Source organism: Lissotriton vulgaris, chromosome 2_2 (genome assembly GCF_964263255.1).
Source record: "Lissotriton vulgaris chromosome 2_2, aLisVul1.2, whole genome shotgun sequence".
NCBI classification, from domain to species: Eukaryota; Metazoa; Chordata; class Amphibia; order Caudata; family Salamandridae; genus Lissotriton; species Lissotriton vulgaris.
In genome coordinates this window covers 82443262-82515350 of record NC_141688.1, presented here as the reverse complement: position 1 = coordinate 82515350, position 72089 = coordinate 82443262, and positions in this window count along the sequence as shown.

Sequence of the window (72089 nt, the reverse complement as noted above, 5' to 3'; positions counted from 1 at the left end):
GGTGGTGATGGACGGAGCATCTGAATCAATCAAACACTCACACCCAGTCAAAATATCTGGGTTTAATCCATCATCGTTCTTTAGCCCACTCTGCCACCCCAGTTCAGACATGGCTATATGCAAATCAGTCTGACCCTGTGCCTCATGGGAACAGTCCAGCCCGAACTGCCAAGCCATGTCTTCCCTGGACTGGAAACAAGCTTCCGAGGACCGGTTTCTGGCATTCCAGCCGTCTTCAGCCCGGCTTGCTTGAATCCAGTGGCAAAGTGAGCAAGGGACTCACGTCTGAGCATACCCTGCCACACTTATGGCGGCCAAAAGCGGGACAAAAGGGGGTGGTGATGGACAGAGCATCTGAATCAATCAAACACTCACACCCAGTCAAAAGATCTGGGTTTAATCCATCAACGTTCTTTAGCCCACTCTGCCACCCCAGTTCAGACATGGCTATATGCAAATCAGTCTGACACTGTGCCTCATGGGAACAGTCCAGCCCGAACTGCCAAGCCACGTCTTCCCTGGACCGGAAACAAGCTTCCGAGGACCAGTTTCTGGCATTCCAGCCGTCTTCAGCCCGGCCTGCTTGAATCCAGTGGCAAAGTGAGCAAGGGACTCACGTCTGAGCATACCCTGCCACACTTATGGCGGCCAAAAGCGGGACAAAAAGGGGGTGGTGATGGACGGAGCATCTGAATCAATCAAACACTCACACCCAGTCAAAAGATCTGGGTTTAATCCATCACCGTTCTTTAGCCCACTCTGCCACCCCAGTTCAGACATGGCTATATGCAAATCAGTCTGACCCTGTGCCTCATGGGAACAGTCCAGCCCGAACTCCCAAACCATGTCTTCCCTGGACCGGAAACAAGCTTCCGAGGACCGTTTTCTGGCATTCCAACCGTCATCAGCCCGCCTTGCTTAAATCCAGTGGCAAAGAGAGCAAGGGACTTATGTCTGAGCATACCCTGCCACACTTATGGCGGCCAAAAGCGGTACAAAAGGGGGTGGTGATGGACGGAGCATCTGAATCAATCAAACACTGACACCCAGTCAAAAGATCTGGGTTTAATCCATCACCGTTCTTTAGCCCACTCTGCCAACCCAGTTCAGACATGGCTATATGCAAATCAGTCTGACCCTGTGCCTCATGGGAACAGTCCAGCCCGAACTGCCAAGCCATGTCTTTCCAGGACCGGAAACAAACTTCCGAGGACCGGTTTCTGACATTCCAGCCGTCTTCAGTCCGGCTTGCTTTAATCCAGTGGCAAAGTGAGCAAGGGACTCACGTCTGAGCATACCCTGCCACACTTATGGTGGCCAAAAGCGGTACAAAATGGGGTGGTGATGGACGGAGCATCTGAATCAATCAAACACTCACACCCAGTCAAAATATCTGGGTTTAATCCATCATCGTTCTTTAGCCCACTCTGCCACCCCAGTTCAGACATGGCTATATGCAAATCAGTCTGACCCTGTGCCTCATGGGAACAGTCCAGCCCGAACTGCCAAGCCATGTCTTCCCTGGACTGGAAACAAGCTTCCGAGGACCGGTTTCTGGCATTCCAGCCGTCTTCAGCCCGGCTTGCTTGAATCCAGTGGCAAAGTGAGCAAGGGACTCACGTCTGAGCATACCCTGCCACACTTATGGCGGCCAAAAGCGGGACAAAAGGGGGTGGTGATGGACGGAGCATCTGAATCAATCAAACACTCACACCCAGTCAAAAGATCTGGGTTTGATCCATCACCGTTCTTTAGCCCACTCAGCCACCCCAGTTCAGACATGGCTGTTTGCAAATCAGTCTGACCCTGTGCCTCATGGGAACAGTCCAGCCCGAACTGCCAAGCCATGTCTTCCCTGGACCGGAAACAAGCTTCCGAGGACTGGTTTCTGGCATTCCAGCCGTCTTCAGCCCGGCTTGCTTGAATCCAGTGGCAAATTGAGCAAGGGACTCACGTCTGAGCATACCCTGCCACACTTATGGCGGCCAAAAGCGGTACAAAAAGGGGGTGGTGATGGACGGAGCATCTGAATCAATCAAACACTCACACCCAGTCAAAAGATCTGGGTTTAATCCATCACCGTTCTTTAGCCCACTCTGCCACCCCAGTTCAGACATGGCTATATGCAAATCAGTCTGACCCTGTGCCTCATGGGAACAGTCCAGCCCGAACTCCCAAACCATGTCTTCCCTGGACCGGAAACAAGCTTCCGAGGACCGCTTTCTGGCATTCCAACCGTCATCAGCCCGCCTTGCTTAAATCCAGTGGCAAAGAGAGCAAGGGACTTATGTCTGAGCATACCCTGCCACACTTATGGCGGCCAAAAGCGGTACAAAAGGGGGTGGTGATGGACGGAGCATCTGAATCAATCAAACACTGACACCCAGTCAAAAGATCTGGGTTTAATCCATCACCGTTCTTTAGCCCACTCTGCCAACCCAGTTCAGACATGGCTATATGCAAATCAGTCTGACCCTGTGCCTCATGGGAACAGTCCAGCCCGAACTGCCAAGCCATGTCTTTCCTGGACCGGAAACAAACTTCCGAGGACCGGTTTCTGGCATTCCAGCCGTCTTCAGCCCGGCTTGCTTTAATCCAGTGGCAAAGTGAGCAAGGGACTCACGTCTGAGCATACCCTGCCACACTTATGGTGGCCAAAAGCGGTACAAAATGGGGTGGTGATGGACGGAGCATCTGAATCAATCAAACACTCACACCCAGTCAAAATATCTGGGTTTAATCCATCATCGTTCTTTAGCCCACTCTGCCACCCCAGTTCAGACATGGCTATATGCAAATCAGTCTGACCCTGTGCCTCATGGGAACAGTCCAGCCCGAACTGCCAAGCCATGTCTTCCCTGGACTGGAAACAAGCTTCCGAGGACCGGTTTCTGGCATTCCAGCCGTCTTCAGCCCGGCTTGCTTGAATCCAGTGGCAAAGTGAGCAAGGGACTCACGTCTGAGCATACCCTGCCACACTTATGGCGGCCAAAAGCGGGACAAAAGGGGGTGGTGATGGACGGAGCATCTGAATCAATCAAACACTCACACCCAGTCAAAAGATCTGGGTTTAATCCATCAACGTTCTTTAGCCCACTCTGCCACCCCAGTTCAGACATGGCTATATGCAAATCAGTCTGACACTGTGCCTCATGGGAACAGTCCAGCCCGAACTGCCAAGCCACGTCTTCCCTGGACCGGAAACAAGCTTCCGAGGACCAGTTTCTGGCATTCCAGCCGTCTTCAGCCCGGCCTGCTTGAATCCAGTGGCAAAGTGAGCAAGGGACTCACGTCTGAGCATACCCTGCCACACTTATGGCGGCCAAAAGCGGGACAAAAAGGGGGTGGTGATGGACGGAGCATCTGAATCAATCAAACACTCACACCCAGTCAAAAGATCTGGGTTTAATCCATCACCGTTCTTTAGCCCACTCTGCCACCCCAGTTCAGACATGGCTATATGCAAATCAGTCTGACCCTGTGCCTCATGGGAACAGTCCAGCCCGAACTCCCAAACCATGTCTTCCCTGGACAGGAAACAAGCTTCCGAGGACCGCTTTCTGGCATTCCAACCGTCATCAGCCCGCCTTGCTAAAATCCAGTGGCAAAGAGAGCAAGGGACTTATGTCTGAGCATACCCTGCCACACTTATGGCGGCCAAAGGCGGTACAAAAGGGGGTGGTGATGGACGGAGCATCTGAATCAATCAAACACTGACACCCAGTCAAAAGATCTGGGTTTAATCCATCACCGTTCTTTAGCCCACTCTGCCAACCCAGTTCAGACATGGCTATATGCAAATCAGTCTGACCCTGTGCCTCATGGGAACAGTCCAGCCCGAACTGCCAAGCCATGTCTTTCCAGGACCCGAAACAAACTTCCGAGGACCGGTTTCTGGCATTCCAGCCGTCTTCAGCCCGGCTTGCTTTAATCCAGTGGCAAAGTGAGCAAGGGACTCACGTCTGAGCATACCCTGCCACACTTATGGTGGCCAAAAGCGGTACAAAATGGGGTGGTGATGGACGGAGCATCTGAATCAATCAAACACTCACACCCAGTCAAAATATCTGGGTTTAATCCATCATCGTTCTTTAGCCCACTCTGCCACCCCAGTTCAGACATGGCTATATGCAAATCAGTCTGACCCTGTGCCTCATGGGAACAGTCCAGCCCGAACTGCCAAGCCATGTCTTCCCTGGACTGGAAACAAGCTTCCGAGGACCGGTTTCTGGCATTCCAGCCGTCTTCAGCCCGGCTTGCTTGAATCCAGTGGCAAAGTGAGCAAGGGACTCACGTCTGAGCATACCCTGCCACACTTATGGCGGCCAAAAGCGGGACAAAAGGGGGTGGTGATGGACGGAGCATCTGAATCAATCAAACACTCACACCCAGTCAAAAGATCTGGGTTTAATCCATCAACGTTCTTTAGCCCACTCTGCCACCCCAGTTCAGACATGGCTATATGCAAATCAGTCTGACACTGTGCCTCATGGGAACAGTCCAGCCCGAACTGCCAAGCCACGTCTTCCCTGGACCGGAAACAAGCTTCCGAGGACCAGTTTCTGGCATTCCAGCCGTCTTCAGCCCGGCCTGCTTGAATCCAGTGGCAAAGTGAGCAAGGGACTCACGTCTGAGCATACCCTGCCACACTTATGGCGGCCAAAAGCGGGACAAAAAGGGGGTGGTGATGGACGGAGCATCTGAATCAATCAAACACTCACACCCAGTCAAAAGATCTGGGTTTAATCCATCACCGTTCTTTAGCCCACTCTGCCACCCCAGTTCAGACATGGCTATATGCAAATCAGTCTGACCCTGTGCCTCATGGGAACAGTCCAGCCCGAACTCCCAAACCATGTCTTCCCTGGACAGGAAACAAGCTTCCGAGGACCGCTTTCTGGCATTCCAACCGTCATCAGCCCGCCTTGCTAAAATCCAGTGGCAAAGAGAGCAAGGGACTTATGTCTGAGCATACCCTGCCACACTTATGGCGGCCAAAGGCGGTACAAAAGGGGGTGGTGATGGACGGAGCATCTGAATCAATCAAACACTGACACCCAGTCAAAAGATCTGGGTTTAATCCATCACCGTTCTTTAGCCCACTCTGCCAACCCAGTTCAGACATGGCTATATGCAAATCAGTCTGACCCTGTGCCTCATGGGAACAGTCCAGCCCGAACTGCCAAGCCATGTCTTTCCAGGACCCGAAACAAACTTCCGAGGACCGGTTTCTGGCATTCCAGCCGTCTTCAGCCCGGCTTGCTTTAATCCAGTGGCAAAGTGAGCAAGGGACTCACGTCTGAGCATACCCTGCCACACTTATGGTGGCCAAAAGCGGTACAAAATGGGGTGGTGATGGACGGAGCATCTGAATCAATCAAACACTCACACCCAGTCAAAATATCTGGGTTTAATCCATCATCGTTCTTTAGCCCACTCTGCCACCCCAGTTCAGACATGGCTATATGCAAATCAGTCTGACCCTGTACCTCATGGGAACAGTCCAGCCCGAACTGCCAAGCCATGTCTTCCCTGGACTGGAAACAAGCTTCCGAGGACCGGTTTCTGGCATTCCAGCCGTCTTCAGCCCGGCTTGCTTGAATCCAGTGGCAAAGTGAGCAAGGGACTCACGTCTGAGCATACCCTGCCACACTTATGGCGGCCAAAAGCGGGACAAAAGGGGGTGGTGATGGACGGAGCATCTGAATCAATCAAACACTCACACCCAGTCAAAAGATCTGGGTTTAATCCATCACCGTTCTTTAGCCCACTCTGCCACCCCAGTTCAGACATGGCTATATGCAAATCAGTCTGACCCTGTGCCTCATGGGAACAGTCCAGCCCGAACTGCCAAGCCATGTCTTCGCTGGACTGGAAACAAGCTTCCGAGGACCGGTTTCTGGCATTCCAGCCGTCTTCAGCCCGGCTTGCTTGAATCCAGTGGCAAAGTGAGCAAGGGACTCACGTCTGAGCATACCCTGCCACACTTATGGCGGACAAAAGCGGGATAAAAGGGTGTAGTGATAGACGGAGCATCTGAATCAATCAAACAATCACACCCAGTCAAAAGATCTGGGTTTAATCCATCACCGTTCTTTAGCCCACTCAGCCACCCCAGTTCAGACATGGCTGTTTGCAAATCAGTCTGACCCTGTGCCTCATGGGAACAGTCCAGCCCGAACTGCCAAGCCATGTCTTCCCTGGACCGGAAACAAGCTTCCGAGGACTGGTTTCTGGCATTCCAGCCGTCTTCAGCCCGGCTTGCTTGAATCCAGTGGCAAATTGAGCAAGGGACTCACGTCTGAGCATACCCTGCCACACTTATGGCGGCCAAAAGCGGGACAAAAGGGGGGGGTGATGGACGGAGCATCTGAATCAATCAAACACTCACACCCAGTCAAAAGATCTGGGTTTAATCCATCACCGTTCTTTAGCCCACTCTGCCACCCCAGTTCAGACATGGCTATATGCAAATCAGTCTTACCCTGTGCCTCATGGGAACAGTCCAGCCCGAACTGCTAAGCCATGTCTTCCCTGGACCGGAAACAAGCTTCCGAGGACCGGTTTCTGGCATTCCAGCCGTCTTCAGCCCGGCTTGCTTGAATCCAGTGGCAAAGTGAGCAAGGGACTCACGTCTGAGCATACCCTGCCACACTTATGGCGGCCAAAAGCGGTACAAAAAGGGGGTGGTGATGGACGGAGCATCTGAATCAATCAAACACTCACACCCAGTCAAAAGATCTGGGTTTAATCCATCACCGTTCTTTAGCCCACTCTGCCACCCCAGTTCAGACATGGCTATATGCAAATCAGTCTGACCCTGTGCCTCATGGGAACAGTCCAGCCCGAACTCCCAAACCATGTCTTCCCTGGACCGGAAACAAGCTTCCGAGGACCGTTTTCTGGCATTCCAACCGTCATCAGCCCGCCTTGCTTAAATCCAGTGGCAAAGTGAGCAAGGGACTCACGTCTGAGCATACCCTGCCACACCTATGGTGGCCAAAAGCGGTACAAAAGGGGGTGGTGATGGACGGAGCATCTGAATCAATCAAACACTCACACCCAGTCAAAAGATCTGGGTTTAATCCATCACCGTTCTTTAGCCCACTCTGCCACCCCAGTTCAGACATGGCTATATGCAAATCAGTCTGACCCTGTGCCTCATGGGAACAGTCCAGCCCGAACTGCCAAGCCATGTCTTCCCTGGACCGGAAACAAGCTTCCGAGGACCGGTTTCTGGCATTCCAGCCGTCTTCAGCCCGGCTTGCTTGAATCCAGTGGCAAAGTGAGCAAGGGACTCACGTCTGAGCATACCCTGCCACACTTATGGCGGCCAAAAGCGGGACAAAAGGGGGTGGTGATGGACGGAGCATCTGAATCAATCAAACACTCACACCCAGTCAAAAGATCTGGGTTTAATCCATCACCGTTCTTTAGCCCACTCTGCCACCCCAGTTCAGGCATGGCTATATGCAAATCCGTCTGACCCTGTGCCTCATGGGAACAGTCCAGCCCGAACTGCCAAGCCATGTCTTCCCTGGGCTGGAAACAAGCTTCTGAGGACCGGTTTCTGGCATTCCAGCCGTCTTCAGCCCGGCTTGCTTGAATCCAGTGGCAAAGTGAGCAAGGGACTCATGTCTGAGCATACCCTGCCACATTTATGGCGGCCAAAAGCGGTACAAAACACCCAGTCAAAAGATCTGGGTTTAATCCATCACCGTTCTTTAGCCCACTCTGCCACCCCAGTTCAGACATGGCTATATGCAAATCAGTCTGACCCTGTGCCTCATGGGAACAGTCCAGCCCGAACTGCCAAGCCATGTCTTCGCTGGACTGGAAACAAGCTTCCGAGGACCGGTTTCTGGCATTCCAGCCGTCTTCAGCCCGGCTTGCTTGAATCCAGTGGCAAAAAGAGCAAGGGACTCACGTCTGAGCATACCCTGCCACACTTATGGCGGACAAAAGCGGGATAAAAGGGGGTGGTGATAGACGGAGCATCTGAATCAATCAAACACTCACACCCAGTCAAAAGATCTGGGTTTAATCCATCACCGTTCTTTAGCCCACTCAGCCACCCCAGTTCAGACATGGCTGTTTGCAAATCAGTCTGACCCTGTGCCTCATGGGAACAGTCCAGCCCGAACTGCCAAGCAATGTCTTCCCTGGACCGGAAACAAGCTTCCGAGGACTGGTTTCTGGCATTCCAGCCGTCTTCAGCCCGGCTTGCTTGAATCCAGTGGCAAATTGAGCAAGGGACTCACGTCTGAGCATACCCTGCCACACTTATGGCGGCCAAAAGCGGGACAAAGGGGGGGGGGGGTGATGGACGAAGCATCTGAATCAATCAAACACTCACACCCAGTCAAAAGATCTGGGTTTAATCCATCACCGTTCTTTAGCCCACTATGCCACCCCAGTTCAGACATGGCTATATGCAAATCAGTCTGACCCTGTGCCTCATGGGAACAGTCCAGCCCGAACTGTCAAGCCATGTCTTCCCTGGACAGGAAACAAGCTTCCGAGGACCGGTTTCAGGCATTCCAGCCGTCTTCAGCCTGGCTTGCTTGAATCCAGTGGCAAAATGAGTAAGGGACTCATGTCTGAGCATACCCTGCCACACTTATGGCAGCCAAAAGCGGGACAAAAGGGGGTGGTGATGGACGGAGCATCTGAATCAATCAAACACTCACACCCAGTCAAAAGATCTGGGTTTAATCCATCACCGTTCTTTAGCCCACTCTGCCACCCCAGTTCAGACATGGCTATATGCAAATCAGTCTGACCCTGTGCCTCATGGGAACAGTCCAGCGCGAACTGCCAAGCCATGTCTTCCCTGGACCGGAAACAAACTTTCGAGTACCGGTTTCTGTCATTCCAGCCGTCTTCAGCCTGGCTTGCTTGAATCCAGTGGCAAAGTGAGCAAGGGACTCACGTCTGAGCATACCCTGTCACACTTATGGCGGCCAAAAGCGGTACAAAAGGGGGTGGTGATGGACGCAGCATCTGAATCAATCAAACACTCACACCCAGTCAAAAGATCTGGGTTTAATCCATCACCGTTCTTTAGCCCACTCTGCCATCCCAGTTCAGACATGGCTATATGCAAATCAGTCTGACCCTGTGCCTCATGGGAACAGTCCAGCCCGAACTGCCAAGCCATGTCTTCCCTGGACCGGAAACAAGCTTCCGAGGACCGTTTTCTGGCATTCCAGCTGTCTTCAGCCCGGCTTGCTTGATTCCAGTGGCAAAGAGAGCAAGGGACTTACGTCTGAGCATACCCTGCCACACTTATGGCGGCCAAAAGCGGGACAAAAGGGGGTGGTGATGGACGGAGCATCTGAATCAATCAAACACTGACACCCAGTCAAAAGATCTGGGTTTAATCCATCACCGTTCTTTAGCCCACTCTGCCACCCCAGTTCAGACATGGCTATATGCAAATAAGTCTGACCCTGTGCCTCATGGGAACAGTCCAGCCCGAACTGCCAAGCCATGTCTTTCCAGGACCGGAAACAAACTTCCGAGGACCGGTTTCTGGCATTCCAGCCGTCTTCAGCCCGGCTTGCTTGAATCCAGTGGCAAAGTGAGCAAGGGACTCACGTCTGAGCATACCCTGCCACACTTATGGTGGCCAAAAGCGGTACAAAATGGGGTGGTGATGGACGGAGCATCTGAATCAATCAAACACTCACACCCAGTCAAAAGATCTGGGTTTAATCCATCAACGTTCTTTAGCCCACTCTGCCACCCCAGTTCAGACATGGCTATATGCAAATCAGTCTGACACTGTGCCTCATGGGAACAGTCCAGCCCGAACTGCCAAGCCACGTCTTCCCTGGACCGGAAACAAGCTTCCGAGGACCAGTTTCTGGCATTCCAGCCGTCTTCAGCCCGGCCTGCTTGAATCCAGTGGCAAAGTGAGCAAGGGACTCACGTCTGAGCATACCCTGCCACACTTATGGCGGCCAAAAGCGGGACAAAAAGGGGGTGGTGATGGACGGAGCATCTGAATCAATCAAACACTCACACCCAGTCAAAAGATCTGGGTTTAATCCATCACCGTTCTTTAGCCCACTCTGCCACCCCAGTTCAGACATGGCTATATGCAAATCAGTCTGACCCTGTGCCTCATGGGAACAGTCCAGCCCGAACTCCCAAACCATGTCTTCCCTGGACAGGAAACAAGCTTCCGAGGACCGCTTTCTGGCATTCCAACCGTCATCAGCCCGCCTTGCTAAAATCCAGTGGCAAAGAGAGCAAGGGACTTATGTCTGAGCATACCCTGCCACACTTATGGCGGCCAAAGGCGGTACAAAAGGGGGTGGTGATGGACGGAGCATCTGAATCAATCAAACACTGACACCCAGTCAAAAGATCTGGGTTTAATCCATCACCGTTCTTTAGCCCACTCTGCCAACCCAGTTCAGACATGGCTATATGCAAATCAGTCTGACCCTGTGCCTCATGGGAACAGTCCAGCCCGAACTGCCAAGCCATGTCTTTCCAGGACCCGAAACAAACTTCCGAGGACCGGTTTCTGGCATTCCAGCCGTCTTCAGCCCGGCTTGCTTTAATCCAGTGGCAAAGTGAGCAAGGGACTCACGTCTGAGCATACCCTGCCACACTTATGGTGGCCAAAAGCGGTACAAAATGGGGTGGTGATGGACGGAGCATCTGAATCAATCAAACACTCACACCCAGTCAAAATATCTGGGTTTAATCCATCATCGTTCTTTAGCCCACTCTGCCACCCCAGTTCAGACATGGCTATATGCAAATCAGTCTGACCCTGTACCTCATGGGAACAGTCCAGCCCGAACTGCCAAGCCATGTCTTCCCTGGACTGGAAACAAGCTTCCGAGGACCGGTTTCTGGCATTCCAGCCGTCTTCAGCCCGGCTTGCTTGAATCCAGTGGCAAAGTGAGCAAGGGACTCACGTCTGAGCATACCCTGCCACACTTATGGCGGCCAAAAGCGGGACAAAAGGGGGTGGTGATGGACGGAGCATCTGAATCAATCAAACACTCACACCCAGTCAAAAGATCTGGGTTTAATCCATCACCGTTCTTTAGCCCACTCTGCCACCCCAGTTCAGACATGGCTATATGCAAATCAGTCTGACCCTGTGCCTCATGGGAACAGTCCAGCCCGAACTGCCAAGCCATGTCTTCGCTGGACTGGAAACAAGCTTCCGAGGACCGGTTTCTGGCATTCCAGCCGTCTTCAGCCCGGCTTGCTTGAATCCAGTGGCAAAGTGAGCAAGGGACTCACGTCTGAGCATACCCTGCCACACTTATGGCGGACAAAAGCGGGATAAAAGGGTGTAGTGATAGACGGAGCATCTGAATCAATCAAACAATCACACCCAGTCAAAAGATCTGGGTTTAATCCATCACCGTTCTTTAGCCCACTCAGCCACCCCAGTTCAGACATGGCTGTTTGCAAATCAGTCTGACCCTGTGCCTCATGGGAACAGTCCAGCCCGAACTGCCAAGCCATGTCTTCCCTGGACCGGAAACAAGCTTCCGAGGACTGGTTTCTGGCATTCCAGCCGTCTTCAGCCCGGCTTGCTTGAATCCAGTGGCAAATTGAGCAAGGGACTCACGTCTGAGCATACCCTGCCACACTTATGGCGGCCAAAAGCGGGACAAAAGGGGGGGGTGATGGACGGAGCATCTGAATCAATCAAACACTCACACCCAGTCAAAAGATCTGGGTTTAATCCATCACCGTTCTTTAGCCCACTCTGCCACCCCAGTTCAGACATGGCTATATGCAAATCAGTCTTACCCTGTGCCTCATGGGAACAGTCCAGCCCGAACTGCTAAGCCATGTCTTCCCTGGACCGGAAACAAGCTTCCGAGGACCGGTTTCTGGCATTCCAGCCGTCTTCAGCCCGGCTTGCTTGAATCCAGTGGCAAAGTGAGCAAGGGACTCACGTCTGAGCATACCCTGCCACACTTATGGCGGCCAAAAGCGGTACAAAAAGGGGGTGGTGATGGACGGAGCATCTGAATCAATCAAACACTCACACCCAGTCAAAAGATCTGGGTTTAATCCATCACCGTTCTTTAGCCCACTCTGCCACCCCAGTTCAGACATGGCTATATGCAAATCAGTCTGACCCTGTGCCTCATGGGAACAGTCCAGCCCGAACTCCCAAACCATGTCTTCCCTGGACCGGAAACAAGCTTCCGAGGACCGTTTTCTGGCATTCCAACCGTCATCAGCCCGCCTTGCTTAAATCCAGTGGCAAAGTGAGCAAGGGACTCACGTCTGAGCATACCCTGCCACACCTATGGTGGCCAAAAGCGGTACAAAAGGGGGTGGTGATGGACGGAGCATCTGAATCAATCAAACACTCACACCCAGTCAAAAGATCTGGGTTTAATCCATCACCGTTCTTTAGCCCACTCTGCCACCCCAGTTCAGACATGGCTATATGCAAATCAGTCTGACCCTGTGCCTCATGGGAACAGTCCAGCCCGAACTGCCAAGCCATGTCTTCCCTGGACCGGAAACAAGCTTCCGAGGACCGGTTTCTGGCATTCCAGCCGTCTTCAGCCCGGCTTGCTTGAATCCAGTGGCAAAGTGAGCAAGGGACTCACGTCTGAGCATACCCTGCCACACTTATGGCGGCCAAAAGCGGGACAAAAGGGGGTGGTGATGGACGGAGCATCTGAATCAATCAAACACTCACACCCAGTCAAAAGATCTGGGTTTAATCCATCACCGTTCTTTAGCCCACTCTGCCACCCCAGTTCAGGCATGGCTATATGCAAATCCGTCTGACCCTGTGCCTCATGGGAACAGTCCAGCCCGAACTGCCAAGCCATGTCTTCCCTGGGCTGGAAACAAGCTTCTGAGGACCGGTTTCTGGCATTCCAGCCGTCTTCAGCCCGGCTTGCTTGAATCCAGTGGCAAAGTGAGCAAGGGACTCATGTCTGAGCATACCCTGCCACATTTATGGCGGCCAAAAGCGGTACAAAACACCCAGTCAAAAGATCTGGGTTTAATCCATCACCGTTCTTTAGCCCACTCTGCCACCCCAGTTCAGACATGGCTATATGCAAATCAGTCTGACCCTGTGCCTCATGGGAACAGTCCAGCCCGAACTGCCAAGCCATGTCTTCGCTGGACTGGAAACAAGCTTCCGAGGACCGGTTTCTGGCATTCCAGCCGTCTTCAGCCCGGCTTGCTTGAATCCAGTGGCAAAAAGAGCAAGGGACTCACGTCTGAGCATACCCTGCCACACTTATGGCGGACAAAAGCGGGATAAAAGGGGGTGGTGATAGACGGAGCATCTGAATCAATCAAACACTCACACCCAGTCAAAAGATCTGGGTTTAATCCATCACCGTTCTTTAGCCCACTCAGCCACCCCAGTTCAGACATGGCTGTTTGCAAATCAGTCTGACCCTGTGCCTCATGGGAACAGTCCAGCCCGAACTGCCAAGCAATGTCTTCCCTGGACCGGAAACAAGCTTCCGAGGACTGGTTTCTGGCATTCCAGCCGTCTTCAGCCCGGCTTGCTTGAATCCAGTGGCAAATTGAGCAAGGGACTCACGTCTGAGCATACCCTGCCACACTTATGGCGGCCAAAAGCGGGACAAAAGGGGGGGGGGGTGATGGACGAAGCATCTGAATCAATCAAACACTCACACCCAGTCAAAAGATCTGGGTTTAATCCATCACCGTTCTTTAGCCCACTATGCCACCCCAGTTCAGACATGGCTATATGCAAATCAGTCTGACCCTGTGCCTCATGGGAACAGTCCAGCCCGAACTGTCAAGCCATGTCTTCCCTGGACAGGAAACAAGCTTCCGAGGACCGGTTTCAGGCATTCCAGCCGTCTTCAGCCTGGCTTGCTTGAATCCAGTGGCAAAATGAGTAAGGGACTCATGTCTGAGCATACCCTGCCACACTTATGGCAGCCAAAAGCGGGACAAAAGGGGGTGGTGATGGACGGAGCATCTGAATCAATCAAACACTCACACCCAGTCAAAAGATCTGGGTTTAATCCATCACCGTTCTTTAGCCCACTCTGCCACCCCAGTTCAGACATGGCTATATGCAAATCAGTCTGACCCTGTGCCTCATGGGAACAGTCCAGCGCGAACTGCCAAGCCATGTCTTCCCTGGACCGGAAACAAACTTTCGAGTACCGGTTTCTGTCATTCCAGCCGTCTTCAGCCTGGCTTGCTTGAATCCAGTGGCAAAGTGAGCAAGGGACTCACGTCTGAGCATACCCTGTCACACTTATGGCGGCCAAAAGCGGTACAAAAGGGGGTGGTGATGGACGCAGCATCTGAATCAATCAAACACTCACACCCAGTCAAAAGATCTGGGTTTAATCCATCACCGTTCTTTAGCCCACTCTGCCATCCCAGTTCAGACATGGCTATATGCAAATCAGTCTGACCCTGTGCCTCATGGGAACAGTCCAGCCCGAACTGCCAAGCCATGTCTTCCCTGGACCGGAAACAAGCTTCCGAGGACCGTTTTCTGGCATTCCAGCTGTCTTCAGCCCGGCTTGCTTGATTCCAGTGGCAAAGAGAGCAAGGGACTTACGTCTGAGCATACCCTGCCACACTTATGGCGGCCAAAAGCGGGACAAAAGGGGGTGGTGATGGACGGAGCATCTGAATCAATCAAACACTGACACCCAGTCAAAAGATCTGGGTTTAATCCATCACCGTTCTTTAGCCCACTCTGCCACCCCAGTTCAGACATGGCTATATGCAAATAAGTCTGACCCTGTGCCTCATGGGAACAGTCCAGCCCGAACTGCCAAGCCATGTCTTTCCAGGACCGGAAACAAACTTCCGAGGACCGGTTTCTGGCATTCCAGCCGTCTTCAGCCCGGCTTGCTTGAATCCAGTGGCAAAGTGAGCAAGGGACTCACGTCTGAGCATACCCTGCCACACTTATGGTGGCCAAAAGCGGTACAAAATGGGGTGGTGATGGACGGAGCATCTGAATCAATCAAACACTCACACCCAGTCAAAATATCTGGGTTTAATCCATCATCGTTCTTTAGCCCACTCTGCCACCCCAGTTCAGACATGGCTATATGCAAATCAGTCTGACCCTGTGCCTCATGGGAACAGTCCAGCCCGAACTGCCAAGCCATGTCTTCCCTGGACTGGAAACAAGCTTCCGAGGACCGGTTTCTGGCATTCCAGCCGTCTTCAGCCCGGCTTGCTTGAATCCAGTGGCAAAGTGAGCAAGGGACTCACGTCTGAGCATACCCTGCAACACTTATGGCGGCCAAAAGCGGGACAAAAGGGGGTGGTGATGGACGGAGCATCTGAATCAATCAAACACTCACACACACCCAGTCAAAAGATCTGGGTTTAATCCATCAACGTTCTTTAGCCCACTCTGCCACCCCAGTTCAGACATGGCTATATGCAAATCAGTCTGACACTGTGCCTCATGGGAACAGTCCAGCCCGAACTGCCAAGCCATGTCTTCGCTGGACTGGAAACAAGCTTCCGAGGACCGGTTTCTGGCATTCCAGCCGTCTTCAGCCCGGCTTGCTTGAATCCAGTGGCAAAGTGAGCAAGGGACTCACGTCTGAGCATACCCTGCCACACTTATGGCGGACAAAAGCGGGATAAAAGGGGGTGGTGATAGACGGAGCATCTGAATCAATCAAACACTCACACCCAGTCAAAAGATCTGGGTTTAATCCATCACCGTTCTTTAGCCCACTCAGCCACCCCAGTTCAGACATGGCTGTTTGCAAATCAGTCTGACCCTGTGCCTCATGGGAACAGTCCAGCCCGAACTGCCAAGCCATGTCTTCCCTGGACCGGAAACAAGCTTCCGAGGACTGGTTTCTGGCATTCCAGCCGTCTTCAGCCCGGCTTGCTTGAATCCAGTGGCAAATTGAGCAAGGGACTCACATCTGAGCATACCCTGCCACACTTATGGCGGCCAAAAGCGGTACAAAAAGGGGGTGGTGATGGACGGAGCATCTGAATCAATCAAACACTCACACCCAGTCAAAAGATCTGGGTTTAATCCATCACCGTTCTTTAGCCCACTCTGCCACCCCAGTTCAGACATGGCTATATGCAAATCAGTCTGACCCTGTGCCTCATGGGAACAGTCCAGCCCGAACTCCCAAACCATGTCTTCCCTGGACCGGAAACAAGCTTCCGAGGACCGTTTTCTGGCATTCCAACCGTCATCAGCCCGCCTTGCTTAAATCCAGTGGCAAAGAGAGCAAGGGACTTATGTCTGAGCATACCCTGCCACACTTATGGCGGCCAAAAGCGGTACAAAAGGGGGTGGTGATGGACGGAGCATCTGAATCAATCAAACACTGACACCCAGTCAAAAGATCTGGGTTTAATCCATCACCGTTCTTTAGCCCACTCTGCCAACCCAGTTCAGACATGGCTATATGCAAATTAGTCTGACCCTGTGCCTCATGGGAACAGTCCAGCCCGAACTGCCAAGCCATGTCTTTCCAGGACCGGAAACAAACTTCTGAGGACCGGTTTCTGGCATTCCAGCCGTCTTCAGCCCGGCTTGCTTTAATCCAGTGGCAAAGTGAGCAAGGGACTCACGTCTGAGCATACCCTGCCACACTTATGGTGGCCAAAAGCGGTACAAAATGGGGTGGTGATGGACGGAGCATCTGAATCAATCAAACACTCACACCCAGTAAAAATATCTGGGTTTAATCCATCATTGTTCTTTAGCCCACTCTGCCACCCCAGTTCAGACATGGCTATATGCAAATCAGTCTGACCCTGTGCCTCATGGGAACAGTCCAGCCTGAACTGCCAAGCCATGTCTTCCCTGGACTGGAAACAAGCTTCCGAGGACCGGTTTCTGGCATTCCAGCCGTCTTCAGCCCGGCTTGCTTGAATCCAGTGGCAAAGTGAGCAAGGGACTCACGTCTGAGCATACCCTGCCACACTTATGGCGGCCAAAAGCGGGACAAAAGGGGGTGGTGATGGACGGAGCATCTGAATCAATCAAACACTCACACCCAGTCAAAAGATCTGGGTTTAATCCATCACCGTTCTTTAGCCCACTCAGCCACCCCAGTTCAGACATGGCTGTTTGCAAATCAGTCTGACCCTGTGCCTCATGGGAACAGTCCAGCCCGAACTGCCAAGCCATATCTTCCCTGGACCGGAAACAATCTTCCGAGGACTGGTTTCTGGCATTCCAGCCGTCTTCAGCCCGGCTTGCTTGAATCCAGTGGCAAATTGAGCAAGGGACTCACGTCTGAGCATACCCTGCCACACTTATGGCGGCCAAAAGCGGTACAAAAAGGGGGTGGTGATGGACGGAGCATCTGAATCAATCAAACACTCACACCCAGTCAAAAGATCTGGGTTTAATCCATCACCGTTCTTTAGCCCACTCTGCCACCCCAGTTCAGACATGGCTATATGCAAATCAGTCTGACACTGTGCCTCATGGGAACAGTCCAGCCCGACCTGCCAAGCCATGTCTTCCCTGGACCGGAAACAAGCTTCCGAGGACCGGTTTCTGGCATTCCAGCCGTCTTCAGCCCGGCCTGCTTGAATCCAGTGGCAAAGTGAGCAAGGGACTCACGTCTGAGCATACCCTGCCACACTTATGGCGGCCAAAAGCGGGACAAAAGGGGGTGGTGATGGACGGAGCATCTGAATCAATCAAACACTCACACCCAGTCAAAAGATCTGGGTTTAATCCATCACCGTTCTTTAGCCCACTCTGCCACCCCAGTTCAGACATGGCTATATGCAAATCAGTCTGACCCTGTGCCTCATGGGAACAGTCCAGCCCGAACTGCTAAGCCATGTCTTCCCTGGACCGGAAACAAGCTTCCGAGGACCGGTTTCTGGCATTCCAGCCGTCTTCAGCCCGGCTTGCTTGAATCCAGTGGCAAAGTGAACAAGGGACTCACGTCTGAGCATACCCTGCCACACTTATGGCGGCCAAAAGCGGTACAAAAAGGGGGTGGTGATGGACGGAGCATCTGAATCAATCAAACACTCACACCCAGTCAAAAGATCTGGGTTTGATCCATCACCGTTCTTTAGCCCACTCTGCCACCCCAGTTCAGACATGGCTATTTGCAAATCAGTCAGACCCTGTGCCTCGTGGGAATAGTCCAGTCCGAACTCCCAAACCATGTCTTCCCTGGACCGGAAACAAGCTTCCGAGGACCGTTTTCTGGAATTCCAACCGTCATCAGCCCGCCTTGCTTAAATCCAGTGGCAAAGAGAGCAAGGGACTCATGTCTGAGCATACCCTGCCACACTTATGGCGGCCAAAAGCGGTACAAAAGGGGGTGGTGATGGACAGAGCATCTGAATAAATCAAACACTCACACCCAGTCAAAAGATCTGGGTTTAATCCATCACCGTTCTTTAGCCCACTATGCCACCCCAGTTCAGACATGGCTATATGCAAATCAGTCTGACCCTGTGCCTCATGGGAACAGTCCAGCCCGAACTGCCAAGCCATGTCTTCCCTGGACAGGAAACAAGCTTCAGAGGACCGGTTTCAGGCATTCCAGCCGTCTTCAGCCCGGCTTGCTTGAATCCAGTGGCAAAATGAGTAAGGGACTCATGTCTGAGCATACCCTGCCACACTTATGGCAGCCAAAAGCGGGACAAAAGGGGGTGGTGATGGACGGAGCATCTGAATCAATCAAACACTCACACCCAGTCAAAAGATCTGGGTTTAATCCATCACCGTTCTTTAGCCCACTCTGCCACCCCAGTTCAGACATGGCTATATGCAAATCAGTCTGACCCTGTGCCTCATGGGAACAGTCCAGCCCGAACTGCCAAGCCATCTCTTCCCTGGACCGGAAACAAACTTCCGAGGACCGGTTTCTGGCATTCCAGCCGTCTTCAGCCCAGCTTGCTTGAATCCAGTGGCAAAGTGAGCAAGGGACTCACGTCTGAGCATACCCTGCCACACTCATGGCGGCCAAAAGCGGTACAAAAGGGGGTGGTGATGGACGGAGCATCTGAATCAATCAAACACTCACACCCAGTCAAAAGATCTGGGTTTAATCCATCACCGTTCTTTAGCCCACTCTGCCACCCCAGTTCAGACATGGCTATATGCAAATCAGTCTGACCCTGTGCCTCATGGGAACAGTCCAGCCCGAACTGCCAAGCCATGTCTTCCCTGGACCGGAAACAAGCTTCCGAGGACCGGTTTCTGGCATTCCAGCCGTCTTCAGCCCGGCTTGCTTGAATCCAGTGGCAAAGTGAGCAAGGGACTCACGTCTGAGCATACCCTGCCACACTTATGGCGGCCAAAAGCGGGACAAAAGGGGGTGGTGATGGACGGAGCATCTGAATCAATCAAACACTCAAACCCAGTCAATAGATCTGGGTTTAATCCATCACCGTTCTTTAGCCCACTCTGCCACCCCAGTTCAGACATGGCTATATGCAAATCAGTCTGACCCTGTGCCTCATGGGAACAGTCCAGCCCGAACTGCCAAGCCATGTCTTCCCTGGGCTGGAAACAAGCTTCTGAGGACCGGTTTCTGGCATTCCAGCCGTCTTCAGCCCGGCTTGCTTGAATCCAGTGGCAAAGTAAGCAAGGGACTCATGTCTGAGCATACCCTGCCACACTTATGGCGGCCAAAAGCGGTACAAAACACCCAGTCAAAAGATCTGGCTTTAATCCATCACCGTTCTTTAGCCCACTCTGCCACCCCAGTTCAGACATGGCTATATGCAAATCAGTCTGACCCTGTGCCTCATGGGAACAGTCCAGCCCGAACTGCCAAGCCATGTCTTCCCTGGACCGAAAACAAGCTTCCGAGGACCGGTTTCTGGCATTCCAGCCGTCTTCAGCCCGGCTTGCTTGAATCCAGTGGCAAAGTGAGCAAGGGACTCACGTCTGAGCATACCCTGCCACACTTATGGTGGCCAGCATGAGAGAAGCGCCGGAATAGGTCTGAGCGGAACATTGGAGCCTGGGGTGTTTTCCCAACTCGGCTGTGCAACACAGCTGGGTTGGAGAAACTTAAGTGTGCATGTGTGTTTGGCCGGCTTAGGACGGCCGGTCAAACACACATGCGCACTTAAAAGTACCCATCACTCCTCTCCCTGCCTATCCAACAGGATTGCCTGGTCACACCCCCTACCCGACGACGTGCATTGTCAGCTGTTAGGCAAAAAAAATGATAACAAGATGCTTTAATTATCATTTTATTTTTCCTCTTTTAGCAGAGGGGCGGCACTCCTCTGCCATTACGGTGGAGCTGCTCCTGGATGGTTGAGTCCTGGTGACACTCTGCATCCCTTCCTACGTTAGATGGCAGGCAGTTCTGCTTCTGCACTGGTTTTGTGCAGCAGTCCAAACGTACACAAATAGTCCCCGAGGGGTTGACTAGTAGCCGTATTGGGCCCTAGGTTGTACTACTGGCTTCTTGGGATGCTCACCACTTGACCTTCCTGACCCCTTCGGGCACATCTTCCTGAGCTGGTGGTGTTTTCGGCCAAAGTTCGGGCTTGTTCAACTCCTTCCCGACCAGGCGCGATGTGACTGGTGCTGGGGCTGCCTCCGTTTGGTCCTGGGAGGTGAATTTCGATGTCCAAGCTCGCCAACTGGTCTCCATGATGTTCCTCGCCCTGTGCCACTGGTCCTTCTACCTTCTTGAACCAGGAGGCATTCTTGATGACCCTTTCCATTCCCAGAATAGCAGTCACCAGGATGCCCTGCAATTCCAGTATTCACCACAGTTCGCTCTCAAACAGCGTTTAGAATTTCCAGCCCTCCTGACGGTGCCTGATGATAGCATAGCCTTCAATTCGGAGTGATGGGGGTTCCACTCCTCTCAGTTGACTGGCAGGATTATTGTTAGCCTGACTTCTTTGCTATGCCTCGTCAGTGTTCAGAGCAGCATGATGCCATGTGCGCCCTACCTGGAAGCTGCCACGGACTGGTCGTTGGAACATCAAAGCAATGGGCTCACATAGCAGCGTGCTGTGGGGCATGTGCCAATAGTGCCTGAGAAACAGATGCAGTCCTCACTCAAAGTTGTCATCTTGGTCTACACTGATTGCTTAATGTACTTGTGACCGTTCTACTTTGCCATTTGGCTGCAGCCATTGTGGGGTGACCTTCTGATGTTGCTTGCCCAGCGCCTCAAGTTATTCCTTGAACGCGAACCCTGAAAAGGGGGCCCATTGTCATTCTTTACCTCCATCAGGAGGCCAAAGGTGGCAAATAGCTTCTTGAGGATAGACACCACGCTGTTGAACGACATCAATAGAGTTGCCTCGATGCCAGGCTATTTGGAGCAACGGTCAACTAACACCAAGATCAGCTGACCTTGAGGGTAGCTATCAAAGTCTGCACTTATGTAGGTCCACGGACTCAGACATGGGTCCTCTGTGATTACCACAGAAGAGAAATCCCTCGTGACCCCAGCTACTTTTACATTTGACAAAGTCTCTATTTTATATCAACAACTACAACATTGAATGACAACATATACTTTTTCATTTTTAATATATACATTTTATTTCTTATTTCTTATTTTTTCTTATAAAAAACATTATTTTTCTTTTCTTTGTTTTTTGTACATTACTTTTTTAGAAATTCATTAACACCAAAAAACATGTGTCCTACATAAAAATACAGATACCATACAGAGAAACAAACCTAATACATTCACACCATTGTCTCATACACATTCACACATACTAAGCACAAACATGGTTTATTCTGAGTCTGAGGGATCAGTGATTTTAATTTGATCTATTACGCAAGGTCAAGTTATTCCTTGAACGCGAACCCTGAAAAGGGGGCCCATTGTCATTCTTTACCTCCATCAGGAGGCCAAAGGTGGCAAATAGCTTCTTGAGGATAGGCACCACGCTGTTGAACGACATCAATAGAGTTGCCTCGATGCCAGGCTATTTGGAGCAACGGTCAACTAACACCAAGATCAGCTGACCTTGAGGGTAGCTATCAAAGTCTGCACTTATGTAGGTCCACGGACTCAGACATGGGTCCTCTGTGATTACCACCACTGGACGCACCCCTCCTCCTCCTGCGATTTGACATATGCTACAGACTTGGTTCCTTTTGTTAACAGCCTTGTCTATGCTGAACAACCAGACTGCTCCTTATTGCCCCTGGTGTTCTAGCTCAATGGTGCAGCTCCATGGTGACTGGGCACCACCAGTCATACACCTTTGAGCATGAGACCATGTTCTACGCAACTGAGCTTGTCTCTATGCACCTTGTTGACTTGCCGTTGCTAAGGCTTGTTGGCTCTGCACTCCAGAGATCTTCGGGCTACAGAAGCTCCAGCATTAAGCATCTCTTTCTGCCAAGATCAGCATCTTCACCGCAGCCTCTGCACCGTGGGCCTTCATCTTTAGTGAGCTGCTCAAGGCCCTCTTGCGACTCCTGTGCCTTTAGTCTGTGGGTCCTTTCAAGGGTCTTCTCCTGCTTTATTGGGTCCTCTACTTGCTTGAGGCCTGCTTTGACTCTCCTGCACATGGTGAGTCCCTTGGACCTTGCTGGTCCCAACGTTGCTCCTCCTTTGCTTTTCAAGCCTGTTGTAGCTGCCAAGGCTTGTTGGTGCTCCTGCTAGACACCGACCCTCAGGTTCTCCACTTACAATGTGGGACAGCTTGTGCAATGCTAGTAGTCTTCATCAGCATCAACTGGTTCTCGCAGCTGCAGAGACAGGGTCATAGTCATCACTCCTGCGTCATCCGACATTGGTGGGCATTGCTCTTCCGTGCCTCCTGGCCACCTCTGAGTGGCATAGACTCCATCCCCTCTGCCCCTCAGATACTTCTCATCAATACTCCACGCTTGGAATCCACCGGACTCTTGCATAGTCTTCGCCAGCTGCATCTTTACTGAAGTCCTCCATTGTGATCTACAGCGGTTTCCGACGTTAATTAGCACCTAGGCACCCGACTTCTCTGGTGTAGTTATCCTGGTTCCTGGGGTATCCACGGGTGAAGTGACTCTCCAACCTTCTGTCTTTCATGGGGTTTCTTCAGGGTCCACTAGGAAAGGTCCTTCTTCTTCAAAACTGCAACTGCGACTTTCTTGTTGACTTCTATTGAGTACGCGGCTGTGTTTCCACTCTGCACACAGCCTCTGTGGGATTCGTGGGTACTTACCTTGGGTGGTTCTGTGTGTCTCCAGCTCTTCTGAGTCTCCTGGCCTAAGTTCCGACTTCAGTCGCAGTTCACATTCCATTTTTTAGTATATGGTTTGGTCTCTCCTTGGAGAGACCAAACTCGAGAACAATGACGACACCAACTCCACCACCCTGATCGACAACCTAGCCAACCTTGGACTCAGACAACTCGCCACAACACCCACCCACTCCGCCGGTCACATGCTTGACCCCATCTTCTCGGCAAGCCCCCACGTCTCCTTCAAGCACACCACCGAACTCCACTGGACCGACCACCGCTGCATCCACTTCACCTTCAAGAAACCCACCACGCACCACCGCACCCAACAGATGCCTCACTGCTGCTGGAGCAAAGTCACCGAAGACCAGCTAACCACCACCCTCGCCCAAAGCCCACCCGCCGACCATACCAACCCGACACCGCCGCCCACAACCTCAGACAGTGGATCTACCACTGCGCCAACGCCATCGCCCGATCAAGAAAGCCTCCAACAATCATACCAACAAGAAAGCCAGCTGGTTGCCTCCAAGCAAACCTGCCAACAGCTGGAGAAGATCTGGCTCCGTGAACGAACACCGGACAGCCAAGCCGCCCACAAGAATGCCACCCGCTGACACCATCGCCTCATCAGATCCGCCAAAAGGGCGTCCTTCAAAGACCGCCTAGACAACAACGCGCACAACAGCAAAGAGCTCTTCAACATCATGAAGGAACTCTCCAACCCCAGCTCCAACACCAACGACGTCCCACCCTCGCAAGACCTGTGCGACTCACTGGCCACCTTCTTCCACCGCAATATCACAGACATCCACGACAGTTTCAACGCCACGACCGCCCGACAACCACTGAGACCTCCACCCCCACGACCACCATCCGCACCACCCGCTTGTTCTACGGGACCAACATCAACGACAATGACACCATCAAAATCTTGAACACCATCCACTCCGGATCTCCATCAGATCCATGCCCACACCACATCTTCAACAAAGCCAGCACATCCATCGCACCCCAACTCCGGTAAGTCATCAACACCTCCTTCGAGACAGCAACCTTCCCGGAGAGCTGGAAGCACGCCAAGATCATCGCCTTACTCAAGAAACCCAAGGCGGACCCCAAGGACCTCAAGAACTTCCGGCCCATCTCCCTGCTCCCGTTCCCGGCAAAGGTCATCGAGAAGACCGTCAACGAACAACTGACCCGCTACCTCGAGGAGAACAACATCCTGGACCCTTCCCAGTCCGGGTTCCGCAGCAACCACAGCACCGAGACTGCCCTCATCGCCGCCACCGATGACATCAAGTCCCTGCTGGACAAAGGAGAAACGGCGGCCCTCATCCTCCTGGACCTGTCAGCCGCCTTCGACACGGTCTGTCACCACACACTACGAACAAGCCTCCACAACGGTGGGATCCAAGAGAGGGCCCTGGACTGGACCACCTCCTTCCTCTCCGCCAGAACACAGAGCGTCTGCCTTCCCCCCTCCCGCTCCAAACCCACCGAGATCATCTGTGGCGTACCCCAGGGCTCATCCCTCAGCCCAACTCTGTTTAACATCTACATGGCACAGCTCGCCCACGTCGCCCATCCGCATGAGCTCAACATCCTCTCCTACGCCGATGACACCCAGCTGATTCTCTCCCTCACCAAGGACCCCCACACCGCCAAAACCAACCTTCACGAAGGAATGAAGGCCGTTGCTGAATGGATGAGGAACAGCCGACTGAAGCTGAACTCGGACAAGACGGAGGTCCTCATCCTCGGATCCAACCCTTCATGCCGGGGACGACTCCTGGTGGCCGACCGCATTGGGAACCGCTCCAACACCCATGACCACGCACGCACCTAGGGGTCATCCTCGACTCCACCCTCTCCATGACTAAACAGGTCAACGCCGTCTCCTCCTCCTGCTTCAACACCCTCCGCATGCTCCGTAGGATCAACAAGTGGATCCCCACTGAAACGAGAAGAACAGTCCCCCAGGCCCTTGTCAGCAGTAGGTTGGACTATGGAAACGCCCTCTGCGCAAGAGCCTCGGCCAAACTCATGAGACGGCTCCAACGCATCCAGAACGCCTCTGCACGCCTGATCCTCGACATCCCTCGCTGCAGCCACATCACACCCCACCTGAGAGACCTGCACAGGCTCCCGGTCAACAAGAGGATAACCTTCAAGCTCCTCACCCATGCATACAAGGCACTCCACAACACCGGACCAACGTACCTCAACAGACGACTCAGCTTCTACACCCTCACCCGCCAGCTCCGCTCCGCCGACCTCACCCTCGCTACAGTCCCCCGCTTCCGAAGAGCGTCCTCAGGCAGCAGATCGTTCTCCCACCTCGCCGCAAAGACCTGGAACACCCTCTTCACTTAATAAGTTAAATAAGTGTGCACCATATACTAAGTCAGCCTCCTACATTGGTGTGCAGCAGTTGGGACTTAAGCCTGTACTGTTTTACCAGCTAATGTAGGCGTGGTTAGATGAAAAAGCATCACTCGGATTAGGCACATATAACAATACTTTTTGTAAAGTAGTAAGTTCTACTGAACATTTTGGATTGTTAGTTGAGGGTCTAGCACAAATCTTTCTACAAATCCTTTAGAAGTTTAGTTTCCACTAGGGTAGGTAGGACCAACACCACACTACTCCTAGTTTACCATGTTTTTAGTTGGGGAAGCCAGTGGGTCCCAATCTTCTTGATACAGTGGTCTTAAGTTCCTGGAACTAAGGACCCTGGCTGCGTCAAGGAAGTTAAAGACATGTAGTAACCCTAATACTCATTAACTCTTAGAGCTGCTGCTGCAGGATGACCTCCGGAAAGCTGGGAGGCCAGAACAGCAGAACAGTGTGAGTGGGGTGAGCTCCAGAAGATGGGTCAGGGGTGATTAACCCCAGTGATGCTAATTTTGAGCATGACCAGGAGTAGTCTGATGACTCCACCATGGTAAACTCTGATCCTCAGGAAATAGTACAGAGGATGTACCTATAGATAGGTCCCCCTGTATTCCTCCTGGGAGGGTGCAGAGAATGCAGGGGAGGTCTAGAGCCACCTCTGTTAATTCCAATACCTCTAATAATTCCATAGGGACCTCCATCTCTACTCAAAGGGAGGACTCAGTAGAGAGGGAATGCCACCTGTTTAAGCTCAGAATCAAGCAAGAGCAGCTGGCCCTTTATAAGGAAACCTTGGAAGTACAGAGAGCTAGGTAGAATTTGGGACTAGAGTCCCATGGTGGCAGCACTAGTGTCCCTAGGGTCAGGGAACAATCTTTTGATGCTAGGAACCTGAGCAGGATAGTCCCTCCTTACCAGGTGGGGGAGGATATCCATAAATGGATCACTGCCTTGGAGAGGGCCTGTAACTTACAGAAGGTCCCACAAGGGCAGTGGGTAGCTATCCTGTGGATCTCCTTTCCTCGCAAAGGGTGAGACAAACTTCTAACTGTCAAAGAGGAAGATGCTGACAACTACAACATCTTGAATAGTACCCTCATAAATGGGGTTGGTTTAACAACTGAGCAATACACTTTCATTCAGGGACACACAGAAGGAACACACCCAAGAATGGGTTGACTTTGTAGACAGTGCTATAAGGCTCTGAAAGGCTGGCTTCATGGAAGTAATGTGCAGTGCATGACTTTGAGGGATTGAATAAAATATAGATGAGGGAGCACATCCTTAATAACTGTCCAATACAACAGCTGAGCCAGTACCTGGTGGATTCTGATCTGACCTCTTCCAAGGAATTGGGAAATAAGGTGTCAAATGGGTGTGTACCAGGGTGAAGCATATAAACAATGGTGGTGGAGGTGACTAGAAAAAGCGAGATTCTTCCAAGACACAAGAGAAGGGTGGGAAGAAAGATAAAGACAAAAAGGAGTCTTCACCAGGTCCCGAAAAAGTCACCCTCAGGGTGTGGGTGCCATAACTCCTCTTCTTCTGGCAAGATAAATTGGTGTTACCTGTGTACGGAAAAAGGCTGCAGAGCAAGAGATTGCAATTGCTCTAAAGCTAACACCAAATAACCTACTACTACTGCCACTAAGGCAACTAACACCCATAGCACCAGTACACGTAGTAGCAGTGCCCACAAGGGATTAGTAAGGTTAACCTTAGGTTCTGAAGTTGGTTCTGGCCTACTCAGAACTCCCACTCAGGCAATCCTTGTCTGTGACAGTAGCATGGAACTTGCCACTCTACTTGTAAGTTCTACTAACTTGGGCAAGTAAAGGTACCAGCGTCTGATTAATGGTCAGGAAGCTGTGGCATACAGAGACACAGGGGCCAGTGTCACCATGGTGACAGAAAAATGTGTGTCTCCTGCCCAAATCATACTTGTCAACTTTACCAAGTGACCAATGCAAGCAATGTCAGGACTGATCATACCTTGGCAGTTGTGAATCTCAGCTGAAGAGTGGTAACTGGCCCTAAGAGAGTTATGATTTCCCCAGACCTACCTGTGGATTGTCTGTTGAGCAATGATGTAGAAACCTCAGCCTGGTCTGCAGTTCAGGACAAATGCAGAGATGATGGGAATCTCTGCTAGTGCATTTGCTATTACTAGGGCTCAGGCCAAACAATTAGTCATTGAGGGAGCTCTGGATCCTGGAAAATGGACCAGCTAGCTCCTAAGAGAAGGAGCAGGAAGGGTACAGAATTATCCCCCTCCCAGACTCCTAGTGAGGATCAGTCTCTTGAGGCAGATTATCTTAGCCACTGTGAAGGAACTGTCCTAGAGGAACTTGAGCCTGAAACAGCAGAGTTCTTGGGGGCAGGAGGACCTTCCAGGGCAGACTTGAGTGTGGAGCAGAACTCCTGCCTCTCTCTTGAACAGCTCAGATAGCAAGCTGCTGCTGAGGAGGCAGGGAATGTCAGTGGGTCCCATAGGATCTATTGGGAAGATGCACATCTGTGTTTTGAGTGTGGGGACCCCAAGCCTAGTGCTACCAGGATGTTGGTTATACCTCAGGTTCAGGGGTTTTCTTCTTTCACTGGCGCATGGCATTCCCCATGCAGGATATCTTGGGCAAAGCAAGACTTAGGACAGGCTTGTCCCTCATTTTCACTGACCTCACATGCCTGAAGACACCAAGGATTTTTGTCGCTCCTGTGTCTCTTGCCAAGCCATTGGTAAGTCATGCTCCCTTAATTCCACCTCCAGTGGTTGGGGTTCCCTTTGAGAGGGTAGAGATAGACATGGTTGGTCCCTTAAACCCTACAATAGCATATGGGAGCAGTTACATCCTAGTGGTTGTTGACCGTGCCACAGGGTTTCCAGAGGCTTTTTGACTTAGGACTACTACAGCTCCTGTGGTGGCTAGGGCCCTCCTGTGAGTCTTTTCCAGAGTGAGGTTTCCTTAGGAGGTCTTGTTAGGCAGGGGTACAAACCTCATGTCTAGCTACATAACTGCAATGTGGAAGGAGTGTGGTGTAAACTACAAGTTTCCACACCCTACCCTACCAACAGTGAAATGGCCTTGTTTAAAGATTCAACAAGACCCTAAAGGGTATGATCATGGGACTTCCAGAAAAACTCTTTGCCTACAGAGAGGTTCCTCAGAAGCGGGTGGCCTACAGCCCATTTGAACTTCTGTTTGAACATCCAGTTAGGGGTCCATTGTGTCTGGTTAAGGAGGGCTGGGAGCAGTTGTCAAACCTCCCAAACAGGATATTGTGGACTATGCGATCCTCTCCCTGATTGCCTTTCTCAGGACCTTGTTGGTGGGTCAGTCGATGGAGTTAACTTGGCAGGCAGCCTCACTGACCAGCAGCAAGCTGATTGTAGACAATTCCTCAATCAGTTCCCAAACTTGTTCTCGCTAACTCTAAGTCAAACCACCTGGTGTGCCCATGAGGTGGACACAGATGACAGTCTGCCTGTTAAAAGTAAAATCTACTGACAGCCTGACCATGTCAGAGATTCGATCAGGACTGAGGTCCAAAAGATGCTGGAGTTGGTGGTCGTTGAACCTTCGGATGGCCCTTAGCTAGGCCCCTAGTCTTTGTGCCAAAACCTCACATCCAAGACGGTAAGAGAGAGGTGAGATGTTGTGTAGACTATAGAGGTCTCAATGGAGCCACTAGGACTGATGCCCATCCAATTCCTAGGGCAGATGAGTTGTTTGATGCTCTAGCCTCAGCCAAGCATCTCAGTACATTTGACCTGACTGCTGGCTACTGGCAAAACAGACTCTCTGAGGATGCCAAGCCAAAAACAGCATTTTCAACCATTAGTGGGCATGTAATCCCTTTTGGTTTTAAGAATGCACCTGCCACATTTCAGAGATTGGTGAACAATGTTCCCACAGGTCTGGAAGCCTATAGTGCAGCATATCTAGATGGTATTGCTATCTTTAGCTGCACCTGGGAGGATCACCTGGTCCACCTCAGGAATTTTCTCAATGCCCTACAAAAGACAGGCGTCGCTATCAAGGTCACCAAGTGCCAGATAGGGCAGAGCAAGGTTGTGTACTTGAGCCACCTTGTAGGTGTCAAGTCAAGTCAAGTCAAGTCAATAGATTTATATAGTGCGCTACATACCCAGAGGGTCTCAAGGCGCTTGAAGATGGGTGGGGAGTTACTTGTCAAATATCCATGTTTTGAGTTGCTTTCTGAATGGCAAAATCCAGACCATAAGCTCCAGGCTTGGTTGCTCCCACTACCCAGCCTCAGGTCAGAGCTTTCTTGCCCCGACTGGATAATACAGGAGGTTTGTTAAGCGAAATGGGTATATAGTGACTTCCCCTTGATCTCACCTCCAAAAGGATGCTTAAGAAAGTTGAGTGGACTGTTAGCTGTCAGGAGTAGTTTCATGACCTAAAGCAGACCATATGCTCTGCTCACATCCTGCAAAGTCCTAATTACTCCAAAACCTTCATTGTCCAGACAGATGCATCTGGGATACCGGTAGGTGCAGTATTATCACAACTTAACAGAGGTGGCCAGAACTAACCAGTTGCTTTTATAAGCAGAAGGTTGACCCCCAAGGAGAAGCATTGATCAGTTATTGAGATGGAGCACTTTGCTGTGGTCTGGGCCTTGATGAAGTTGAGGCCATACAAATTTGGTACTCATTTCATTGTTCAGAAAGACCATAAGCCCCTTTTATTGCTAAAACAAATGAAGGGTGAAAATCCCAAACTTTAGAGGTGGTATATTTCCCTACAGGGGATGGACTTTCCTGTGGAACATAGATCTGGGAGTAACCATGCCAATACCAATGGACTCTCAAGATATTTCCACTTAGAAAATGAAGACTGAACTGTGCAAGGTTAGTCTAACCTCCTTTTGTTTAGGAGGGAGTTGTGTGGGAAAGTAGGATCTGCTTTCATGGTTAGCCTGACATTTTGCTGGTGTCAGTATGTTTTTTTGACTAGATCTGACTGGGATCCTGCTACTCAGGACCCCAGTCACTACTTCCTCTCTAAACTTGACATGATAAGTACTTCTGTACCTCTACAATTTTCTACTGGTGTACCGCTGTAAGTCCTTAGTCTACAGAACTGAGATAGCCAAGGCATAGCTACACCGGGTCTCCCATGGGCTGCAGCATGTATTATGCCACCCATGAGAGACAGCTCAAACTGTGACTACAGGCCTGCTATTTCAGCCTGTGTAAGCTGGTTCTAGCACCACTTATGACAGTTGTACATTTTCTTATATCTGTAGTCACTACACTTAAAATCTATAAGTCACTCCTAAGGCAGGCCTTTCAATCCTGAAGGCAGGGTGTTGGGTTATAAGTGTGAGGGTGCCGGTGCATGAGCAGGACACCCCTTCAAACCCTGGAGCTGATTCTCCAGGCTTTATAAGTGTGGTAAGTCATTTTGATGCATATAGTGGCCATGCACCATTACACGATGGCTTGCTATATAGTGGATGTGCCGAACCTGAGCATTTTGGTATCAAACATGTTGGTTTCAGGGGGGTGTGGCCACGGAGGCGACCAAGATGGCCGCCTTTGCCTGAAGCTCCGCCGGCCGGGCTACATAATCCTTTATTTGCTCGATGTAGGAGCATCTTAGCCTCAGCAGACACCCTTCAGCAGTTCCCGAAGACCGAGGGGAACATCCTGAGGCCTGGCGCAGACTGCAGCACTATCCGGGGCTGGCTCGGGACGGGTCGGCATGGAGAACCGGTGCGGCCCTGCGGCCTTCCCCAACGGAGGAGACAACATCTGCGGGGGCAGTTAGTTTGGCACTGACTGGTGCCCGGCGCTGCTCTGCGCGCCTCCACCCTCCTTTCTGCAGGCTTTCCTCCCATCGCCCCTCCTGCTGCGCCTATTGGCCGGGTTCCACCGCTCGCCGTGCGCTCTCGGGGCTTTCTAGGCCTTGTGGGCATGTCCACGCCGGGGCCTGGCGTGCGAGTTTCAGCGGGGAGAGAGGCGGGCTTGCAAGGAGGCCCCAGTGCTCCGACCTGGAGCCGCAGCGGCGCTGGGCCTTGTCGGGCACGCCGACTCCCCCCCAGCCCCTCCTGGACATGCAGCAGCCAGAGAGAGCAGCGGCCTGTCTTGATGGAGACACGCGTGAGTGGATGTGTCCCCCAAAACACCTTTTTACCCCCTGGCACTGTGAAATTGGGACCACCGACTACCCTGAGACTTTCGCTCTCTTCTGATGACTGGTACACATTAGAGGCCTTGACCTCCCAGAGGGGGTTAGTGCTACCGGCGTCCCATCTGAACCTGACTGCCTGTCTGTGTCCTGTGACCTGTGCTGCCCAACACTCTCGGTACCACCCTACTTTGTGCAAACCGTTGATGACATGCGGCTGCGATGGCCTGCGATCTCCTCGGAGCTCTGTCCTGGACCTCCCACAGAACCTGTGTGACCTCACCCTCATTCTTGTTTGGGCACCTGTCTAATCTCCATTTGCTGTCCAGTGTTGCTGCATCTGCCGCATTGCATTGTCAGCCATGTGATGGTCCTGTTGCTTGGCGCTTTGGCTGGAAGACACCCATGTGTTTGGCCCTCGTCTCTCTGCCCTCTGGTCTCGCCTCGGCCTTAGATCTAATAGGCCAGTCAGGTTCCCTTCCTCCCCTTGAAATATGGGGAAGAAGGAACCTAAACAACGCGTACTACAGTTTGATAAGGCTGCTGGCTCTGCTTCAGATGTCCCTCCTGGACTGACTGATGGGGCTACGTGCTCCGGGCTCCAACGACACCGAAGACCCGGCCGCTCTTGCGACTGGCATGCTCGCCCAGATGAGAGCCGGTTTTAGGGCGTTGGATGGTCGATTTGATGACCTGGACAAGAAATTGGCTGACATGGGAACTAAAATCCAGGTACATGATCGACGGCTGGATGTCGTGGAGTTGCGGGTCTCAGACATCAAAGGCGGTGCGTCAACCTCCTTGAAGCGGCTAGAAAGGGTGGAGAAGATCCTCATAGATGTAGCTATCAAGAACGAAGATTTAGAAGCTCGCAGCCACCAAAATAATATCCGCATCATCAGAATTCCGGAGACGACTACCACTGGACGTATGGACACCTTTGTGGAGCAGCAGCTTGCGGAGCTGTTCGGCAGGGAAACGTTCACGCAGGGCTTCGTCGTTGACCGCGCTTACAGGTCGCTGGGCCCCCGTCCTCGACCGGGCCTTCCCTCGCGACCCATCATTGTCAGGCTCATGAACTTCAGGGACAGAGATGCTGCCCTCCGATCGGCCCGTGACAGGGGGGACTTCCAGTGGCAAGGGAACAAACTGGCTTTTATCCCTGACTTTAGCATTATGGTCCAAGAGGCGAGGCGTAAATACCATGGAGTCAAAGCAGCCTTGAAGAACTTGGGGCTCAAATACGGCATGCTGTATCCGGCGAGATTAAGGGTGGATGTGGATGGCAAGGGTCGTATATTTGATACTCCAACGGAGGCACAGGAAGTCGGCCAAGAATACAGGAGGAACTGTTCTGGGATGACTGATGTGCCGCATCCCACCTCACCATTACAAGGGTTCTCACAGGACAGCATAGAACTCTTCTCCCACCCCGAGACTGGTTGAATGATTTTTGCATTTATTTCTGTGTTCTGCTATGTTTAGTTCGTACATACATTTTTTCTTCTAAGTGACGATATTGTATTCTTTATTGCCCATCTGGAGTGGCATTGCCACGCCCTATGGTGAATACCAAGGTATCTTTGTATAATGTGTTCTCTTTGGGATGTGCGCTTTTGTCTCCTACAGTTATGTTGCTGATTTCATTGCACAAGCATTTGGCTAGTAAACTTGGGGTATGCCTCTCTGGGGTTAGAAGGAGGCTGGGTGGTGGGGGGTTATTTGCTCAGTTTTAATGGTTTTTGCAGTATTATTGATAAAGTTTCTAGTTTACAGCGTGAGAGAGGCATGCATTGCGGTGCGCTTGAGGTGACGGTTTTCCAATGGTCAAGCTAGGACAACAGCCCAGTACTTCCGGGCTTTCCTTGATGTCATGGAACGTTAGAGGATTAAATTATACCAGAAAGCATAGGCAAGTCCTCAACTATATTGTCAGTCATCACATCGACATTGTGTTCATGCAGGAGACGCATCTGTCGAACTCCGACCACACTCCTGTCGCAACATGTTGCGGTTCCCACAGATTTTTTTCCAATTACATTCGATATGCTAGGGGTGTTGCAATTTTCATACACAAACGTGTCCCTTTTTCACTACACAAAACTTTGATTGATGCAGACAGTCGCACCCTGATCGTCACTGGTTCACTGATGGGGTACAAGATTTTGTTTGTAGGGGTTTATGGTCCTAATGTAGACTCCCCAGCCTTCTTCCATGAGCTGCAGGTTCGGCTCCTGTCACTTGACCCCGGGCTATTGATAATTGCGGGTGATTTCAATTTGCTATTGGTCCCATCCAGGGACAGCACTTCCATCTCCACAGACACGAAACCTTGTGCCCGACAAGCTCTTAAAGACATATGTACTAATTTTTCTTTGATAGATGTCGAACATACACTACACTCACATCTTCCCGAATTCACACACTATTCGGGGTTTCATAATACGTGGACCAGGTTAGATTATTGGCTGGTCTCCCCGGGGGTTGCTGGCTGGCTGGGTGGTATACTGACTCTCCCCCGTACACTCTCGGTTCACTCCCTGGTTGTGCTCCACTTGAATATCCCCAGGCCGGGTGGGTACGAAAGACAATGGCGCTTTTCTGGAAGCGTGCTGCTAGATCAGGTTTTTAGTTGAGAAGTAAGGTAAGCAATTGAGGACTATTTTGAAATTAACACCGGGTCAGTTGACACATGGGCCATACTTTGGGAATGGTTCAAAGCATATATTAGAGAAGTCTGTGTTGCTAAACATGCCGGAGTCTTTCGAGGTCTCCGCTCTACTTTGAACCGCATTGAAAATTACATAGCTGCCTTAGACTGAGAGCTACTTGTCGTGGTCTCCAGTACAGTGGAGGCAAGGCGTCTGGCCCTGCTGCTTCAATTTAGGGAGACGGTGGGGCAGGAGTTACTGTTCCTTAATAAACAACACGTTGCGCGATGGTATGGCGAAGGCGAGAGACCTGGTAAATTATTGGCACACACCCTACGCTCTCTGTGGGACCTTGCTTATATCAAGGAACTTACTGGTCCGAATGACACCCTGTTACACTCTACCCCAGACATTTGCGACTATTTTCTTTCCTATTACAAAACGTTGTATACTTCCAGAATTACTGGTGATCTGCGGGATCAGGGGGACTATTTGGCGGAAATTGCATTGGTCTACTTAGAACGATAGATGCAGGATTTTTTGGCCATTCCCATTCCTCAGGATAGCATAGTAGAAGCCATTGATGCACTATGGGGCTCCTCGATGCCTGGCCTTGAGGGCTTTTCCGCCGATTTTTATAAAGCATATAAAGACATCTTAGTCCCGCAGTTTGTGGAGGTTTATGCGGAGGCACTGGAGGTGGGCATCCTTCCTCCAACATTCAGAGAAGCGGTCATTATTCTCCTTCCCAAACCAGGCAGAGACCCTAAATTGTGTAGCTCCTATAGGCCATTATCATTACTGAACCTTGATTATAAAATATTGGCTAAGGTAATAGCAATACGATTGTCTTTATTAATGGAATCCATCATTTCATCGGCACAGTCTGGCTTTGTACCACATAGATCCACTTCACTTAATCTGCGGACCTTATTCACTGTACTGCACAGGATCGATCCCACCACGCCAGCTTCCGCCGTTCTCCTGGATACCGAAAAGGCATTTGATTCACTCGGGTGGCCTTTTTTTCTGTCTGTCATGCGACGCATGGGTATGCCGGAATGCTTTGTTTCTACGGTGGCGCTTCTGTACACTGAACCTAACGCTACATTACACCTGAACGGTACTTTATACGACCCCTTCACTCTATCTCGGGGTACGAGACAGGGATGCCCCTTGTCCCCACTGCTTTTTATTCTGGCCATGGACCCTCTGGTGCGCCATTTTTAGGAAAAGCACTTGCACCGTGGCCTCCAATTCCGCACTGGCCCCCTTTTAGTTTCGCTTTATGCGGATGATACTATCTTATACGTCAGGATGCCACAGCTCAATCTGGAATCCTTGATATTGGAAATTGTCCGATTTGGCAAGTTTTCTGGGCTCAGCATCAACTGGCATAAGTCAGTTATTTTCCCACTAACGGCTGGCACAACTGCCTGGACCTGTGAGTTCCTGGTTGAGTGGTGCAGTGATGCAGTTAAGGTTATACCTTGGTGTTTATGTCCATCTAGATACCACTCAATCAATCGATCAAACACATTTATAGAGTGCGCTACTCACCCGCTAGAGTCTCAAGGTGCTGGGAGGAGAGGGGGGTGATGCTACTGCTCGAAGAGCCAGGTCTTGAGTTGCTTCCTGAAGGAGAGGTGGTCCTGGGTCAGCCGGAGGTGGGTGGGGAGGGAGTTCCATATCTTGGCCGCCAGGTAAGAGAAATATCTTCCTCCGGTGGTGGGTCTGCAAATCCGTGGGACGGTGGCGAGGGCAAGGCTGGCGGGTCGGAGATGGCGGGTGGGTGTGTAGAATGTGAGGAGGTTGTTGAGGTAATTGGGGCCCATGTCATGGAGAGCCTTGTTTGCGTGGGTGAGGAGTCAGAACGTGATCCTATTACTGACGGGAGCCAGTGCAGGTCTCTCAAATGGGCAGAGATGTGGCTGTGGTGGGGATGTCCAGGATGCGTTGTGCCGAAGCGTTCTGTATGCGCTGGAGTCTTCTCTGTAGTTTGGCTGTGGTTCCAGTGTAGAGCGCGTTCCCGTAGTCCAGTCGGCTGGTGATGAGGGACTGGGTGACCGTCTTTCTGGTTTCGGTGGGAATCCACCGGAAGAACTTTCGGAGCATGCGCAGGGTGTTGAAGCAAGATGACGAGACGGCATTGACTTGTTTGGTCATCGTGAGGGAGGAGTCTAGGATGAAGCCCAGGACCACCACTATGATCAGGCTAAATTACGGCAGGGCGATTAGCTCCCTTGAATCATAGATCACGAAATGGGTACGTTTGCCGTTATCAATGGCTGGGAGAGTTGCCATAAATAAAATGGTTGTCCTCCCCCGGTTTCTTTATCTTTTTAATAATATTCCCATCCCTCTTACAAAGACCTTTTTCTCACAGCTGCGTACACTGTTATTGCCTTATTTGGGGTGACAAGACACCTCGGGTTCGCTTTCAGACCTTGACCCTGCCGTATGAGAGGGGGGCTTTGGGGTTCCAGACTTTTACTTGTATTACCTAATAGCACAATGTTGTTACACGCATGTCTGGTTTCACCCTGACACACACGTCCCATATTTAAAGCCATAGACAGACATGGGGCTCCCACGCCACCTCATCACTGTCCTACCTACGGGATTCCCACGAGACCCCCAAGCCATTCAAACTGTCTCCATCACATGTTAGGCGTGGGACAGGTTGCGTAGACTCTTGGGACTCGAGCTGCTCGATTCTCCGGAGCTGCCCCTACCTAATCCTTCATTGCTTCCAATTACAGGTGAGGTCTTGGTCCAGCGTACACTGAAGAAATTTCACATTCGCACAATAGGTGACCTATTTCCTGAGGGTCATGTCTTCTCGGTATCGGAGGAAGCCAGATTCACAGAAAGCTCCTTTATGGACACCTTTGCCATGACACGTATGTACTCCATGCTTCGGGCCACATTCCTTTCATTCCCTTCGACCCCCAAACCAATCAGACTGCTGATACAGAACCCTACTGGGGTACATTTGGTCTTGAAACTATATAAGCAATGTGAGGCGCCTAGACCTGTATCTGGCGCTAAGATACACGCGGCTTGGGAGATGGATTTGGGTAGGCCCATTACTGATGACCAATTGGAGCAGTGCTGTAGGGCTACCAAGGAGGTCTCGTTGAACAGCAGGCACAAACGACTCCATTTTAAGTTCCTTCGCAGAATGTATCACACTCCCGCAAGTTCACATAAAATAGACCACAACAGGCCCCATCATTACCAGAAGTGCTTGGTTCCATCGCCGATTTTGCTCACCTCGCCTGGACATGTCCCAAGATACACCAGTACTGGTCCCTAGTCCACTCCACACTAGGAGACATACTGTCCATGTAGTTATTACCCACCCCTGAGATCGCACTGCTGGGTTATGTGGTCAACTTCCCTTGGAAGGTCAGAAAACTGGCAGCTCCGGGCTTCCTGTTAGCCAAACGAGAGATTGCTTTATTGTGGGGTAGCAGGAGAGCTCCTTCCCTGCAGGCATGGCTCCGGTGTTTGGCATTTTGCAATGTCAATTGCAAAGAATACTACACTTTGATCCCTAGCTCGTCACGACCAGTAGACATCTGGGGCCCATACAGGGACTACATAGCCAAACATCAGGGCTCGCAGACGGTAAGCGGTATTGTTCCCGAGGGGGTTGGTTAGACATTAGTCCTGGGGAGGAGTGTTGCATGGATGATCTGCCTTTTGCCTACTGCCGCTATCCATGCGATGTTATCTGTATTGTTTTGATCGCTGATGAGGTTATTGTCTTTTTGTATTGAGTACCACTTTATTGATTTCATTGGATGTATATCTTCGACTTCTGACCATTTTACACCATCCACTTACATTGATATTTGTGAACATTTTACATTATATTTACTATGCATGTGCTTTATTAATCCCGATGCTGTATTCTGCAATGTAATGATTATCTATTCCTGTATGCAAAAACTGGAAAATAAAGATTAAAAAAAAAAACATGTTGGAGTCATACCCCAGCACCATTACTGGTGTTGGAGGTATGATTCTATCCCCTGGAGGATCCTCTGGGAGGCCCCATTACTCCCAGTAACAACCTTCCAGGGTCCGCCAGCAAGCTAGTGCTGCTTCCGACCCCAGACACGATTCTACCCTCCTGCTGCTGAGCTGGGCTCGAGCGGGGGAAGGTAGAACAATAGGTTTCCTGTCACAGGGAGGTGTGACGACCTCCCAGACAGGACTTAGTGTATTGAGCTGGGGTGGGGGCGCTTGCCAGCACCGCCAGACTGCTATGAAAGGCTGATTTGGTGCCCTCCTTGCATGCTCCGGTTGGAACCAGTTCTGAGAGTTCATGGCTCCAGCTCTGGCGCAAAACTGCACAAAGAGCACAAGAGTATCTGCCCCTCTGTGCAGCAGCTCCTCTGGGAGGGACCCCTGAGTCGTCCTAACCATTTCCTAGGGTATATAAGGGCTTACCTGCGGTTGGGTCCTCAGATTTGTCACGGGACAAGACTCCAGCCTGAAAGCACGTCACTCTTTGACCGTCTGGACACTTGGACTTCGCTGGACTTCGCCTGGAACCGAAAATGCACCACAGAAGACTCCTGCTGCTCCTGGTTTCGCTGTTTTGCAAGTCTCCTTCATTGCCTGTGTCTGTGCTTCTTCCAGGGTCTTCAACAGACTTGTGGGCATTAAGGACACTCAAAGTGATCTCCCTTGGAGTGAAGGAGTCACTCCCCTGCATTGCAGGCACGGCAACAAAGGGGACCCGTCTGCTTTTCCTGATGTCCCAAGGACTTTGAAAGGCTCAGCAACATAGGTGGTGGTTCTGCAACTCCCTCGAGGCCTGACCTGTTCTCTCTGTAAGTTTGAGGCCAGTGTCCCTCATCTGAGACCGAATCCCTGTGCACCGTGTCGACTTGCCGTTACCAGGGCTTGTTGGCTCTGCACTCCAGAGATCTTCAGGCTACAAGAAGCTCCAGCCTCCAGCATCTCTTCCTGACAAGATCAGTATCCTCACTGCATCCTCTGTACCATGGGCCTTCCTCTTTGGTGAGCTGCTCGAGTTCCTCTTGTGACTCCTGTGCCTATGGCTTGTGGGTCCTCTCGAGGTTCTTCTGCTACTTCAGTGGGCTCCTCTGCTTGCTTGGGCTTGCTCTGACTCTCCTGCATGTGGTGAGTCCCGTGGACTGTGCTGGTCCCAACCTAGCTCTTTCTTTGCTTTCCACAGCTGTTTCAGCTGCCAAGGCTTGTTGGTGATCCCACCAGACACCAACCACTTGGTTCTTGACTTCTGACGTGGGACAACTCATTCACAGACCTTAGTCTTTCTCAGCATCGCCTGTCCTCACAGCTGCAGTGACAAGGTCACCGTCATCACTCCTGCATCGTCCGACATTGGTGGGCATTGCTCTTCCTTGCCTCCTGGCCACCTCCGAGTGACATAGACTATTTCCCCTCTGCTTTCAGATTCTTCTCTTTAAGAATACATCCTTGGATTCCACCAGACTCTTGCGCAGTCTTCACAAGCGGCATCTTTACTGAAGTCCTCTATTGTGGTCTACAGTGGTTCCTGACGTCACTTCGCACCTATGCACCCAGCTTCCCTGGTGTAGATATCCTGGTTCCTGGTGTATCCACGGGCAGGGTGACTCTCCAACCTTCTGTCTTCCACTAGGTTTCATCAGGGTCCACTGGGAAGGGTCCTTCTTCTTCAAAACGGCAACCGTGACTTTCCTATCGACTTCTTTTGAGTACGCAGCTGTGTTTCCACTCTGCACACAACCTCCGTAGGATTCATGGGTACTAACTTTGGCTGGTTCCTTGTATCCCCAGCTCTTCTGAGTCTCCTGGTCCAAGTCCCGACTTTGGTCGCAGTTCGCATTCCGCGTTATTAGTATATGGTTTGGTCTCCCTCTGTAGACCACTGTGTATTGTTCTTACTTACCCATTTGCAATTGAAGTAATGTGTGTTTTGTACATTGGTATATCTCTGTGTAGAAGACATACCAATGTATTAGTGAGTGTTGTGTAATGAATAGATATATTCTTATGTGGAGAAGTGTGGCTCAATGGTTAGAGCAGGCAGACCTCGATGCAGAGCTCTGGCCTGGGACCAGGGTTTGATTCCCGCCTCGGCGGGTCTCGGGCTCATTAATTCCCCTAACCGGATATTCTCGCCTCAGTGCCTATTCTGATCATGTGTCCCACGCTGCAACTCTGGGCAATAGCTTGCTTAGTCTCCACAACAGCCCCCACAACGCGAGGGATGCCTGGTCTGCACCATGGGGGTGCCCAGGAGTGTACACTTCACAGGGAAAGCCATGAAGGGTTCCCTTGCGGTATTCGTACAAGCGCCTGGAAACCCACTGCGGGTAGCTGTGCGCTATACAAGTACAAAAACATTTACATTTACATATATACACACTGTGGGTTCTTTTTTGTTTAATCTTCACTACATGATTAGATCTGGGGAAACAAGGTGCTTAACACTCCTTCTGGATAAGCCTGAAGGTTGCTCTCCACCGCTACCACTTAGAGAGCTTTATAAAGTTGTCTAAGACCACTAAAATCACCATAAGGGTTTCCTGGATTAGTGCAAGGTGCTTCACTTAAATAAGTGTGAACTGTATACTAATCCAGCCTCAGTAAGACATCTCACACTGCCCAGCTATAAAGAACTCAAACCAATGAAGTTAAACATCCTGTCCTGACTTCTCTATTCGCTAAACTGCTTCTTCTCATTATGGTAAGATAGAAGTGCTTTGTATGGCACTTATCTAACAACTAGTTTGATAGTACATCTGTTCTGGGACTAGAGGCTATTCTATATTTTCATTTGGGTGGATGTACACCTGTTGGTGAGTGGTCAGACATACAGTGCTTCGGTACAGTAACTGATCATGCAGCCTAGCTGGCAGGAAGCTGACAGATGGAGTGAGCTGGTTATTACTGAGGAGAGGGAAACTGGATTAAGCAAGGTAACCAAGTAGGGTAATAGGACTGATTGGCCTGTCAAAAATGTTCGATAAGACCTTCCTTTCAGAACAAAGTTGAGAGTAGCTCTTGCCATAAAGCCCCTCCAGGACCCCCTTTTTTATAAGAGCAGTCCCAGACTCCTGGTATCAAGCTTCAGCGGTTAGACCAAACCCTGGCAGTAGTAAATGAATGTTTGTAAAAAGTGGATCCTAGAAGCATAGGTTTCTGGGTGGACCAACAGGATCGTAATAGCTGGCACGATCTCAAGGAACCCCCCTTTGCTGATTGGTGGCTGATGGCCGGTAGGCCGGTGGATCAGTGGATTAAGGTAGAGGGAGTGCACAGTGGGAGGTTACAGAGTACCCTATTACCAAACACAGTATAGGTTCAGAGACTACTGAAGGTCTCAAAAGCAGCTGCACTTGGTAAAGCATTCTCATGTTTGTGAGATGCATCTTCTGTATGAGTTACCGCCACAGAGAAGGTTCTCATTTTATTCCTACGGAGATCTGCTTGACACAAGAAGCCAGGAGATTAAGAATTTAGCAGGAACTAGTTGCTCAGAGTTGCAATTATTCAGAACCTCACTGTGCCAATGACAGGATCAGTGTATGTTGGGAGGAATCAAAGTATGTTATAAGGACTTGGCGAAAGGATGTGTGTAAGAGAAATGCCTTCTCATTGAGACTAGATACAGTAAGAGGATGTCAATGTGATGTGAGGTATATGAACATTCCCACAGGAAGACCAAGTGCATATCCTAAAACAGGAGAGGGAAAGATTAATGGGGTTAAAGCAAAAAATGGATGAGTTTCACGATGCCCGAATGCCATTTCTAGTCACAAATTTCACCTGGCAAGCAAACTTGAAAGTGAAGGACCATCTCAGCCAACATTATGATCTGGGAAAGTATATCCACTGAAGTCAACATATTGCAAGCGCAAGGTCTGCATCACGGGAGAATTGAAGATGAACAAGCACGGAGGGACCTATCAAGGTTCCAATTTCAGCTGCACAGCCATGTTGCTGAATGAATCAAATGTATCAAATTCATATCTCTTATTTTTCAGTTTATCCATGTTTTACTCTGTTCCTTTTTCACCCTTTTTTCAATTCGTCTTACTCATTCAATGCAAACATATTCACACAAGCACAGGGGAAGACATAGTTTCCACATGTCACGACTTTATTGAAAGTTACACAATGCATTTTGGGATTGTTCCCTTCTTCGGGGGTATCTACAATGCAAAAAAATTCAATCAACATTGTTGTTATTCTCACTCGATAACAAACTTCCTCAAATCTATTGTGTTCAGGATTTCTACTATTTTTAAAATGCAAGTACAACACTGTATATTTATTGCCAACTGCTTATGAATTGCCTTGATCATTCACTGAACTAAAACAAGAGCTAACTCAATTATTTATCACCCCTCCCCTACTGCCCACAGGTGATGTACAACATCTAAGGGATTTGACATAAGGCATTCTGGGAAATGTAAAATAGCATAGGGACAGGACACCAAGATTGATACGTTTGATCAATCTCTCACTGAAACTTTTCTACTTTTTCTTCACTCTGGAAGTAAATTCCCCATCCCACTTATCTCCAAGCACCCCTTTCTTTGCACATTCCCCCCTGGAGCAACCATCAAAAAATGTATAGTGATTTAAATCTATTGAGGAAAATAAATTTGTTTTGTTTCATATGCTTCTGCACAGCCTCTCATTTTGCTATGAAAATTCTTATGTTGAAGTTTTATTCCTTTTGAAGTGCGCAAATTCATTTTTTCCTCATAATCAAGAATTGTAAATTTACTTTGCAACTGTGAATAATTGGTTTGAGGACTATATTGAATGTTACCCAGGTCCACAAACTTGTATCAGGTTACCCCTTACCTGTAATGGCAGGTTAACACACAACCTGAGGTTTCCACTAGCCTTCCTAGCCACTACTAACCGACCCAACCACTCCGAATATTCTATGGGTTCTATGATGTCATCGTTAACCAGACGTTTTAGTTCTGTCTTAACTTCCTCCCTTACTGACAAAGGTACCTTCCTCGGCTTATGCACCATGGGTATAGCCAAGTACAATCTTATGTTCAAACCCATAAAATGTTTCAATCCCCCCACCAATACTTTGGGGAACTCATCCACAATCTTTTGCCCACTACTTCTCCATCATCAAGAATCAAAACGTGCTCCACACTATTGGGAACTAACACAATTTTCTAACTTCTTTGATCCTTCCATTCTAATATAGAAGGTCCTTTTTTCACAATATACAATTTGCCCAGGGAAATTCCTATTCTTAGATTCTAAATACAAGGCTCCTACATCCAAGCATGCTGATGATTTCTCCAGTATAACGTTCCTGAGCAATGTCCGCCTCACTTAGTGCAGTACCCTTTTTTTCTCAAACTTTTCTTTCCACATACTTTCATTTACAATGGTGAATGGAGATCCAGAATCTGTTGCTATGTGAATCGCTACACTCCCAATTTTCATAAAACTCATTGGCTTATTTTTTCATTCATACAATCAATGTTTAACACTACTTTCTCCTTCATGTGCAATTCATCAAAGTATTCATTATCATTTTCCTCTTCTTCACTAGAACTGTCCTTCTCTCCTTGCGCAAAGCACTTAACCCTCTCATTCTTACCCATCTTCATCTTACACTCATTTGAGTGAATTGTCCTACCTTACCACAAGATCTACATGTTTATTTTATGACAGGGCAGTTCTTATTATTAGCTAATTAACTTTTACTATCACACCTATTACATTTAACATCTTTACTCTGAATCATCTTTCTGACCTCTTTATCTTGACTTTTTTACTGGAATTTACACCTTACGGTGGATTTGTTCACCGTAAGCTTAACCACAGCCTCCCTTTCAACTTCAACTATTTTTACGTTTTTTGGCACACCTTTCTGATAATTCCACTTTTCTTACAATTGCCATTACATCTTTCAAGTTAGTATCACCATTAATCCATAGTCTTTCTTGGATGGCTGGGTCATGAGCATGGATCACAACATGATCTCTTATCAACTCGTCTTTCAACCCCCAAACCTACAATCCAATGCTAGCTTTTTCAAAGCTGTTATATATTGATCTATTGATTCACTTTTTTCCTGTTTTCTATGGAAAAATGTGTAACAAATTATACGTATGCACACCTTCAGAGAGAAATATAAATCCATCTGTGCAACAACTTCATTAAATGCATTCCATCTTCAACATTTTCATCTTTAGACAACTGATTATAAATCTCCTGTCCCTCCAGACCTAAAGAGCGTAATAACAACCCCTTCCTCCTTGGTGCCGATAATTTGACATCATGGTCAATGGTGGGAATATAATTAAAAAAATATTTTATCCACTGCAGCCATGGTGCTGGTGGTTCTGGCACACACAAAAACTCTTTAGGTGGATTCACTGTGATATTGGGAGCAATTGTAGCCATCTTGAAGTGGATTCGTTCCAAGGAAGACCTTAGAAGGGCGACACACGGCGGACCGCACAGCAACAACAAAGAAGGGAAATAAGAGGGACCACCATCTTGGTGGTGAGGCTCACTCCAGTAGGACGGTGGTGTGCTTTGTGGCTCACCCAGGCGTGCCCGACGTGTGGTCCTGGGCCCGCTGATGTGCTCCACCATGCCTAGTGGTATGTGGTCAGGAGATTGCCATGCACCATCTGTAGTGGGCTGTCGAGGTGGATGGCCAGGGTGTTGTGGGTTTATTCCAGAGAGCACTTTTTTGGTGACGGGGCTAGCTCTGGGGTGAGGGCGATGTCGCTCTGCAATCCAACCCCGTCTCATCTGACGTGTTGGTACTGGGTTCGCAGCGAGTGCTGCTCAGCTATGCACAGACATCTGGTGTTAGGGAGACTGCGGCTAATCTTCTGCTGTGTGGTCATGGGTCCACTGCCGGGACCCCGCTGTGCCCAGCCAACTGGTAGCAGGGAGACTAGGGCAGCCAACATGGAGGCACCAACTCAGCGCCAAAAGTGAGCCTTAGGCCCCCTCTGACTTTGACATCTCCTCAGATTGTCCTACTCAGCCGCCCCGACCCCCATCTTGATGCCCGGTCCATGTGCTGGGTTGAGCAACACACAGGCGAACTCCGGTACCCCCATCAAAACCCAGCAGGCCCCACGGATCTCTGCTGTTGCCTTGGAGATGTTGAGGCAACTGGGAAAACTAGTGTGGAGGACAACTGGCCATCACCAGCTTGGGGATCCCTCCAGGCCCAAGATCATCGGCTGTGGGTGCAACAACACCCTAAAGGCCTGGTGGAACAAACACCGCAAGAACCCCAGCAATGGCGAGAAGATCGTGCTCTGTAAATATGTAATATATATTTGTCCAACCATTATCGCTTCAAATTTTCTTAAAATGTAATCTTGAGTGAATTTGCAACTTGTATACATGTAACTCAAATCACGAGGAACTGTAGTAGACATATGTATTTACTACCATTCTTTGTGAGTTCAGAGTTTATCTGTTTCGTATCTTTTTTATAATTCATGTACTCTGAAGTCCTTATGTAATGTAAGTAGTTCTATTGTGAAGGGCTCTGACACCTTCAGGTAAAGTTTGTGCTATATAAAAACACATAAATAAATAGTCAACTCTTCATCACTCAGAAGATATACTTAGTCATAAAAGTGGAATTCACTGTGAATGCAACAAACACGTAGAACACGTAGCAGCTTCAAGGATTCCACCAAACGTTAACGCAGTGGAATAATACTTGAAGGTATAGAAAGGACCGAGAAAAACACATCAGCCAACAAAAGACTGAGAATGAGGAGTGAGCAGGACGCAGCATTGTAAGTATGGTCAGTAGGATGGCAAGTATGGCCGGTAGGATGATCAAGACGCAGCAATGCAAGGTGGCAGTATGTTGCATCGATAAAGGAGGATAATGCACATGTGCATCTTGAAGTAGGGTAAGTTTATTTTACTAAGTACAAGATTACGGGCAGCCACCCAGAGGCACTACAAAAGTGTTCCGGCTCGCAGGCACCAACCGTCATCCTCAGTCCAGAAGAACCTTCCCTCACATTGTGCTAACAGATCAGCATGCCCACAGATGAGAGCATCACGAGCCCGTTGACCACGAGCCCCCTGCCCTTGGTAAAGATGGTTAAAGATGGTTAAGACATAACACACCTCCCCCTTTTACAATATACAATAAGGAAACAATAACCATGACAATAATAATTATACACCCCTTTCAAAATGTTATAATGATAACACCTGAAGAAAAAAAACCAGAGCATTTTAAAACAATACACGGTCAAAAGGAAACAAGTAATGTTACAACATTACATAATCCTTGAATCTACCAAGAACTTTGCACACCCATCTATTTAACATAAGACGGAATACGGTGATTGATAACTTCACTTCCCACCGGTTCTCTCTACACACCGTCTCAAACCCCTTTATTTTGACAACTCTGGCATAATTTCACCACTGGCCATTTTGCAGCTTCACAACACACCCGTCCTAGCTCACTTGTTCTACACAAAATGCAGGACCATATCTATATTTCCCTTTGAACCCCCTTGATTCTGGTAGTTTCATTCGCACATATTCACCCTTCTCCAAAAACACCCTTTTTGTCCCTCTCATGACATAGTATTGTTCCTTACTCTTGATCTGACTACTATTGATTCTGTTCCTTGTGAACTTGTAGTGTAGTTCCTATCTTCCCAATTGGCTCTGCGCATTGGAATAACATAAACGATAGTTTAGACATAGGACTGAGGTCGACTATGTCTCTATTGAATATGTTAGACTTAATTAGGTTTGCCAGCTAGCTCAGAGGTCACTAGAAACTTTCTCGAATGAACAGGGAGGAGTTAACTTCCCTGATTAGACGAGAAGGGATTAGCTTCTGACAACCGCATAAGCATGACAACTTTGCTCCCCCAGAATAAGGAGTATATCTCCAGAGTCGTGTGAAAACAATCGATAGCTATTTCACTCAGTCAATAGTGCATACTTAGTTTCACCAGAGTGCAGAGAAATAGAGAGACGGGCGTTTTCAATAAAAGGTGTTATTTATTGAGCAGTCTTCTTTCTCATGCAAGAGAAGTGAATTGCAATACTTGTCATAAAGTAAAGTGCGTACAGTAAAAGGAGTATTATGAAATAATACTGTAAAAGCATTGATATGGTTTCTGAGCCATATGAGACTTAAAAGGTATAAAATATATACATTTACATACAATGATAAAAGTTGATTAAACGTACTCAACTAATGTTTCTAAATATGCCTACCCCAGTGTACCTAACCTAGGCCTAGTATGTGGGAAGGAGTAAAGGAGTTTTTAAGTTAAGTTAGTTTTGCCAAGAATCTGACTCAAGAATTCTCTAAGGATCTAATCAGCTCTGTACCTTGGTTTTAGAATGAAGGAGGTCTTGTATCTCTCTCTCAGGATACGATCTCCCAGTAACCTGCAAGGGTGACTGGAAACACTGGAGCTGGATTTTCTCGGTAGGAGAAAAAGACAGCGTCTTTCTCAGTGCGTCAAAGTGGGAGGGACGGCTTCCTTCGGCACTCACATCAGCTGGGCTTCGGATAAGTAGATAGCCGCTCTGCTCCAAACCACCGTGTGTTGCTTAAGGCAAACGCTGGTATATTTATAGCTGGAAGGTGCCGTGTTTGACGTAAGGTTGGACATAAGACGTCAATAAAAGATGTCACTAAAAACTGGCCGTTCTTTCAGTGCTCGCAGGAGTTCTAGAACAAATCAAAACAATAGCATGGGGAATTCCCAGGTTGCTGGAGGTTTGGTTTGTTTAAATAACTGGTTGTACTTTCTAGGAGTCTAAGGAAGTAGCCTTGCCGTATTTGGATTGCATTACTAAATATGGATATGATTCTTATGCCTTTACAAGGATATAATTTGTTATAACCACATAAGGGCATAAATCGGGAATATTTAATTAGGGTCCAAGATACGTTTACAACAAACTCAATCTCATGTGCCCCAAGTCCTGCAGATTTTACTTTAGGTAAGTTGTTCAACCAGGCAGGCCTTAACAAATCCTGAGAGCCCCTGCCCCTCAACCCGGTAAAAGGTGGAATCCCAGTCACACTATGGGGGTACTACGAAATTACCAAAGCATGGCACGTACAGGCATCTCCCATATAGACACCTTCAAGTACAGCCCCTCTCAAACAATCCAAAGTCATTCTATTAGCTCTCTCAACTTGAATATTCCCCTGGGGATGGTAAAGACTGAACCTTTTGTGTTCGATTCCTGCCCCTTCCAAAAACTCCTCCATGTCCGAAGAAACAAATTGTACCCCATTGTCAGACAATAGGTTTGACGGAAACCCTTCCCTTGCAAAAACATCAGTGAGAAAACTGATAACATTCTTAATATTAGGCTCACCAATAAATTTTACTTCAAGCCATTTAGACAAACGATCAACTAATACTATGGCAAACCTTTGAGATGGTGGAAGAATTTGAAACGGTCCAAGAAAATCAATGCTCACTCTCTCCAACACCTTCCGAGGAACCTCAGGAATGCTTATAGGCAGAGTGATACACCTTAGTCCTTTGTCATTTTCCACACAATTAGGACATTTTCCAACTTTTTCTTCCACCTCTTGATCCATCCTAGGCCACCAGAATGTTTCTCTCAACCTCTCCTTCGTCATTGTCATACCCAGATGACCTTCATGGCTGAGGTTAATAAGCTGTTCTCTGACAACACATAGGGGTACTAATTTGTCCATTCTAAACAGCAATCTATCTTCCAAAGAAAGTTCAGATTGAATCTTATAAAAAGTTGGAGTCCAATAGTCAGGCAACCTTCCCTTGGCCACCCGTTTTTAGTGTACTCCAGAACTTTCCCAATACCAAGTCTTGACCCAAGGCAGATCTCCACTCTCTCTCACTAATACACTTGACCTGCAGAGAAAACACAATGGCCTCTAAACATTCAGCATCCTCTTGATCTTCCAGCACTTCTTTCTCACCTGCGATAGGCAGTCTAGTTAAGCAATCTGCTCTCTTATTCTTACCTCCCGCAATGTATTCTACCAAAAAATTATATTTCAACAGCTTGACGCTAACCTTACCAATCTAGGAGTAGCCTTCGAATCAATCAATCAATCAATCAATCAATCAATCATCGTATTTATATAGCGCGCTACTTACCCAGAGGGTCTCAAGGCGCTGGGGGTGGGGGGGGATCCGCTACTGCTCGAACAGCCAGGTCTTGAGTTGCTCCTGAAGGCGAGGTGATCCTGGGTCAGGCGGAGGTGGGTGGGGAGGGAGTTCCATGTCTTGGCGGCGAGGTAGGAGAAGGACCGTCCCCCTGTGGTGGCTCTGCGGATGCGGGGGACGGCGGCGAGGGCGTGGCTGGTCGAACGGAGCTGGCGTTTGGGAGCGTCGAAGAGTGAACATTTGTACAAATTAAAATAGGAATCAACGGTTTGTGATCTGATCTTAATTTAAATCTAGTGCCCCAAATGGTGGCTTTAAAACGCTCAACTGCCCAGATACAGGCAAGCATCTCACGCTCAATGACAGGGTACTCAAGTGTGAGAGAGGCAAAAGCCACAGTGCAGGCACAATCACCCATACGCTGAGGCAGCCCGAATCCAACTGAACTTGCATCCACAGTTGTAGTTAGCATTTCACCAGGACTAAATGGACTCAACAAGGGAGCCTTGGCTAAACTTTCTTTGACCTTGTTAAAGGCAAACATTTGTAACTCACTCCACACAAACTTGACATTTTTCTTTAGCATGGCCAACGGAGGTTCAACAATGGGTGAACATTTTTGAACAAACTGTGAATAGTACATGCACCTTCCTAAACATACTCTCAACTGTTCTTTATCTATGGCAACAGGTACTTTTTCAATGGCTTCTAATAATCCTGGCCTGGGACCAATACCTTTGAACAATATCACATGACCCAAATATTCTACCCCACTCGCACCAAACTCACACTTATCCTTCCTGAGTTTAAGACCTCTCACATTCATAGTGTTCAAAACCGCATTCAACCTCTTGAGGTGTTCAAGATCATCTTTGCCAAAAACTAACACACTGTCCTGAAATGTTAAAATACCATCCAAACCCTTCACAACTTCAGTGAAGACCCTTTGAAAAACCGCAGCAGCGGAAGCGAGACCGAAAGGCATCCTGCAGAATTGGTACATTCCATAAGGTGTTATGAAGGCAGTGAGATACAGTGGCGTCACTAGGGTTGGTGTCACCCAGTGCCGGTAAAACTCATGGTGTCATCACCTCACGACTGTTCCTATGGAAAGTAAGTTCTTTTCTTAGGCATTAGCTCCCCTTTCCTATCGATGCAGTGGCGAACCAGAGCACAAGCAGTTGTTGTTCGCAGCAATTGTGTTTTTTCCAGCAAATGTTTGATGCAAATACTCCGAAGGTCCGTTGTAGATTTTCTTTTCAAACTATAGCCTAGAAAGTAACTTTTTTGGGTCCTGTTAACATTTCAATTTTTTCATTGCCAGCTAGATGCCAAAACTGACTAAATGCCTTTGAACTGCTAAACTCCATTCCAACCCCAGAAGATTATTTTGTGGCTGGGTACATAAAAAATAATTTCGCTGGTGAGGAAGCCAGGCTTGATGGTAATGCAGAGGGAAGCTTTCAACCCTGAACGGCTGATCTGCACTGGTTAGGCCAATAGCGCGCTCAAGAGGCCAGTTACAGAGACCAAATTTCATAACGAGCGGGAGTTCCCTTCCAGTTTCGGTGTTTGAAAACTCCGCAATGCGTGTTGCTAGAGGCGTGGATTAATAGCCGCGCTGTGACGAATTGTTGAATAGCCGGGGAAACATATAACAATTGGCTTCCCTAAGGTCTCACTTTCTATAAGTAAAACCCCACACCATTCTTTGAAACATCTCATCGACAGACAGTATTGCATTTTGGAGTCACCCCATGTGATGATGTCATCATGTGCCGTCTGCACCCCCGCACCCTCCTAGTGATGCCACTGGTGAGATGTCTTGACTGTTCAGTCGGAACAACCTGATGGTAGGCAGAACGTAGGTCAAGCTTAGAAAATACATTGGCTCCTGATAATATGCACAAAATGTCTTCAATTTTGGGTGGAGGATAACCATCCACCCAGATTGCTTGATTCACGCTCCTCAAATCAATACACTTTCTGATCTCATTCTTCTTCTTCCTCGCTACCATAATGGGCAAAAGCCATAAGGAAGACTCAATTGGTTCAATGATGCCTTCCCTATGTAAATTGTCAAGCATACTCTTCAAATTATCCCTTACACTCAAGTGCACACCTCTCAGTTTGTGCTTAACAGGAATACACCCCTACTATACCTTGATGACATGCTCAAACCCTTTCACCATACCCAATTGTACACTAAATATGTTGCTATGACTCTCCAGCAAAGCATGTATGTTGTCTCCATGTCCATTTGATTTCATCATCAACAATCGAAAAATCTTGATGCACACCACCTGGCTTTAGAACAATACCCAAGTAGGCTTTGTGATGCCACCCAAGAATATCTGATCCAGTGCATGACATATAGACCTCCCCTGACCCTCGTGACCCTTGAAATGACTGACTGTTTCAGAAAACCCCAGAAGGTCAATCCTGGTGCCATCGTACCCTTGAGGAAACACATCAGGTGGCAATAATGTTTCCTCCACATTATATTTAGTGACAGTGTCTTTAGATATAATAGTGATCTTAGAACCTGAATCAGTAAGCAAAGGCATCATCAAGCTTCCCACCTAAAATATCTCAGTAGGATCTTTGGACAAAAGAAAATTATTTTTTGATTAATTCTAACAAACTGAATCCTATCATAACAGGTATCGTTGCTGCCCCCAGGTTCATCAGCTGAAGCTGTACTGGTATTATTACACTCCGCTTGCACATACACTGACACATCCATTAATACATTATTCATATCATTGGTTATGCTTTGGTCACACTCTTCCATGACAACATTCAATTTTCCTTTTCTGTCTCTGCACATTTTTCCAAAGTGACCCGTAATACCACACTTGTTGCCTTCTCTAGAAATAGATGGACACTGTTTATAGGAAGCTAAGGGAAATTTGGATCCACAACAATAACAAACACTGCCACTGGTTGGTGGCCTTTTCCATTCCATTGTTTTAGGTTTGTCAACTGTCTTGTTTGCTAAAGACTTGATGCCCTTTACTACATGCACTGTATCATCAGCTTTATTAAGTTCTTTAACCGAATGCTTCGACTCTTGGATAGCATTGGCAATTTCAACAGCCTCATCTATGGGTGGATTCTTGCATGTAAGCAGTCTCTCTTGGATCTTTTTATTAAAACACCTAGTAACTAGTTGGTCTCTGATAAATTGATCTGTGAAATTTCCAAGCTCACATTTGGCTGCTAGTACACGTAAAGAGGCAACATACGTATCAACAGATTCAGTGGCAGTCTGTTCTCAGGAAAAAAAATGTGTGCCTTCTTACTAATAAGTTTAGAGGTTTTGAAAACTGTTTCTCCAATCTCTTAACAGCTTCTCCATATTCATCCAACTCTTCAACATCCAGAGGTGTGTAGACTGGCACATGTGTGAATATTCCCTGACCGTCCATACCTAGTAAGCATTCTTAACTCCTCTCAGGTTTAAACCTGAACACATTAATTGCCCCCAGACATTCATTGAACACTTGAAACCATTCCTTCCTTTAACTCTCTATCCACTATTCCGGAAACAGCTCAAAGCTCATCTGTTTACCAAATCCTTTAATTAGTTCATTAGCAGCTTTTGTTTTCTTTAAACTCTGCTCCTGTTTTCCCGCCCAGATATCTGTTAGTTGTAGCGCCATGAAACCGCTGGTGTACGTGCGCTTTATAAATAATTTTAAATTCAAATTCAAATTCAAGGCACAGTGGGTTCTCCAGGTGACTGTAGAAAGGATGGAAGAGAATTAAAAGACTGCTTGGTCTACGCAAATTAATACACAGTGACTGAAAAATACCGAAATGTTTGAGACTATCCGAGAAAACTGATGTAGGTGTGCCTATTACCGTAACATAAACAGAAGCTTTTCTCATATCAATAACAGGCTGAATAATATGGTGTGGTATACTGTAAAACATCTTCACTGGTTACTGTAGAACTTGTGCCATCATTTTAGGTGATACAAGGTACAATATAAATGACAATATCAATGGCAACCTGAATAAAATGGTGTGCCTTTCACCATAGAAATTTTTGCATTACTAGGAATCACTTGAGTTTAGCCGTAAAATAAAACGGGACGGAAATGCTGAAAATGCCTGCTGTAGCAAAGCATTCTATTTCTAGAGGCGGTGGGGCATGATCTTGACATAGAACTCCAGGCACAGAAAGAAAATGAATGTTGCGCACACACGCAGTAACTGATCATAGTTAGTAAAGATTCATAGATAGAAGACTGAGGAAATTTGCTCTCGAGACCTTACCTTCTTTACACTATCGGGAATCCCAGTGATTAAATATTAATCAATAAGGATGCAACTGCATCTATTTAACAATGAAGAATCACTCCATTCTTGGAAATTCTTATCTCAACCGAAGAACTGAGGCTTTAATTTGGGTGATTGAGAGCACGCTACAGGGGCTTCACAACACAAAATATATATATTCTCCATCAGAAGGCCTGCGACCATTGGTATTTATACTACGTCATATTTTAACCCTGATGAAATCCTTTTACGGACGAAACGTGTTGGCTGGGCATGTATTAATTCTTCTAATTGTGACAATAAAAGCAACATAACTGAATTCAAGAACTATCAAGACTCCTGTCTACATATGTTTCATTAATGCCATGATTTAAAAGATTATATTGTACTTGACATTTGAATTGCTTTAGATATAAGTGTGCTCCTTGATACTATGTTTGCTATAGTTGTAAAGCAAAGCAGTAGGGACGCCCACAGTGCACAGCTGCCCGTAACAAGGTTCCACTTGCACTTCTAACCTTGCAAAACACAGTTGACTGGACTGGATTGGACTGCCTCCCGCCATCAATCCTCATTGACAGGATTGCCTCCTGCCGTTCATCCTATCTGCTCTAGTCAATGACGCTGCAGACGTGGATTTACCAATCGTCGCCAGTGTTGCATCGATAAAGTAGGATTATGTACATGCGCTTCTTGAAGTAAGTTACGTTTATTTTACTAAGTACAAGATTACGGACAGCCACCCAGAGGCACCTCAAAAGTCTTCTGGCTCGCAGGCACCATTCGTCTTCTTCAGTCCAGTAGAACCTTCCCTCACCTCGTGCCCACATATCCACGTGCCCACAGATGAGAGCACCAAGAGCTTGTTGACCATGAGCCCCCTGCCTTTGCTAAAGATGGTTAAAGATGGTTAAGACATAACACAGTTTTAATTAATTGTAGCTTGCCAACAATCAGGAAGAGCAGCAATAAGGAACCTGAAAGGCAAAAAAACTCCCCCTCATTAAAAAGTACTAACAATAAGCAGTACACTTCTATACGCTGGCCTGCATGTTTTTTTCGGGTACGCAGAGTCCTGTTTCAGCCAGAGAGCAGCATACACCGGTCAGAGACAGTGGCAGATACTGATGCACACTCGCTCAACGACGAAGATGGAGCAAGTGCTCCCTCTCCCACTGCCACCACATTTACCACAAATCAGGAGTCCACTTATGGCCAAACAGATTGCCTTCCCGGGATCGATTGGGGTCAGGGGTCCAGGGCAGTCGAACCTGCAGCTGACACAGTTCCTAGGGACTTCCATACATGATAAAAAGTACATTGCCACCATTCACAACCTCCAATGAGAAACCACAATAGAAGACTCTGAATGCCTTTTCACTATCATCACCAACACAGTGCGGTAAGTACGCTATACTTTCAATAAAGTATAAGTAACTTTATTTACGACTAGGCAGAGCACCTGTGAGACACAGCTGATCTGCTCTCCGCCTTCCAACTGTCCAGCCCTAACGTTCACAACTGCGACATCCACACGTTTCATTCATTGCACTAGTATATATAGGGCCCGATTCACAGAACTAACTTAAGACAAAATCCTAAACTTACGACTTTTGGTATAAGTCTGTCCTAAGTTTGTCTTAAGTCTCTCTTCAATCTGTCTTATGTCTGTCTTAAGTCTGTTATAGTTTGTCTTAAGTTTGTCTTAAGTTTGTCTTAAGTTTGTCTTAAAACTGTCTTAAGACTGTCTTAAGTCTATCTTAAGTCTGTCTTAAGTCAAACTTAAGACAAAATCCTAACTTTACTACTACTAAATGCCTTCTGTGAATACCAAAAGTAGTAGGACAGACTTAAGACAGAGTTAAGACAGACTTAAGACAGACTTAAGACAAAATCCTAACTTAAGTCTGTCTTAAGTCTGTCTTAAGTTTGTCTTAAGACAAACTTAAGACAAAATCCTAACTTCTGTGAATACCAAAAGTAGTAAGTTCATTCTGTGAATGCCAAAAGTAGTAAGTGCATTCTGTGAATGCCAAAATAGTAGTAAGTTTAGGATTGAATCTTCAGTTCATTCTGTGAATCGGGCCCTCAGCCTTCTGCAAATCAGTCTTGACCCTGCTCCATTAGTAACATCCAGCCTGAACTTCCAGGCCAGGTCGTCTCTGATCTGGAACACAAGCAACCCAAAACCGGTTTAGTCCAAAGTGGGGCTCTTCAGTCAGGTGTAGCTTGGTTCCAGTGGCACAGTGAGAACAGTATCCACAACTGGGTATACCCATTTCATTTAGGGTGTTGCAATGATGTGTGCAAAAAAGTGATGGGTAGAATGCTCGAATTATTCTCAGCCAATGGTAAATACTAAGATAGTGTGCCCTTCTCTGTATACTGTTGTTGTTATCTATTAGGTATATAGAAAGCCAAAGTGCCCCTAACGTGACTGTGTTTTTACCACAATTTCTCATGTTATTGTTCTCTCACCCCATGCCATCATCATGGGAAAACCTTCTCACAAATCCTTGTGTGAATCGATACAAATAGGGCACCAAGCTCTGTTTTGGGTCAGACAGGTCTGGTTTACCTGTGGAAGGAACATTTCTAAGGACATATGGCACTATCCCTAGACATGGCTTTCTAATGATCCATGGGTTGTGTCAGCATGGGATATATCTGTTCAGCCTTAGCATCAGTGTGTGATTGCTGTGTGTCATCTGCCCTAACATCAGAGTTATTTGCTACTAATCATTTGGGCTTGGTCGTGTAGGCAATCCATCTAAGCCTACATAAAGCTTGTTATTTTCATTCTTTGTACTATTTTTATGTTTGCTAATGCCAATATATTTGTGGTAATTGCTACTGTTCTACTGCAAAGATTCTGCACAAGGTTGGCATGTGTTGAAAGCCTTTAATACACAAGTCCTGATATATTTTGGGTATGCCAACTTGGGGGCAAGGGTGATGAGAGCACACCAATAACCAGTCATTTTCTTACCAGGTTGATTTTCCATACCAATGTTGGCTCATCTTCTGGTACAATATGGGGGGATGGGTGGGGTGGGGCCGGGGTATGGTCGAGTTATTGGACATAATTTCCTTCTTCTCTCCGAACTGCATGTAATAGCAGGTAGACACACCTTCCCTGGAGCTGACAGGGATTTCACGGGTATGCACAAAATTGATGCCATTAATCAAAATGTTCAGTGTTTGAGTATGGAGGAGCAACAGATCTAATGTAAATATTTTATGTAAATATTTTATGTAGACAACCACTTAAGGACAAGTCAAAATAAGTTTATATTAGGTTGAAACAATCATGCACTTCACGTTATTTTGGTATGCGCTCAGCTTTGAAGGTCTATTTGTGGTATTACATATGATAATAATCTATTTATATGGTTACTGCACTGGGTTGTCAAGTATGATATTTTGTTTACAACTCATGGTCCTGAGCAGGCATGTTTGGTGAGAAAAGTGGTCAGGAAGATCTGCTTGGATAGACTTTGTTACTAGCATCTCATATTCTAGTGCCATTGTGAGATGTAAAGTGGCACACATAGGTAAACTAAAGACAGGGTTGCTGTGATGAACCCACTATAGGGAACGCGTTATGGGTGTTTCAGCAAGTGGAACTTAAAATCTGGATTCTGACTTTGCTTACAGGGGCTTCGCAGAGAGTTGCACTAGCTGACGGAAGTCACAAAAGTGCTTTTCCCTGCAGCTTTCTTAAAGAAGGCAGTGTCGATACACTATTACATAGTTTATTTTTGACGCCTTGCCTATTGCTACAAACACAATATGCATCTCAAGCACATCTCATGGCACTATGAGGGTCTCCCTAAAACCTTGCAACTAAAACAAACCATGCAAACATTTAAAATTACTAGTGTAACATTCAAATAGCAGTTGGGTGTCACTTAACATGGTATCTGCATGACGTATAGATCCTACACATCAGCACACAGCAAATACAGAATAGTAACACATAGGCAAGGGAGTAGCCAGAAAATGTAAATACCTCCCTCTTTGGTATAAATCAGAACCCTCCACAGAAGAGGTCTCTTGTCCAAGGATCTAGCCATTCATCCTTCCATCAAACCCCTGATATCCACCATTTCAAATGTACCTTCTGTCATCTATTAATTCTTTCATCCTTCATTCAGTCTTTCACCATTCATTCTGTCCTACCACCTGTGTGCCCATCCATATCCAAACCTTTTCAACCATTTGCAAACCTTTGGGCGGGCGATTGACTGGCTTGAATCTAAGGTAGCAATATGGTCTAAACTGCCACTGTCTATAACTGGCAGACTGGCCCTGTCCAAAATGGTAGTCTTGCTGAAATTCCTTTACCTGTTCACTAATATTCCTATTCCGCTCACTGCCGAGTTCTTTAGGTGTCTAAGATCCCACTTGCTTGCTCTGGTGTGGGCGGGCGGCCAGGTCCATGTGTCTTGGGCCTTACTGACCTTGCCGCTTAACCTCTTCGCTGCTGATGACGAGCTCAGCTCGTCATCAGGCACGGTAGTCGTGTGCGGATGACGAGCTGAGTTTGCCATGTAACGCAGCTTTTCGCAAATTGCCGCACACAGTGGGAAAAGCCGCCGTAGCAATGCGGTTACACAGGGAGGACTGGCGACTCCAGATATGCACATGTATGCCCTTTGTGCGCAAGCTCAATTTTGTAATTTCTGGCCATACCCCACTACATATCAGCCACATGTGGCGGTTGAGGTGGATTCATTATCGCCATTGTCCCTGAAAGTTGTCCTTTACCAGAAGAGTCCCCGCCCAATGGCTGATGTTGACTTGGCAAATACACTGCGCTGGGCATGGCGAGAGCTGCAAAGGCCCACGCGGCTACCTTTATTGTTCGCACCTGCCATACCACTGAAAAATAACCCTATCCTGGCTTGTCTGGAACACTGCGGGGGACAACTGGTCCTCGGTGGCACCCAGATGCACACTTTCGCAGACTTATACCCGGATGGGAAGTTTAGAGATCAGCGGACAGCGGAGGAGGGAGCGTCGGTCTCGTTTGGTGAAATGTTTGCGCATCACCGGCTAAAAACGGCAGGTAGATCCTTATGGGAAGGTTTCCCTGAGGCCCCACCCACACTAAATGCACTACAAAACATTTTGGCTCGTGCCTCCCCAAAGAAGCTGGTGACCAGGTTATATAATGAGATGCAAGAACATGCCCCAATAGTGACACCTAGATCCCTGACCCTCTGGAATGAAGAAATAGATCCTCCCTTATCTGACGACCAATGGTCATCTGCTGCAAACAACTTCTGGAGTTGTTCTCTAACTACAAGCTACGACTAGTGCATTTTAAATTCCTACACCGCTACTACCGTACTCCAATGAGTCTCCATAGAATGAGCTTGCGAGATGATGCTAGATGTTGGAGATGTGGGCAAGATAATGCTACCTTCTTACATATGGCCTGGAGTTGTCACAAGCTAGCTAGTTACTGGCTGGAAATATTCGAGGCAGTTAACCAAATTGTTGGTAGACTAGACCCCCCCTCTCCACATCTGGGCCTGTTGGGTATGGTAGTGGACACCGCACCTGGCAGTAGGAAACTGCATGCTCTGTTATTGCTATTTACGAGGCGACAAGTTGCTCTCAGATGGGGGCGGAAGAAACTGCCAACGTTTGATGCTTGGCTGACAGCGGTCACATATGGTCACACACAACTGGGCACCTCTTGGGAGCTGATGCTGGCTGCATCCAGACCCCGAGATATCTGGGGTCCCTTCATCCAATGGCAGAGCTAGAGTGACGTCCCCCACCTTGGCTGTGGAAGCGACATAAATATGGGAAGACGATGTACTTGCACTGAAGTAAGGTCCTGTTTTCCAGAAACGAAGGGACAAGTCTGGCCCCCCCAAATCCCCCAACCCTCTCTCCACCCCTCCACTTCTATACAGAAGTGGTTGTAGGCGGCTTGCTGTGTATGGAAATTATTGCTATGCCTCAATGACGGATTGGGAGATGTTGCATCGATGGAGCTGCCGGCCAAAGTTATACTTGGTTGTAGGCGATGAGCTGTGTAAAATGTAATAAATGCGAATAAAGGTTTCATGACAAAAACAACAAAAAACATTTTCAAACCTATCCATCATCAGTCCTTCCATCAATCATTTCATTCATCCGTCCCTCAATCCACCCTTTCACTCATCCATTCATCACCCATCCACCAGTTTACCCATCCATCTACCCTTCCACCCATGCATCCATCTATTTACCCTCATCCAACCTTCCACTCATGCATCCATCCATCTTTTCTCTCAATATCCATCCATTTACCCTCTCACTCACCCATTCATCCTTTCACTAATCCATCCAACCAGTTACCATTCCTTCACTTATTTACTCACCCACCTTTTCACATGAATTATGAGCTGAGACTTTGTCTATTGAGTTGCAGACAGAAAAGGCCCTTAAAGAACATCACCCTTGCTGTAGTTCCTAAAGCAAGGGGTGGGGTTGGGGTGGGGTAGGGTTCAGTATGCCCCTGCACATGGGCAATCTGAAAACTTGAAAGTCGTGAGTCATACATGATGCACAGTGCCAGGACGTGGGGTGACTGTGACATGGTGTTGTTTCCAGGGCTTTAAGTGGGATGAAAAAATTGGGGGTCTCTCCAAGGGTCGTGTCTGATGTAATTAAGGGCGTTCCTTAAAACACCTAAGCTAAAAATATATGCTGAGCATAATGGGCAGCCCGACTGGTATTTTGCTGTTTCTATCATTGTATCCAGTAACATTAGACCTACAACAAGCCATGACTATTGGCTTTGTCAATGGATGTTAGTTGCATGAAAGAAATTTAAAAAGCAGCAACTATGCTTCATTATATATAATATTAAACATGCTTCAGCTCTGAAATGATGAGACTGTGTAAGTACTATAACATTTTCTGTTTAACCTTCATGAACTGGCACATAGCAGCATGGGCATTTTTGTACATTTGTTTTGTACATTTCTTCCATCCAACCCTAACAGCCTGCACCCCATGCTGTAACAGCTCAAACTGGCCCATTGTCATTCTGTATGAGACAGTCATCAACAGATAGAATTACAATGGGCGGGGTGGGGCTGCTTTTGGGCTCCTAGGATGAGTGCTAGGTGGCCCCATCTGGGAGCTGAGGCCTCTAGCAGGGGCACAGCTCTGATGCCTGCAAGACCCAAAATTACGGCCAAAAGGCATCTGTAAAAGGGATCCTCATGGGCAATGGACGTCAGGTCCAAATTACAGATGGTCCGTGAAATTTACGGATGGTTGGTCACCCTAATGATAATATGCATGCCACTACAACAGATCGAGGCAGATAATGATTGCTGAGCTGCCACATGTCCCACGGCATATACGTTCATAACAGAAGTGTGGACATTGTTCTGTGGCAGTCAACTTTATTATAACTGGTAAAACAATAATAGGGTTTGGCCACAGCAAAGGGAAAGTTGAAGCGCTGTTAAAGTGGGCACGCAGGTAGGTGTCACATTTCCCTTCGTAATAAATGACACTGGAGTCGGAGATTCTGGAAACACGTCTTTCTTTATTCCCTGCCAGCTTCTCACTGGCTTACAGACTAGTTCTGTTTCCGGTTCCTGTTTCCTCTGCTGTCCTTTCCTGTTCGCCTGTCCTGTCCCGAGACAGGGGTCAGGCGAGACGACACAACATCTCCCCCTTTTGTACAAAGTCTCATCTTCCTTTACATTTCTTCAACGAGTCGCCGTGGTTTTCTTATCAGTCGTTGAGGACGTCTCTCTCGCCCTGGTGCTTGGACGGGATGGTTGACGGCACTGGTGATTCGTGTGGGACTGTGACGGTTTTAGTCACTGCTATCACTTTGGCTTGCCGAGTCGCTTGAGACTTGACTCGAGGAAGTCTCGTGGTTGCTGCGTGGATTGCATCTCTTGAAATGCGAGATATTTCTTGTTATCTGCTTGTGGTCAGCCTTTGCCGTGATCATGGTTCCTTTCCTTTTGCTGACTTGTAAGGGAATGTCAAGATATCGACTGTCTACTTTTGCTCGCCGGTCGCTTCGGACTATCACCCAGTCCCCTTCCGGAATGTCAGCTTCCTTAGCGCGTCTGCGCCGGTCGGCATATGTTTTCATTTTGAGTTTCTTCTCGTGGTCCATCTCGACTAGTGTGTTGTGATCAACAGTGATGGTTCGTGGCCAGAGAGTAGTGTTCACCATGGGTAGTCGAGTGCGGGGCGCCCTTCCCAGCATAGCCGGTAGCCGGGAACTGATTCGTAGTGCTGTGTGGCGTGGTTCGGTATGCCCTTAGTACCTTATTCAGTGTTTGTTGGATGTCTCGGCGTGTTAGCTCAGCTTGCTGAATTGCTTTTTTAAGTGTCCCCATAAATCGTTCCACCATGCCGTTGGCCTGAGGCCATAGTGGAGTGATTTTCTGATGTTTGAAATTGAGGTGGGTCGCAAAGTCTGTAAATTCATGGCCGTTGAACGGGGGCCCATTGTCAGATTTCACCCATAGGGGAATGCCCCATGCCGCGAAGATTTCATCCAGTACTGGGATGACTGTCGTTGCTCTGGTGGATGTTATCAGGTGTGTCGTCATGTACGCGCTGGAAAGCTGTGAGGTCGCGAAGGAGCTGGTCAGAGTCCTGAGGCGAACGTTTCACATCCCTCCAAGAGTTTGTGCGGACGCGGGTCATAACTGCCTGCACGAGCGGGTCAAGCGCTGATGCTTCTTGAATGGCTTCTAGAGGGACCGTGGGTGGACATGCTGTGTCAACGACAAAGTGAATGTAGTCGTCAGCTACAGATTGTGCAGCTCGAGCACTGACTAGGGGGTGTCGTGACATAAAGTCAGCTGGATTCTCGGCTTTCCCTGGTTTATGGATAATGGTGAATATGTAATCTTGCAGGCGTAGACCCCACCGTTCAATGCGTGGCGGCATTTTAGCGTTAGGGTTTCCAAAAATCGTGATGAGGGCCTGATGGTCTGTGATGATTGTGAAGTGTTTGCCATAGACAAACAGGTGGAAATGTTCGCACGCCCACACCAGCGCTAGGCTTTCTTTCTCTGGCTGGGAGTATGTTTTTTCAGTGTCCATGAGGCTGCGGCTTGCATACGCGATGATGTGACGCTGGTCAGAGTTCTCACGGTACTGAGCCAAGATGGCGCCTAGGCCCACCGGGCTGGCATCAACTGTGATTTCAGTTTTCTTTTTTGTGTCGAAGTAGGCAAGATTTATGGCTTGTTTGATCACTGTGAATGCCTGTTTACATGCATCGGTCCATTCAAAGGGTTGACCCTGGCGTGTGAGTTCTCGTAGGGGGTAGCTGATCGTGGCGTAGTTGCGGATGTAGCGCGCACAGTAGCTCGCCATTCCAAGGAATGAGCGGAGATCACTCACGTCCCGGGGTGTCGGGGTGTCGGTGAGAGCAGCTGCCTTTTCTGGGTCAGGCTTCATCCCCTCTTTGGAAAAGATGTGTCCATAAAACTTCAGGGTGTCCTTGTGGAATTCGCATTTGCTGGCATTGAGTGTTAGGTTTGCAGTCAGCAGAGCGTGGCATACCCTGTCTAGAGCGGTGTCGTGCTCCGTTTGATCTTTGCCAAAAACTAACAGGTCATCACTATAATTGAAGGCGTTGGGGATGCCTTGTATGACTCGTCGGATAGCTTCCTGGAAGATCTCGGCGGCCGAGGAAATGCCAAAATTCAGACGTTTATAACGGAAAAGGCCTTGATGTGTGGTAAACGTCGTGATATATCTAGATTTTTCATGAAGCTCCAGCTGATGGTAACCTTTGTTGAGGTCGAGCTTGGAGAACACGGTGGCGCCATTGAGTCTCGTGATCATATCACTGATATGGGGCCCTGGGTGACGCTCCAGTTCGATGGCAGTATTTGGTGCGCGCATGTCCACACACAGTCTGACCTTGTTGTCCTGTCCCTTTTTGGGGACCACCACAACCGGTGATACCCATGGGGTGGGTCCTGACGTGCGCTCGATGATATCCGTTTGTAGAAGATCTTGAAGCTCATCGTCGACGGCTTGTTGTAGGTGGAACGGCACCTTCCTGTGGTGTTGAGCGATGGGTGTCACGCGTTCGTCAATGTGCAGCTTCACCTTGAAGTGGTTCAGCTTCCCAAGGCCCTTAAGGAGGTTCGGGAATTTTGCCACGATGTCAGGGGCATCTTCAGTAATATAGAGGAGTTCCACTAGTTTCAGCCTTTCTGCTGTGGGTAAGCTGAGTAAACAGTCTGCCACGTCTGGTCCTTCTACCACGTGGATGTAGGCTGAGATTTTCCGGTCCTTGAATGTAAGGGTCGTGTGAAACCGACCTAGGCAAGGTAGGGGTTTGCATGACATCCATGTGAATATGCGAATGGCTGCTGGCTCCAGTTTAGGTTGTTGTTTCATGTTGTAATATTCTAGAGCGCAGATGTAATTTAGCGACGCTCCTGAGTCCAGGACAAACTTCGCTGGGTGATCTCCTATCATGATGTCCAGTTTTGGGTATCGTTTCAGACGGTCGGGTCTGATACCATGCAGATGTATTCGTCGCTGTCCTGTGATACAGGCGTATGCGATGAGGAGTCGCTGGACGTGGTTCTGCGCGACCGATAGGACTCTGTTGTCTGGTGTCTGGATCGGTGGGTGCTTGTGGATCGACCTCGTGATCGGTACGAGTATGCTGATTGAAGGCTGGAATTTGAGGAGCTGGATGAACGCCCTTCTCTTCCCTTTATGGCACGTGCGTGGTGTCGCGTGTTGTGGCTTTTGTTTGACGACCTGTGGGTTGGTTGTTTGGCCTGACATGCTATTTCGAAGTGATTGTCTCTCCCACAGCGATGACATCGCTGACCAATTGCTGGACATTGTCCCGAGTGTGGGTAGTCTTGTCCACACCTGTAGCAGATAGGTGCTGATTTGGCAGGTTTGGTGAGTTTCGTCTGGAGGATGTTTTCCGAGGAGTGTAAGGTTGCTTGCTTGACCTGTGGGAGTTTGACGTGGGTCTGGTAGTTCTGTGTGTCTGTACCCGGAGAGCGTGTTCTTTCCGGTCCGGTTTGTGAGTTTCCATCCGTTTGGCATAGTTTTCCGCTTGGTCATTGATTCTTGTTAGTTCCTCAATCTCTTCTAGGGTGTACTGTTTCTTTAGAAGTCTCAGGCGGAGAGACTCAGATTGGCATCCATCGATAATGCGGAGTCGCAGAGCGTCCTCTGTTTTGAAGTTGTCAAACTCACAGTATCGTGCCATCCGTTTGATGCGCATGATGAAGTCGCTCATGCATTCTTCTTTTTCTTGGGTGGCTAGATTGAACGTGTATCGCTCGTAGTCTACGTTGCGCTTGTGAAGGAAGCGTCTGTCGAGGGCACCTTTTACATCCTCATATGTGGCAGTCGCTGCATTTGGCAATTCTTTGGTAATTTGCGCTATTTCTTGGCCTATTAAGTTTCTTAGGGCTACTAGTTTTTGTTTAGGGTCTTGCACCGAGGATCCGACCATATAATCCTCAAAGTCTTCACTCCAGCTCTTCCACGCCGGCTCCATGCGATGAAGCCCTGATCTTTGGACTGGGTAAGAGTGGTCTGCTTTATTCAGACACTCTGTTCATCACCACCCCCTTTTTTGAATCATTTTTGTCCACCATAAGCGTGGAAGGGTATACTCAGACATGAGTCCCTTGCTCATTGCACCATCAGGATTCAAGCAAACCGGGCCGAAGACGGCTGTAATGCCAGAAACCGGTCCCCGGGAGCTTGTTTCCTTCCCAGTGTAAGAATTGGCTTTTGTAGTTTGGTTTGCCCTGTTCCCATCATGCACTGGGACAGGAACAGACTAATTTGCATACAGCCAGGTTCTGAAACTGGGATGGTGCAGTGAGCTAAAAAACGGTGTTGGATCTAGCCCTGATCTCTTGACTGGGTGAGAGCTTTCTGCTTAATTCAGAGACTCTGTCCCTCACCACCCCTTGTTGTAAATATTTCTTTATTCCCTGCCAGCTTCTCACTGGCTTACAGACTAGTTCTGTTTCCGGTTCCTGTTTCCTCTGCTGTCCTTTCTTGTTCGCCTGTCCTGTCCCGAGACAGGGGTCAGGCGAGACGACACGACATCAGGTTCACTCAAAAGTACGCTATTAAGGTAAATCTAATATTCAGTTGAAGCCACACTCATTAGCTGCATAATGTTATGAAACAATTAAGATCTCTGATCACCAGAGCAGGGGAAACGTTGAGAACCCCCAACCCCCCTCCTTTTAATACCCACATCACCAATTATTGTGCCTGCCCCATAGAAAGGGAGAAGGGAAAGCTCAAAGAGCACAAAACCTCGTTACAATTATGCTACCCAGCTTCCAAGGTCTGAAGTGAGAATGGGCAGGAAGTATTGCAGTGCAGGAGTGAGATGCCTCCTCTCTGTGTCAGTAAGTGACATCCCTTCCTTCTGCACAATGAGGGCTCATGGGGACAGCTTCGGGCATGTGATAGATTCCTGCCCGATTAGGTTGCAGTTAGTGATTGGGGTTACTATGGAGGCCGGGCTAAGGTACCAGTTAGGGTTTCTGTTTTTAAGTGAGTCATTCTGTTGCTGTGCTCCTGATGTAGGGGGTAGACATTGTAGCTTGTCCTCCCTCCCCCCTAAATTATTTAATTATTTATTTATATTTATATTGGGAGGTCCGCATTTTTGGGGCGCTAGTTGTCGCTTGGACTGGTGGCAGAAATTGAGGAGCTCGAGACAGGCCGGCAGGGTTGGGAGCATTGCAGAGTAGGTTCGGGCTGAGGGAAGTGATGGCTGAGGCAGGTGTGAAGGTCAGTGGATGAAAGAAAGGGGATGGTGAGGATTGTATGTTGTAAGAATGGTATGGGGATTTTATTGTTGGAAAGGCTTAAGGGTGGGGGGTTAGGATATGTTATTGTATTAGTTAGGTGATGAATTATATTTGTAAGCTGTTGAACTGCATACCTGTCCAAATAAAGCGGCCTTTTACTCTCACTGGGCCTCGTTATTGACATCTTGCCCGAGGCCTTTTTATGCACCCAGCCTGTCTACCTACTGCTCTGGCCTGTCCTCTTACACTATGAGCCTCCAGCAGGGTCGTACGGATGGGTAAGTGTTGCCTGGGGATTAATCCCCCGATCTGTATTCCCAATAACTCTTTTCCTCCCTCCATTCCTGCCTCAAGGTTAAAAACCTAAAACTGGCCACCTGCAATGCACTTGTGATCCATCCAATGTGATATTGTTGTTTTGGGTTTGCAAAAACAACAGGTGATGGACCGAATGAGGATCAATGTCACACATTCAACCCAGTCAAAAGATCTGGGTCATAATCCATCGTTTTTTTGCACTCCACACCACCCTGGGTTAGACAATGGCGATATGCAAATCAGCTCTGACCCTGTGCCCCATGGGAACAGTCCAGTCCGAACTACAAAAGCCATGTCCTTCCCAGAACGGAATCAAGCATCCGAGGACCGGACCGGTTTCGAGGTAACACCTCTCATCAGCCCGGCTAGCTTGACTCCAGTGGTGTGGAGTGCCTGGGACCCACGTCTGGGCATCCCCAGTACACTTATAGCGGATTTGCAAAAACAACAGGTGATGGACCGAATGAGGATCAATGTCACACATTCAACCCAGTCAAAAGATCTGGGTCATAATCCATCGTTTTTTTGCACTCGGATGCTTGATTCCGTTCCGGGAAGGACATGGCTTTTGTAGTTCGGACTGGACTGTTCCCATGGGGCAACAGGGTCAGAGCTGATTTGCATATCGCCATTGTCTAACCCAGGGTGATGTGGAGTGCAAAAAAACGATGGATTTGGGCCCAGATCTTTTGACTGGGGGAGTGTGTGACATTGATCCACATTCAGTCCATCACTTGTTGTTTTTGCAATTGCCGCCCTAAGTGCGCTGGGGATGCCCAGACGTGGGTCCCAGGCACTCCACACCACTTGGAGTCAAGCTAGCCGGGCTGATGAGAGGTGTTACCTCGAAACCGGTCCGGTCCTCGGATGCTTGATTCCGTTCTGGGAAGGACATGGCTTTTGTAGTTCGGACTGGACTGTTCCCATGGGGCAACAGGGTCAGAGCTGATTTGCATATCGCCATTGTCTAACCCAGGGTGATGTGGAGTGCAAAAAAACGATGGATTTGGGCCCAGATCTTTTGACTGGGGGAGTGTGTGACATTGATCCACATTCAGTCCATCACTTGTTGTTTTTGCAATTGCCGCCCTAAGTGCGCTGGGGATGCCCAGACGTGGGTCCCAGGCACTCCACACCACTTGGAGTCAAGCTAGCCGGGCTGATGAGAGGTGTTACCTCGAAACCGGTCCGTTCCTCGGATGCTTGATTCCGTTCTGGGAAGGACATGGCTTTTGTAGTTCGGACTGGACTGTTCCCATGGGGCAACAGGGTCAGAGCTGATTTGCATATCGCCATTGTCTAACCCAGGGTGATGTGTAGTGCAAAGAAACGATGGATTTGGGCCCAGATCTTTTGACTGGGGGAGTGTGTGACATTGATCCACATTCAGTCCATCACTTGTTGTTTTTGCAATTGTTGTTTTGGGAACATGAAGACAGCTCCTTGCACCATTCCCTCTGTCTTCTGTCCGTTCATTTTACCAAGCCCTGAGAAATTGCATGAAACTGTTTTGAAATCATGGCAATAGCTGCCAATATGTTCATACATTTACTGATCTTTTGCTCTGTCCTGAGGGTTGCTGCAGTGCTCCATTGGATCTTTTGCTCTGTCCTGAGGGTTGCTGCAGTGCTCCATTTGCGGGAGTGCTGTGTTCTTGCTCCTGTTCCCTGAACTCGCTCCCACCTCTCGCGGCCCCCGCTCCACGGGAGCCGCTCGCCAGAGGAGACTCTTGTGGGCTAGCGGATTTGAACACCGGACCTCTGCGGGACTGCGAGGACCAGCGGGCAGTGCGGCCATCAACCTACCACAGCTGGTCCTCTTCCCGCCCCACCTCCCGGCTCTACTAATTCACCGAGGGGAGTTAGCGTCGTTGGATCTTTTGCTCTGTCCTGAGGGTTGCTGCAGTGCTCCATTTGCGGGAGTGCTGTGTTTTTGCTCCTGTTCCCTGAACTCGCCCCCACCTCTCGCGGCCCCCGCTCCACGGGAGCCGCTCGCCAGAGGAGACTCTTGTGGGCTAGCGGATTTGAACACCGGACCTCTGCGGGACTGCGAGGACCAGTGGGTAGTGTGGCCATCAACCTGCCACAGCTGGTCCTCTTCCCGCCCCCGCCTCCCGGCTCTACTAATTCACCGAGGGGAGTGAGCGTCGTTGGATCTTTTGCTCTGTCCTGAGGGTTGCTGCAGTGCTCCATTTGCGGGAGTGCTGTGTTCTTGCTCCTGTTCCCTGAACTCGCCCCCACCTCTCGCGGCCCCCGCTCCACGGGAGCCGCTCGCCAGAGGAGACTCTTGTGGGCTAGCGGATTTGAACACCGGACCTCTGCGGGACTGCGTGGACCAGCGGGCAGTGCGGCCATCAACCTGCCACAGCTGGTCCTCTTCCCGCCCCCACCTCCTCACCCACCATAATTGGACTGGGCCACGGGCACGCGGGACGCGCGCGGGCCGAAGCGCGGGGCTAAGCCCGGGCAAAGGGCGGGCCCTCTTAGGCCCTCAAAGGCTGAGCGAGGCCGGAACCGGGCCTACGCTCTGTCACCTCATTTATTGACCTTAACAGTAGGTGTACTTGTCTGTTATGGCCCAGAGTCCCGACAAAGCTTTCCCAGAAAAGACGGGGGGGGGACAAATTATGGCACACTTGACAATTATTTTACAAGGGTCCCCACTGACCTAGACAGGGAAAATTCTCTGGCAGAGCGCCGGGCAGAGCGCCGTTGCTCTGTCGAATGCATGAAAAACAGGGCTCCCACAGACCTCCCGCTCCACGCCCTTTCCCCCAGTGTAGGATTTACCGCTAGTAATGAAGACCTTCTATCCCTAGAGAGTGTCCCACTCCTGTTACGAGAATGCACTCCCACACCCCTGGTCCTCACTGACCAGCCTATAAGTGATACTCTTCTTCCCAGTCCCATTAGCATAGATGTCGACCCGACCACCCAGATCCCTGTCCGGGGCAAAACTGTTCAAAACAAGCCGAAGAAACCGGTGCCTGCCAAGGTCCATGGTCCACCACCAAGCAAAAGAAGACGGAAGGGGGGGGACCTGCAAAAGCCCAAGATCAGTCATTCCGACTTTGGCAAATCTTCAAAGTATAGTACCAGAATTGCCCCGGCCCCAGTGGCCGCACCAGTTAATATCTTAAACTCGACACTTCACCTACCATTGGCACCAATTGCAAAGGCTGCAAACACTACTGTTCCAACTGTTATCCCTGCTGACTCCCTGCTAAAGGAAGTACCTTCTGCCGTCTCACTGGATAGTATGGAACACCTAATAAGGTCTTTTATCCTACCCATAATAGAGAGGCTGAAAAGGGTCGAGAAAAGGCTTGAGGACATTGAGTCTGCAATTTGTAAAAACACAAGCGCTATGACACGATCTGGCCACGTTATATCGCAGTGCAACATTTAAAAAACAAGCATTTACAACGCAATAGGTCTCGCAACTGCAAGTTTTGCGCTAAAACTCAGTTCCTCGAGAAGAGAATTAGCAACGCCTCCAACTCCTCCAGAGAAACATTTCTAGTGGTCAAGGAACTTCTGAGGGTCCCGGCACTCCCTGCCTCCACTGATAACTTGCAAGTAAAATGTAACGATCTAGCAGAGTATTTCCATACTAAAATAGAAAAAAATGTTATCACCCTGCCCCAAATTAACATAGGAGTTGAGCCCAACGAGGGCGGAGGGAGACCCCTGGAGACCCTCGAGTCTCTTGGACCAGTATCTGAGGATGAGGTGCTTACGGTCCTGATGACCGTTAAGAGTGGTTCTCCCCGTGATGTAGTTCCCATGAGGATTCTCAAGCTGGTTGCCCCTTCCATTGCGGAACCAATAACCGAGGTCATCAATGCCTCGTTGGGTTCCGGTGTGGTGCCACCTAACTGGAAGGGAGCAATAGTAAAAGCCCTCCTAAAAAAACCTCGCCTCGACCCCCTCGATATGGCGAACTACAGGCCCATTTCTCTACTTCCGGGACTCAGTAAAATCACGGAAAAATTGGTTAATTTCCAGCTATCCAATTTCCTTGAGTCCAACGGTCTACTGAGAAGTTCTCAAACGGGCTTTCACCCGGGTCAAGGCACTGACACCGCCTTGCTGGCAGTCGTTGAAGAAGCAAGATGCATCCTGGATTCAGGAGGATCAGTGGCAGTGATCCTCCTGGACCTTAGTGCAGCTTTTGACAATGTTAACCATCAAGTGTTACTTCAACGGCTGTCAGACGTCAGAGTGTGTGGGATTGCGCTGAAATGGCTTAGGTCATTTCTCAGCGATCGGACTTTTCAGGTCTGGGAAGGTGGCGCACGATCTGCATCCACCCACCTCCATTGTGGAGTGCCGCAGGGCTCCTCCTTGAGCCCCACATTATTTAATGTGTACATGGCCCCCTTGGAGGATGTGGTGGCTCCATTTAACATCAAAATCGTGAGCTATGCCGATGACACCCAGTTGGTGTTTGCCCTTTTCCAGGCCACAGAAAATCCCCAGGTGCTGCACTCCTGCCTATCCAATGTCCATACTTGGATGGGGGAATCAGCACTAAAGCTAAACGGTTCAAAGACCGAAATAATGCTGATGGGGATGAAAAATCCCTCACTCCCCCTATCTGTCTGGCCTAGTTGTCTGGGATCCCCTCCCAAACCCAAGGCTGAGATCAAGAGCCTTGGTATTTGGCTGGAGCAGGATCTCTCCTTTAGGACCCAGGCTACTAAATTGGCAGGTGTCTGTTTCGGCCTTCTCCGATCTGTGCGCAAAGTGCTGCCCCTGCTTCCATTTCCATCTCGGAAGCTTCTGGTCCAGGGCCTGATTATATCAAGATTGGACTTCAGCAATGCAATCTATCTGGCCGCCACTGAGGCCACTCTGAACAAACTACAGCAAGTTCAGAATGCGGCGGCACGAATGCTTAATAACATCTCTATGTCACGGTCGGCCAAACCCGCTTTGAGAGCTTTGCACTGGTAACCGGTGCGAGAAAGGGTGAAATTTAAATCTCTCTGCCTTGCACATAAAATCTTGCAAGGCAAAGGCCCCCCCGCCCTGCAAAAGCTGGTGACTCCCTACAAGGCAATTAGAACACTCCGCTTAGACCAAAAACATCTACTCAAGATCCCCAGGGTTAAAAAGACCCGCTCAG